This window comes from Centrocercus urophasianus, unplaced genomic scaffold, assembly GCF_019232065.1.
Source record: "Centrocercus urophasianus isolate 14NV4802_14NV808 unplaced genomic scaffold, USGS_Curo_1.0 seq_10, whole genome shotgun sequence".
NCBI lineage: Eukaryota > Metazoa > Chordata > Aves > Galliformes > Phasianidae > Centrocercus > Centrocercus urophasianus.
This window is the reverse complement of record NW_024884142.1, coordinates 66448505-66509452: the sequence shown is the minus strand read 5'-3', so window position 1 is coordinate 66509452 and position 60948 is coordinate 66448505. Positions and strand designations below refer to the sequence as shown.

Sequence of the window (60948 nt, the reverse complement as noted above, 5' to 3'; positions counted from 1 at the left end):
GCCCAGCCGCCGAGGGGCGGGATAGACTACAGCCCCCGGCATGCCGCGCGGCGGGCTGCGGCGGCTATTGAGGCGTGGGGGTTGGTGCGTGCGCTAGCCGGGGCTGTGGTGTCGGCAGCGCGGGCGGGCTGAGGGGGGAGCGCGGCGCCCCCGCCGGCCGCGCCGGGAGGAATTGTTGCGGCCGGCCTTCGTTTCGCCCGCCCGCCCGCCCGCCCGCTTCCTGTGGCAGTGGAGAGCGGGGCTGCCCTCCCCCGTCAGCCGCGGCGGGCGGAGCGGCCGGAGCAGCATGAGCGGCGGCGGCGGCCGGAGCACAGTGGCGCCGGCACGGTGGGCGACGCGGCTGTTGGCGGTCCTGGGCTCTATCCTGGCCGCGGAAGCCCAGGTGGGGAGATGCGGCGGGAGCGGAGAGCGGAGCGGGGACGCGGTGCCGGCTGATGGCCGGCGGGCTGCAAAAGCCGGGCCTCAATCCGTAGCCCGCGTCCTCCTAGCCGGCGCCGTGCTGCAGCCCGGGCCCGGCGGCGGGCGCCTCTGGAGCGTGGGGCCGCTCTCAGGCGGTCGCTCCGGGGCCCGGCAGCGGCACTCGCGTGTAACGGTCCGCTGGGCGCGGAGCTCGCCGCGGCCGTGGGCGATGTGCAGAGCCCGTAGCAGTGGGGCGACAACGCGGGAGTGCTGGTGGAGTCGGTGAGCGGCCGTGTGGCGTGTCGGTGCCCGCGCTCGGTTTGTATTTGTGTCAGCCCGCGGGAGGATGAGCGTCCCCTCTCTCTGTAAGCTGCGTGCCGAAAGGTCGGCGTTGTTGCGCGGAGTTCCGTCGTTCATCGGTGCGGTTGCGGCTGAGTAACAGCTGGTGTCGAGTAGCGGAGGGCATCAGCTTGGCCAAACGTATTGCCCTGTGCTCGTATGGAGCTCCTGCGAGTAGTGAGCGCGTGGAGCAGCGTGTCTCTTCTGTCCTTGATTATTATTGTTATTACTTTCTAAATTTTTGTGTGATGTGCTGTATTGTGAGTGGCCACCCCAGGCAGTGACTAGTCTAGCTTTGACTAGTCTAGCTTTGACTGCAGTTTTTCTGTGTGCAGAATCATAGAATATTCTGAGTTGAAAGAGACCTATAAGATCGTCTAATCCAATTTCTGGCTCCTCACAGCACCCAGAAAATCAGACCATGTGTCAGAGCGGGATGTAAGAATGTTCCCTGAACTCCAGCACTCGGGGCTGTGCCCACTGCCCCCGGCAGCCTGTTCTATGCCCACAGCCCTCTGATGCAGAACCTGTCCCCAACCTCACTGCCCCCCTCTGTTTTTCTGCTTTTTGCGCGTTGATGTTTTCTGAGATTAAAATGAAGCCTTTATTTAGTACTTATCTTAGTGTGACTAGATACTAATGTAATTGTGATTCTTAATGAAGGCATTAACAAAATGTCATGACTTTATTGTACTTGGCAGAGAGATTAGCTTTTGTTATTTTGCAGAACTGTTAGCTTATTGTACTCAGTTTAAACAGCAAGAGTTTGACTTGCACCAGGAAAGATAAGCCAGCCATTAGCTCTTGGAGTCATGTTACCCATAGCCTTTCTCTTGCTCTGTAGCTATGGCAAATAAAATATTAAGAAAGAAAACAGAGTGTCCCAAGTGGGCTTCTGTTTGTTGAAGCAATTAAAGTACAGCAACCTGATAACGCTAATAAGGTTATTTGTAGGAAAATGCTGCTTGTTAGTATTTGCATTTGTTCGTTTGTTCCATTGTGTTGATGTGCCAAATACTACTTGCTTTACAGATTTCTTAAGGCAAAATTGATGCCAGGTTGGACATTGACCTTTTCTTGTGAAAGGCTGATTTATCTTGGATAAACTTGACATTTCCAATGCAGCTCTGATATCTCTACAAAAACTAAAATAGCTTTAACAATGTGTGGAAATACTTTGATAAGAGCGTTGGAAAGAAAGGAATAGAATCCCATCTGTCTGACTTCTCTCACATATTCTATTAAGCTACCACTTCTAGAGTTTATCACAGAGTTCAAAGTAATCAACAATTACAGTTTAAATGTAAGCTTGATGCTTAGCCATTGTAATAAACACTGTGGTAACTTAACTGACCTCGGTTTTGCTGTGTTTTTGTGGGGCAAGTTAACTGGTATAGCATAGTTTAAAAAGGCAAAATGCCAGCTGTGTGAATAGTGGAGTAGGCTGTACCTTATGTAGGTTTAACTGTGTAATATGTTGCTCTTATTTCCATATCTTCACTTTGAACAAGAGCTCGCTGGGAAATACAGGTGCTAAGAGGAATGAAACCATTTTCTACATTTCCTTAGTGTTCTGTCATTAAGCAAGTACAGCTGTGCTAATAAAAAAGCCCAGACTGGGGCAATTGAAGTCTGTGTTGCTGCTGTGTTAGCATGCAAATGAACTGACTCCACTGATGTGTAGTGTTGGCTTTTCACACGTGCTGTCAAATGACTTTATAAATTCTGTTTTGCTACAAATGTAGCATAGTTTAATTTTAGAGCACTCCTTCCAAGGAAACACTGATTTTCCTGTTTTATGTATGCAGGAAGCCAACAGTTACAGTTAAAAGTTATGAGAAACTGAGAGTTTCACTTGCTTTTTCTCGGTACTTTGAATTAATTTTTCTCTGAAGAATTTCTTGGAACTGTTCTAGATGAGGGACCTGATTATTTGTGGCACTTCATAATCTTCTGAGTAACCTGCTGCGTTTTAAAAGGTGTTCTTAGAATCAAAATGTTATCAGAGGTATCTGGCAAAGGCGTAACTTCACTTAGATTGCCATCTTACTTAAATAAAAGGACTGTGGCTTTTATTTCCGTTTGTGTTTGACACTGTCTATAAGGCCACGGCTTTATTTGGAACACTTGCACCTGAAAAAACACTGAGTTTTGCATGGATGATATAAATATTTTCGTAAGCAATGAAGCAGTGAGAGGTGGTCACCAAAATAATTTCCTGCTCTACATCTTTCAAGTCGAAAGAAAATTTCTCAGCTTATCCTCACTCTGCTTTCATCATGGATTGTTCTCCATGTTTCCTGTTAGTATAGTTGTATCATGTTTGAGTAAAGTGTTCAGTTGTCTTTGGCTTTTTTACTCTAGTAAAGTGCACTGCTGTTTGTTTTGTAGTAAGGATGTGTAAAGATAGCACATCTATTTTATGCGTGTGTGACCAATATGACAAATGTTTCTGTAATGCAATTGTAAATTGAAATACATGGAGGTTTGATTTCTATAAGGATCAATAATAGTTTTTGCCTTCCTAGTCAGTAGTCATGTGGGCTGTGAGGTTTTTTGAAAATCATGTGAGTGAACGTAGTCTTTCCAATCTGTTTGCCCAGGCTTGAAATTCAATAATGTTAAGGAAGGTGAGAATAAGATTTTGGGTGAAGTTGCTTCTTTTAAATGACTGTTGCTACAACACTGTAAGCGGTGACCAGAGGGCCGGAGCACTCCTTTGAAAACAGGTGAGGAGGCTCTGCTTCTTCAGCGTGGAGAAGAGAAGGCTCTGCGGAGACTTAGCTGTGGCCTTCCAGTACCTGAAGGGAGCATGTAAACAAGGAGGAGACTGATTTTTTACGTGGCCTGTTAGTGATAGGGTGAGGGGGAATTGCTTTAGACTGAAAGAGGGAAGATCTAGATTAGACATCAGGAAGAAATTATTTACTCATGATGTGGTGAGGTCCTGGCACAGCTGCCCGGAGAAGTGGTGCCGCATCCCTGAGGTGCCCAAGGCTGGGTTGGATGGGGCCCTGGGCAGCTGGGTTGCTGGGTGGCAGCCCTGCCCACCGTGGGGAGTTGGATGGGCTTTAAGGCCCTCTCCAACCCAAGCCGTTGTGTGGTTCTACAAATTCTGCAGAACTGTGACAGTCTGTTTAGTGTGTCAGGAAGTAAGAGTGCAGAAGGTGAATTACCTACTAAAATGCTTTATTGCCATAGCATTACTTCAGTGTCTCTGCGTGGTGGGGAATCCACTTTCCAGGCTTTCTTTATGCATCATAAGAGCAGAAGCATGCAACGTAGTTTCTAGACACTTTTCTTCTATTAAGCTTGGTTATATAACAGCATCTTTGTTATAGAGTAGCAGAGTGATTTACCATGCATGAAATGGATGCTTTCATAACTTAGTTGTGAAATCTATGGAGAAAAAAATTCTCCTTCTATATGTAACCTTTTCTTAGTCAGATGGTCTAAGCCCATGTAAAATACGAAATGTGCCAGGCTTACCTGTTTTAGTTCCTTTGTAAGCTATCATTTATGTTAATGAATTCCATGTATGGCTGAATTGTAGTTAGCAGTGCTTGATTCCATTTGTTTATTTATACACTGAAGCCTTCAAACATAAGTTTGAAAGTCTTTTCAAGAATGTTTATATTTGTTTGAGAAGCTGTGCTTAGAAGTATTTGGTTTGGATATAAGGAAGCTTGTTATACAAATATACATAGAATCACATTTTCACTGTTTGTCTTTTGGTTAGGACACTGTTGGTGTCTTAGGAAAATTGTTGCGGTAGCTTAAAGCCAAACAACTTTGTAGATTATCTGCCCTGTGCTGGCAGTGCTGACTCTGCACTGTGTGCAGCTCTTACCACAAAGACAGTCTTAGGCTAATTCAGCACCTTCCTGTTCTAGCACAAGAAGAGTGATGTGTCCTGGGAAATTGAGGTTTAATTTCACTATAGGTTTACAGCCATACAGTGTAGGTGACTGTACCTGGTTTTCCTAATATTTGTACAATTTAGTTGAGGTTACTAACTTCTTGGGCACAAAAGTACTTATTCTCTCCCCTCTTTACCCATACCGTTAAAGAAACTGAATATTTTTTGTACTTAAAAGCTAATTATACACTGTTGTTATTTTTTTATTTTTATTTTTTTCAGGAAATCCAATGAATAAATGTTTAAGAGGAAAATATTTGATATGAGGTTCTGATGTGCTAATATAATGTGCATTCATAGCTTGCTCATTACATAGAAGGTTCTATGTGTTGAAACTAAGAATGAATTTCAGTTCTGAAAAAGTCTGACAGACATTGATTCAGCTTTGCATTTGGAAGTGGGCTTAAACTAAAAAGTGATTTGTTATTTCACTCAAAACTGTGAAATGTTATATACTGTTTCAATAATGAGAGAGTATTTGCTGTGGAACTGCATTTCACTAGTATGTTTTGACTGCCATATTTTTAGTTGTTTTTCTGTAGTTAACATTTCTTGATTAAAAAATCAATCACATGTGTTCTTTTAATAGCTCACAGGTGTCCTGGATGATTGTTTGTGTGACATAGAAAGCATTGATGACTTCAACACTTTCAAGATCTTCCCCAAAATACAGAAACTACAAGAACGTGATTACTTCAGATATTACAAGGTATGATTAGAATGAACTTTTTTCCTGAACAATTTGAATAAAATCTGTAAAATACAGGGAGGACTACAGGTCCAGATTAGTTGTATTGTGTTGTCTTTTAGAAACCCACAGATCTTTAATTTGGTTGTAGCAGGTTGTCAGCTATGCTTGTAAGAGGTCTTAGGTGTCAGCTGTATTACTCCTGGAGTCAGTGACAGTAGATGATGACTTCTTTCATTCAGTCAATAAGTGGTATTTTTGAAGATAATATCTTTGTGCTGCTGCGTGTGAAAGAGGATTGTTTGTTAGCATTGTACAGCACTTGTCTTCTAAGTAATGTGGGTAATTTAAAGTTGAAACATTGCAACGATTTCCTTTTCTTAATCAGCTGCCATCCTACTTGTGATTTTAGTGTTTGCCAGCTGGGAAGACTTTATTTCTTTGGAAAAAAAAAAACCTACAAATATTAATTTTCAAGTAGAGTGGTAGCACTCTCCTATGTCTTTAAGCACTGGTTTTGGTCACTGTTAAAACTGGATGAGCAGCATAAGATTTTGAAGAGTGATACTCTTAGTTTCTGGTTTGCTGAGCTTAAAAATGAAGTTAGATTATTTTACTGAGCTAATCACATGGTTACCAACTGCTGGCATAAGGGGGTTCCAGTCCTTTAGCCCTGGCTAGGCCATCCCTGCTCCTTCTTTGCTTTTGGATCTTGGCCTTGTCCTACAGTGTGTTACACCAGTGGTTCTCTTTAACCTGGTAGATTCTTCAGAATGTTATTTTGTCTGCTTGTTTTTCAGTATGTAGCAAGTTGTTGATGTAGAATCAGGCAGGAGTTGAATGTAAGATGGGGTTATGAGCGTGAGGAAAGGAGAAGTTCTAGGATCTTCCCTTTGTAATCGGAGTAAGTAATAAAGTGTAGCTTCACCTTGAATTTCTTACTGCTACGTGATACAGCTTTCAGGGGAAATAAGATATTTGCAACTTCAGTGAAAATAGCATCTCTTAGTGGAAGTGGTAATAAGGTTCTCCAAAGGCAAGAGGAAGATACAAACCAAAATATTTGAAGATGAGCCCTAACATATCCACAAGACTGTATAAAACTCAGCAACAGTAATTTCATCTTGCAAATGCAGGGCTTACTTTAATTTCAGCAGTTCTGCAGATCATACTTCCTGTGTGTGTAATACCACCTCATCTTTCATATAGTTTTGATGTTGTAAGCAATACCGTTTGTAAACTCAAGTATATAGTCATTAATGCCTACAATTTTCTGCTGAAGGAAAACAAAAACAATATTATTATTTTTTTTACTTTGAAAGTTGTAGAGCTCATTTTATTTTTGCCCAAAAAATAGTGATAGCTACTTCATTTTATTTGTAATTTTAGTTTACCAAGGTGGTGTAGTTCTGCAATGTTTGTAGTTCATGGTGCATGAAATCTTGTAGTCTCTGGTGTGGGAGTGGTGATGTTGAAGTGTTCCATCACTATGCTTACTGATCTGTATAATGCTAATGCAAAAGAATACTGATTTTTTTTTTTTTTTTTTTTTTTTTCCCCTTTAACTGACTTCCCTACTGACAATCCAGTTGAAATGTTGTAGCAAGTGTTTGAGCATCTTGTTGCGTAGCAGAGACAAATACTTGTGGTGCTCTGACTTCATTGTGCCATTTGTTGAAAAATCAGAGCATTGATGAGAAAACATGACAAGTTTTGCTGGTAATGTTTCTGAAGTGGTTTCTCTTCATTATTTACCCTTAAGCAACATCAGCTTTTTGATTTGAGACTGTTAGTATTTTGATACTCATTCTTCCTTGACAATTATGAAGTGTGGTAATGAATCTGTTTTTACTGCTTGAAATCCGAAATCATCCAAACACTTAATTTGTACCAGTAAACGTCTGGCTGCCTTCCATGAGATGTATTTCCTTGATCTGTTAGTGCTAATACAACTGATTAAGTATGACTATTTTATAGCTGTATTTCTCTGATTTCTTTTCCTTTTAGTAGTTATTTACTGTTCTGGTGTAATATTAATGGTGAGAGATTTAATTGGAACTTCTATATAATATTTTTTTTTAACCTGTTGAGACTATTACCATTAGAAACTTCAGTGTGTAGTGAGCTTGAGCTTGTGTACTAATAGATTGCTTAAATACATACGTGTGTGTATACACACATACACACCATATGCTTTGAAGTAATAAATTTAACCCTCTTCTTTTTATCCTCTTATTTAATTTGAAATGATTTCCTGATACTGGGAGTTTTTTGGTTTTTTTCTTTACATTGCCTTAACAGTATTGATTATAACCTTTTGTTTTCGTATGTTTAGGTGAATCTAAAGAGACCATGCCCATTCTGGGCTGATGATGGCCATTGTTCTATCAAAGACTGTCATGTCGAGCCTTGTCCTGAGGTATGCATCAGATAATATATGGTAGGGAAAGGTTGTTTGACTGAACAGCTTGTTTAATTTCACTAAGTCTATCCATTGTACTTTTCCACTATAGTAAAAATGAAGTCTGTTGTAATACCTTGCTTTTTTAGCTTCAATAAGTTGAAATGACTTTTTTTTTTTTTTTTTTCAAATCTCATATCTAGTTATGCCATATCATTTTCTCTAGTAAATGGTTATATAATGTAAAATAATAGTATGATAGTGTATGGGAACTGCTGAATCATGGCCTCAACCTCTGATTGATCACCTGAGGCAAGCAGTGAGTCAGCCCTGGGAGCACAGGTGAAGGCAATTCTCCTGTGCTACTGGAAGGGGTGGGGCCTGGCTCCACCTCTCCTGGACCTCATTTAAGAGCTGACTGCGATTGGGGAAAGATCTCTTCTGGAGATCATTTCCCTTGGAGTTCTCTCAGTGAGCCCAGGACAAGGGTAAGCTTTCCATCCATTCTTCTTTAGCGTGATTACCTGTTAGCCTTACTTTCCTGTGTGTTTCTTAATTATAACATCTATATATTCATTGATTACACAGATAGTTACAGAAGTAACTTTAAAAAAAAAAATCCCTTAACTTCCACTAATTTAATATATTTTTCTGCGTTTTAATCTTCTGCTAAAATTTACCTTTATGTACTAAAAAGCAGAAGAATAGGAAAATCAAATTAAAAAAAAAAATGGTTTAAAACTTCTTTGCTTTTGATATTGGAAAGATGTTCTGTACACTGTTAGGCTAAGCAAAGGTTAATCTAAGTCTAAATCTGAAGGTTTCTGATATAATTTTGTGAGTAGGGGACTGGGAGAATGAGCACTTAATTTTAGTTTCTATTAATGAACTTAAGTTTAAACAAAAAGGTGACAAAAATACTTTGTTTCAAAAGAAAAAATGTAATCAGTAGTTGAAGTTCTTAGAGTTATTTAATTACTGGTACAAATAATTAGGTCTAAGATGTAGCACTTTTAAATATAATGTGTTGGGAAAGCAAAGAAGCTAGCTAATCATTCTGTGTAGAATGATATTTAGTTGCTAGACTTTAATCAAGTATATTAATGTCTGTGTGTAGTGTTTAAAAAAAAGAATTTTTTTTTTTTAGAGCAAAATACCTGTTGGAATTAAAGCTGGGAGCTCTAATAAAGTAAGTAGTCAGTTATTTTCTAAGCTTCTTCTGACTTGTAATCTTAACATTACAGTAGATGTATGGCTTTTTATTGTGGATCTTTAGTCTCAGCAGTGATGCAGTTGTTAACATCAATTCCTGTATGCTGCTTTGTACTTCTGTGAATTAGAGTGCTCCTGATGTAGCTGGTAGCATTGCATCATTCTGAGACTTCAATAGCTTGAGAGTTGGTACAGACTGAATCACGAATGACCAGAGACATTGGAACACCACCACAAAATGCCTGATGTAAAGTTCTTTGTACCTTGAGTACAGGTCACCTTCTATAAAGCTTAGGCTGAGATGAGTAGCAGTGCATATATAAACACAACCTAGTAGTGTGTTATATATATTAAAAAAAAAAAAGAAAGAACAGTTGTGTGGTTTTGACTTGTCTGATCTTGAGTTCATTGACCACTTAAGTGGTCAATTTGTGCTGTTGGCTTTTGCTTGCTTGTGTCCGAGCCAACCTTCTTAGATCACTAAGTGATCTTAGCAAAGCCAGGGAGGTAAGGTGTAATACGCCTAGAAAGAGGTGAGAGCAGGATGACAAGTAACTCTTCTCCATGCTCAAATCCGTAACACAGTGCCCAAGAACAAGGGTTTTAGCAATCAGTTGGGTAAAAGTATCCACAGGGCCCAAATGAGAGCTCTTACTGTTGAGTGCCATGGCTGTGTGTAAATTCACACTTGTTCCTATCTTTATCTACATCCTCCCCAGCTGGCCAAAGTTACTACTTATCTCACCTGAGCATAGCTTGTAAACTTCTAGCCTTATTCAAGGCTTTTTTTGTTTGTTTTTGTTGATTAATTGCACAAAGAACAGCTTTGCCTTTAGAAGGTCATCTAGCCATGAAGGCCAGTTTCCCACAGAGAGAAGCACAGTTAGCAGTAGATGGCATCTTTAAAATTCTTGGCACCAATATAAGCTTATTGAAATGGTGCTAGAGAGGCACAAAAATAGCTTCACTTTCTGCAAGCTTGCCTGATTGGAGTAGTGGAAACGTCTTGGACTATGTGTCTTACTACTGGTAGGTAGTTGAGTACTGTGCTGCTGTCATGCTCCTTCTCCTCAGAAGGCCTGGAGGAGATAATATTAAGGAAAAAAAAAATGAAACCCATGAGTTTAGATAAGGACAGAAAAAATCATTCACCAGCCAATTACCATTAGTGGTGAAACTGTACTTTGGGAAGGTTAGGTTATTGACAGTAGTAATAGAGTCAAGCAGTGAATAACAGAAGCAAACTTTCCTTCCACCCAGCTTCTACTTCCTCCACCTCAATCCGTGTATGGGAAGGAGGAATGGGGCAGTTGGTAAATACATTGTCATTACCACTCCTTCCTGCTCACTCCTTTTCCCTGTTCCAGCATGAGATTCCTCCTATGGGATGCTGTCCTTCATGAAGAGATCTAACACAGACTTCCCATGGGCTGCAGTTCTTCAAGAACTGCTCTAGCATGGGTCTCATCCTGCAATGTGCCATCCTTCAGGAATGAGCTGCTCCACTTTGGGCTCTTCTCTGTGGGCTGCAGCTCCAGTCTGGGGCTTACTCCTGTAGGGGCTCTCCATGGGCTTACTGTTTCCTTCAGGCCACATCCACCTGCTCACTGTGGGCTACTCCACAGGTTGTCCTCAGGAGATCTGCTCTGCATGATGCCCATGGGCTGCAGGGGACAGCCTGCTCCATTCATTGTCAGCCTCTCTTGGGCTGCACAGAACTTCTACTCAGTGCCTAGGGCACCTCCTACCTTCCTGCACTGACTTTAGTGGCTGCAGGAACGTTACTCTTGCATTTTCCCAGTTTTCTCTCCTAGCTGCTGTTGTGCAGATCTTTTTCCCTATTTTCTTAAATCTGCTCTCCCAGGGGCGTACTACGCACCATGTGTCACTCGTGACTCAGCTCTGGTCAGTTGCAGGTCCCTTTTGGAGACATCTGGAGCTGGCTCTGATCTGAATGGGGCAGCTGCTGGGCTCTGCTCATAAGGGGCACCCCTGCAGCCCTTCCACTACTTAAACCTTTTTAAACATTGAGCTCACATGAGCTCATGTGAGCTCAATGCATAAACACTGGAGAACTCATGACAGTCTGTATTAAACTTTGAAGCAAGGATGTAGCACCTCAAGGCTATAGCGCATAACTTCAGTTTTTGCTTTCTGCCCACTTCTATTTCCTTTCAGAAACTTTTCTTTTTACAAGAACCTGCTTTGTCGAAAACAAGTATTTTATCCAGATCTAATCAGAGGTCAAATAAATGGTCTTGCATAGCTGTTGTTAAACACCGGAGAACAGCAAAGCCTGGAAGGATGGCTTGGACTTGAATGTTCATTCTGTTTGGGAACTTACATTCAGGATCATCATCTTGGCAGTAATATTTTTCTCTTCAGGGTAGGGATAGGTTTGCAACTCTAGACATGTAGAATGTTTACCTCAGCATCTCAATATTTTATTTCATCAGCAGAATCTGTTTAATTCTAGGACATGCATTCCTTGTTTGCATTTTTCCATTTAACATCCGTAGGAATGATATGAAGAGAAGCCCCCACACCAAGCAAATTTGAAGAAATTGAGCAAGAAGTTCTTTCTGGAGTAATGATTGGTTGTTTGGGATTTTCTTCTAGTGACCTCTAAATTACTTCTTAATCTCTTTCACTGCTTTGAAGTTCAGTAGGTTTTGCTGCTAATAATTAATTTTATAGCAGTACATATGGTACTGTATTTTGGATTCCTGACTCAAGCTATGTGGGTAACATACCAGTAATATAGCTGTTGCTGACCAGTGCTTGCAGGGCAGAAAGGCCTCTTTTATTTCATTCTGGCCTCTTCCCTGTTCCAGCAGTGAGCAGGCTAGGGATGGCCAAGGGGCTGAGTTGGCTGATCTGATCAAACCAAAGACTCCATGCAGTATCACACCATGCTCAGCATGAAATAGTTGGACTAGACAGACTTTCTGAAGTATTTGCTACTCAGAAAATACTGGATGTTGGACTGTTTCTGGTGGGTGGCAAATGACTGCCTTTAGGCATGTTTAGCTGAATCTATGGCAGTTAAATGTACAGGGTAAAATTGACCTGATAAAATTAAGTGAAGAAAATTAAAATAAGTATTCCAAAGTACTACTTGCCACTTCCAGGATTCAAGGCTTTTTCCCTGATACTAACTAGTTTAATGCTAGAGTTAGAAATGTTTCGCGTCACGTTTTGAGTGAATTTTAGGAAACTTATTTGTATATTAAATATGACCTTCCTTACAGTATTCAAAAGCTGCAAATAATTCCAAAGAATTGGAAGACTGTGAGCAAGCTAACAAACTGGGAGCAGTCAACAGTACCTTAAGGTATGTTGAGATTTATAGCAATTAAAAAATTATATACATATATAATACATATACTATATAATAGTATATATAACATATAATATACATACATACATACATATATATATGAAGTAGCAAGGGAGCAGCATTTCTTTTTGTCTGTCTTGGTTTTGCAATGTGCTGGTTTTTGTTCTTCATTTTTTCCATAGACCATTAAAAAGTAAATATGAAATGGTGCAGAAATACCTGAAGGTATAATGTGAGAAGTAGGTACTTGCCTTGTCTTAAAAATGCTCCTAGGTTTTTTTTTTTTTAAGTATGCTTACTTGTTTGAAAGAAATCTTACAGCAACGGGAGATAAAGCAAACAAAAACGTTATTTTCCAGTTTTTACCAATATCAGCCTTCTTTTTCTTGATGACTGTGGTGAATTAAGGGGTTCTGACCAGGTCTCTCTGTTACAATGATGTGCCTGTTTGTGATCACTTGGTGAACCAGGTCAGGGAGCTTGTGAATTATTTTTGTTGTTGGCAAAGTTATTTTTTGCTTGGATCAGTTCCCTGGTCTTGCCTACTGAATGGCACAGCCAAGGTTGGATGGTACAGATTCTGCAATATGGTGTTGTTCTTGAGTAGGAAAGAGCAGAGCAGTTTAGGAAAGCTTGCATTCTACTGGCCTCACTGCTTTGAAAAAGCAGAAATAGAAAAACAAAAAGGAAGTTTATCACTAGCAGAGAGGTCTGTTGCCATAGATTTCAGCAGTCCTACCTGATTTAAAAAATGCTGTCCTGGCTCATTATAAAAAGCGACTATAGTTTAGCGTGTTACCTTTTATTTTTATTTTCTGTAGTATTTTAAAGCAATCTGGTCAGAGCCTTACTCAAGTGTTAAGGGAACTGAGAAGCCATTAACACTCTTCTGTCTCTGTAGATTAAAAAGTAATGTAATTTAGCACATGTACAGAGGGCTAAAGAGGCTTTTGCAAAATTGCAAGTTGATAAAAGTTGGGAGAATTGCAAAATCCTTTTGGTTTGGGGCTGTTTTCTATTACCATCTATATTGATTGTGACTATAAAATCTTGCATGCTACTAATTAGTGGGGGAGGTACATTAGGAAAGTTTGTAAGGCTTACTGAATGTCAAGTGTAGTCTTTGTTGGTAGATTAACAATGTATCCTGTTTAAGAATTGCAGATGTCAAATTAAGCTAGTACTGCTCTGATCAAATGAAATGGGTTGTTTTTGGTATTTTAGGGGATTTTACTGCACCCTGGAGTGGAGTTCCCAATCTTCACTTATACCACGCTACTGACAGCAAAACATAAATAGTTCTCTTTCTCACATCTGCGTTGAAGAAAGCATTTAGCTATTAGCACTACTTGTGTTTTGTAGTATGGGAACTTCAAAGTACTTGTTTCTCTGGTACAGTGCACCTTTGAAATTGCAAGAGTGAGTAGAGTTAACGTTATTACTTAAAAGACTCAAGTCATATTCATAGAGTAATTTAGCTTAGAAAAACCTTTAGAGATCCAGCCTCCCATGCGAAAGCAAGGTTAAGTATTGTAGATTTCTTTGAAAGCACAGGTTAAGGAATACAGGGACTTTCTTTCCTGTGGTGACAGCTGTCAAAGTACTTCTGAAAGTGCTGAAAAGTGTGGTATGGAATTCTTTTACTGAAGGAAGAAAAGTCACTACCAGTGCAGAGTTTGCTTAAGATGGTGAAATCTTTCTTGCTGTGTATCACTGAACTGACTTCAGAAAGTACCACAATTAGTGCTTGCTTGTATCTCCGCCCCAACTCCTTATATTCTAGTATGCCAGGTATAATAGTTCAGAATTAAGATCTAAGTGAATTATTGTATATGGGTTGTGTTGTTGAGTAGCTCTTACTGACACTGTTTATTTGAAAGTTTAAAATCAAATGTATTTTCTTCCCCTCAGTAACCAAAGTAAGGAGGCTTTCATTGACTGGGCAAGATACGATGATTCACAGGATCATTTTTGTGAACTCGATGGTAAAATGCTTAAGCTTCTTCAGTGTTTGCTTTATTACTTTCTCATTACTTTATTACCGTCTCATAAAAACAAGATTGTAGCTACTCTGCAAGGAACTGTTTTAATTTTGTGCTACGTTGACATGTGACAGTTCATGTTATCTTACATGCAAAGAAAGCAGTTTAGACATCTGAATGTTCCTTGTTTAAAGAAAAAAACAAAAACAACCCAATATGTATTCACTGTTACCTCAACAGGAGACTTCTACAGAAATAAAGAGAAAGCAAATGGGAGGGTTTTAGCATTTTTTCTTTAAAGCTGCTTCTCACAAAAGACTTGTATCCAGCAGAATTTATTTACACCTAATTTTTTCTTACTACTGTATTATTTTTGCTGCTGTTCAGTTCTTTATGCTTGGGCTGGTACATTCTTGTAGTCTAGTTTCAGACAATCTCTATTGGCCCTTATTTGTAAAGACTTCTGATTGTTTAAACATTAGGCTGATAGTTTGTCTTCCCTCTGCTCCATTTGTGAGCCCTTCTATTTTGCATATAACGTTTAGTGGTTAAAGGAGAGTTTCAGATAAACATGAGCACTGCCAAGTTCAAGGAAGGCTGCAAAAATCATTTTCGTTAAGTACCTTACGAAGCTGTGCGTGCTTGGAAGACTTGGCTCTGTGCAAGATGTTTTAATCTACCTTTAGGTTAATATTTGGCGTCACCTGAGAAAGTAGCAGCTGTTAGGTATTTAATAACTGCTGTTTTCTTCCAGTGCTGCTGCTGTGTCTTGTCTGTGAAAACTTTGTCTGAACTGTTTCTCTAATATGTACTCGCTGAGCATTACTGTAGATCTGAACTGTTCAATGCAATAAGTTGTTGTTGTCCATCTTCAAGCTGCCTATTCCTATTTTTAATGGACTCAGATGGGAAAAGTATAATTTAGGAGCATTTTCTTGCAGAAGTAATACTAGCTTAAGTAGATCCTGATTCCACCTCCATCTCTTTCCAACATTGTGCCCTACTGAAAAGGGATTACTGCCTGTGCCCAGCTGTGTGCTTCCACTGTTCTTTTTGCTCTGGCTTTGGCATGCCTGTCACTGCATGGTGAGCTAATCTCAATTTGAGTACCTGGAAGATTGATGTCTCCTTTCTATTTCACAGACTGTTGGGGTTGAAATGGCTTATTAGGTGAGTTCCTGAGCTGATGCAGAGGAACATGAGAGAGTGACTTTACTGGGAGTGATAGGGAGAAGGGAGAAACTGTTTTTTCCTCTTCCTCACCTCTCTTTCTGGTAGGGTCAAAGCTCTTGATTCACTTAACTGTAGCTCAAATTTAGATCTTCAGTTTTACTTTTTACTGGCTTTTTTGTTGAGCTCAATGATAAACTCGATAAGGGAATTGATCCAGCTGGAAAAAATACCATATCAACTTAGGTCAGTTTTCCATCCTTCTGCTGTGCTGCCCCTCAGATGCATTTGTAAATGGATAGAGAACAAAAATTGGAGAGCTGAAATGACCAGGAAGTGTAGGAACTGGTTTGGTTGCTGTGCTCCATCTGACTTTCACTTTGTTCTTGTGTGTCTTGTCAGTCTCTCTTCTTTGTTTTTCCTACTGCTGCTGAAGTGATGCTTAGTGGCTTGTGCAGGATCACTTCTTTTTAGAGCAGTTTTCACTCTTCATTTCTTCAACATCTGAGGAAATGCTCAGTTGTGCTGCTTGGCCCATTCCTTTGATTAAGTATGGACTACTGGCCTGTACTGTACAAGGGTCTCTTTAGCATCATTTGCTCTTGACCTAGAATTTCAGAGAGGAAAAGGAGAGGGAATTATTTCCACTTTCTACTTGTTGTAACATAAAACTTAACTTTCTATTTGTACAGAGTATGAATCAGACAGTGATTTAATGTGAATGTTTTGCCTGAATTTGAAGTCAGCTTTAGGGATGAGGATATAACTTGTTGAATATTGCTTCAGTAATGTTTTGTTCCATAACCAACAGCTTGTCCTGGAATATAGAATCATAAAATTGCTCAGGTTGAAAAAGATGTTAAAGTTCATCAAGTCCAGCCACAAATCAAAAACATTGTAAATAAACTGTAATCCAGTAAATAACTTATAATTCAAATAACTCCAACAAAAGCACTGGAATTAAGGATCCAATTGTATCCTAATATCTTGAATAGTACATCCCAGCAGTTCATCACTAGAGCAGGGCTGCAGTATTCTGTGCTTCTGCTACATAGAAAGCTTGTTCAGTTAACAACAGGGTCTGTGCTATATGCAACCGTACAAGGTTATCTTGGAAATAAAAGTGATGCAGCTAATAAAGATTGTTCCACTGCCAAGATGTGCTTCTTTGTGTTTGCTGAGGAGCCATATTTGCATTGTACCCATTTCTAAAAAAGCAGTTCTCTTTTTTCTGTTCTTCACACCAAACTCCGTGGTCAACTAAGCCCTGAGTTTGAAGCCCACTTAAAATAAAACTCTCGATATCTTTGCAAAAGGTGTAAAAGCACATGGCACAGAGAGTGTTCACAGTGAAGTTGAAGAAGCCACATAGGAAATGGTAAGAAATTGCAGAAGTAATGGCAGCATAAGAGACTGTCAAAGAGATATTCTTTGCCTTTCTGTTTAGAGTGTATATTGCTTTGTTTTTATGTACAAGGTATTTGTAATACCACTGGAGAAATAAGAGCATTATACAAGACTTTTTATTTGTATGTAATTTTGTGACTCTTAAAGTCTTTTTTAAGCAATCAGAATACATAACGAAACATTTCTTATTTAGATGAGAGATCTCCAGATGCGCAGTACGTGGATTTGCTGCTGAATCCAGAGCGTTACACAGGATACAAAGGGCCCTCTGCTTGGAGAGTGTGGAACAGCATCTATGAAGAAAACTGTTTCAAGTAATTGGGTGGGAGAGGAAGGCTGCTTTTATACTTGCACTTCAATTTAGCTTAGAACTGATTTTACATTTTCTAACTTATTTTCTAGGCCTCGATCTGTCTATCGTCCTTTAAATCCACTGGCACCTAGTAGGGGTGGGTTTTGTCTATTTTATTTTTTTAATGCAATTCTTTTAACATAGTGACTTAAGTACAAATGATACAAATAATATTCTTTAGTTTCTTTGCGTGCTCTCTGCTTTTAAAATGTCCTGTGTTGAAGCAACTATCCATTGTCAATATTTACAGTTTGTGATGTTGGATTATAAATATGCTTGATTTTATGTGCATGACTATGCTTAGTAATATCAGGGGAGCCTCCTGAAAATTAAAGGATATCTGAAACTATTCAGTGGGCAAGTGTCACAATAATTTTATCTTGTGGCTGGGAAGGAGTTAAAATTCAATGAATCCAACAGTTGTTTTCTTCCCTTGTCTCTTTTTCTGGACAATTTTATTTAAACCTTTTAGTGCATAGTCATCATACTGTAATGTAGCTGTACATTTTCTGTAAACAATGGTTAGTTCATTGAAAGTGTAGAAATAAGATTATTTTAAGAAAAAATGAATACTTAGGGAGACTCAGTTATTCATTTAAAACAAACACGCATAATGACTTGAGCTTTAGATTTTCAATTTAAATTCAGAACTGTGTGTTCAAAGTTAATTGGTGTTGCTATGCCAGTGTGTGTCTCTTGTGAAATGCAATTTAACCAACAGGTAGTTAGAAAACATCACCAGATGTTAGAAACTCAGTATAGCTTTTGCTCATAATAACTACTGCCGACAGATACAATAAAAATAGTTGCAAGAGTAGCTTATCTCAGATTAGAATTTCAGAAAGGAGCATTGGTCAGATTGTTGAATAATATGAACTGAAGTTCGTGTCTTTCTGAAGCTAATACATGGCTTTCAAGAAGCTGTACTAGGATTTTAAATTCTTAGTGACTTCTGTTATTATGTGTTTATTCTCAGGCTGTCTTGAGGAGGAAAAATAGGATGGGAAGTAGACTGTATTTTTGGTAGTGTAAATAAGGTTTCTTGTACTTCAGTTTTTATAGTAAAGCTTGTATTTGATTACTGCTTTGATTTTAATGCTCATGTATTTTTATTTTCTCCTTTGCTGCAACTTCCTAGGAGGAGATGATGGTAAGTAATCTTATTCTGCTTTTCTGTGTGTGTTTTATGCCTGGATTATCAGTGATCCCCTGTGGCCTCTCGAGCTGAAGCAGCTCTTCTGGATGTAAATACATAATGCTTATAGCAAAGATGCTGTACTGGTTAGGATTAGAAGAAGCAGACAGGATTTCTTCTCATCTTTCAAAGATGTGAATTAATTACCTATTGCGTGTAATTGAGGAAGAACTTCAAGAAGTCATTTTGCAACAGTCACCTATAGGTTTTTCCTCTTCTGCTTTGAATTTAGTTGAGTTGACTTCCAAAGGTAGTATAGAGATAGTAGTGGATAACATTTACTTTTTTGGGTAGAATGAATAGTGTTCATTTTATATATAAACAAAGCTAATACTGCTTTAAAGCACTATCTTGATGTTTAGGATCAATTAGCATAGAGTTGCTTTCTGTGCTGATCACTTAAATTTTTTAGCTGTTTTTCCTCAGCAGATCTTTAAATTGAGAGATTTTAGGGCTTGTACAGTTACTAACAAAGTTAATCAGAAATTGATTGGATGGATTTCTGCATTAGAACACGTTCCTTTGTCTTCAGTATTTCTTTGTTTGGATCTGAGTACAGGAATTCACTGTTTTTGGTTGCTGATCATGTGAAACACTGTGCAGTGCAGAAGGGGTACCCATGTGAAACTTAGTATAAGCATGAAGTATTTGTGAGTTTGGAATCTAAGAGCACATCCAGTAAAGAACTGATGTACCTGGGCAATGTTTAGTTTAGAATCCTGGGTCATTCTTCAAACCTGAAGTTTGCTGTTAGAATGGAGGATGCAGTAGTTCATTTGCTTTTGAAAACAGTTGTTACACAAGCGATTGCTGTGAAATGTAACAGTGATGGTTGCAGGAAATGTACATGAAATGTCTTTCCACAGATACGCCTCTTTTCTTGATTATTCTTTCCTATCACACTGTAGAAACTGGTGCATTTAATCAAGTGTACTCATAAACTTTGCTAGTAGCTGAGCCATGTTTATTCTTGTATTTCTCCTGTTCTGACCTCAACAGATTTTAACTGTTTTCAAAGTTCAGCCATGTCAGTGCCTGTTCTTGCTTCAGTAGCTAAGTTTAGTTTTATGTCCAGATGGCAGCTAATGTTAGTGCACGCAGTAATATAAAGGTGCTTTAGTGATGAAAAAGAATGTTCTTTATTTTAACAGTGTTTTCTAACATTACAGGAGAATCTTTCTACACATGGCTGGAAGGTAAGTCCTTTCAGATGGATTAATATAATTGAAATTCACTAGGAAGTAATTCACTTTTTCTTCTTTCCAAATGTTTTTCATAGGTTAAACTTACTAATAAATTGTGCAGAACTTGAGTGTTATTCAGGTAACATTTTTCTTCCTTGAGGGTATTTGAAAAGTTTTTCTTCATTTAGCTGATGAATTCCTTAAGCTCTTTAACATTTAATCTTTTACAAAGAAGTTCACTTCAATACAAGTTACTGAGTTTTCAGCTCTTTTAGACAAAAATGCATCCTTGCACATGCTAGTAATGTTATAAGTTGTATTTTAAAACTGCTTTTAAAAGTGTTAAAGCTTTTAATGGTTCTGTGGCTAATACATATGCATAAGAGATCTTCTCAGAACGTATAACAATTTGTTTATGTTTAAATGAAATTATTACAGTGGTAGAAATCAAAATCCTGTTTTGTAGGCTGTGGGAAAAAAAGTAAATGAATTAGATGTATTCGCTTGCAATTTAGTTCATTATACCTCTCAGGAATCTTCTATTATTGGAAAGCTTTCATTGGTTCTATTGCAGAAAAGCACATGTTCACATGCTTGTTAAAATATGCTGGCTGTAAATGAGGCTTTATCTCAGTCTCAAAGGCTTCCCCATCAGCTCTTCCTTCTTCTGTTTGTAGAAACTGGAGTGACAGGGGAATCACCCAAACATATATTTATGAAGGAGGCAAACCCCTAAATTCTAAATGTAGTCTCTCTCTCTTGGTAAGCTGTATTTCAAAGCAGTTTCTACATACAAATTATATTTTGGCCACCCATTGCCACTACATTTCTTTTTATGCTGTGAAAGCCTTTATTCATCAAAGTCATGTTTTTAGGGCTTTGCTCAGAGTGCTTAAATCTTCCGTGAATTTACAGTACAGCTGGGAAGAAGCATTTTTGGCTGTTTTCCAGTGCCATAGGGCTTTCTGGATTTTTGATGTTTTTGTAAGAACGCTACTCTAAAATAATGATAGCTTTAATTATAACTAGGATAGGTCACACTCGAGTTCTGGTTTCCAGATAGTCAAAATTCAAGACTATTTTAAGTCCATTGCGTAAACAATTTTACTTTTGTGTAGCAATTTGTTAGATGCTTATTGGACTGTATTTATTGAAACACTGAAAAACCAACTAAGAAATGTCGAACTTTATTCTTGGTGATACTTCATGTATAAAAATAAGAGTATATATATATTTTTTTTACTATGAATATAATAGCTTCCAAAACATACTGCACTGATGAGGCACTGTAATTGTAACAGTTAAATGGTGCAGACTTGTATCAGTGAAATGTCAAGGTTAATTTTAATGCATTGTGTCAAGTATCTAGGCTGAGGTTTGCTTGTCTCTTTTCTGTTTTCCTCAACAGGTCTTTGCCTTGAGAAAAGGGTGTTTTATAAACTTATTTCTGGACTTCATGCTAGCATTAATTTACACCTGTGTGCCAATTATCTTCTTGAAGGTAATTTGAGTTGAGGTAAAACTGCTGAATGAAACACTATATTATCTGAAATGCATATATATATATTTTTTTCCTAAGCTTTGTTTGGTTCTTACCTAAAAAGCTTTTTCCCAAGTACATGCTTGTAACCTCCTCCCCCTCCACTTTATTTCTTGTGTAGAAACCTGGGGGAAACCTCGCTGGGGACCAAATGTGAAAGAGTTCACTCGTCGTTTTGATCCCATTGAAACGAAGGGAGAAGGACCGAGAAGGCTGAAAAACTTGTATTTCCTTTATTTGATAGAGCTGCGGGCTTTGTCAAAGGTTGCACCATACTTTGAGCGTTCCGTTGTGGACCTTTACACTGGAAATGGCCATGAGGATGCTGAATCTAAAGCTCTCTTACTAGAAATCTTCAGGGATACAAAGTAAGGCGTAAAGGTGTTAGGAGTTTTTTTTTGTTTTCAATAGTTTGAAACTCTCAGTTATATTTTCAAGTGAGAATGAGAGTAAATTCATTTTTGAATAGGAGAGGGAAGAGTAGCATGAGGAAGTAAAATAATGAAAGAAAAAAAATATTTCCCAGGCTTGAATACTTCTATTTTTAAATAAATACAAAAAAGAGGAAAAAAAAAAATAACACCCCAGGCTTTACACCCCAGTGTAAAATACATGATCTTTTTTGAATAAGAAATTAGTACTATGTTCTTTTAATTAATGATCCAGTGAGTAATCCAGCTTTCGTCATAGACTTAACAGAAGAAAGAATGTTTGCTCTGTAAGGCTCTTCAGTCCAATTCCTACACTCATCTTTTTTTGTGATCAGTTGCATGCTTCATGCGTGGCTTCAGTCACACTAGGTGTTTAGGATGTGTTCAGATGTCAAATATGAAGTTTACACAACTGGAAGGCCAAATATTAAGGCATTCCTGATGTATATTTAAAAAGTCTTGATCAATGGAAATGAAAAGAATTCTCAGCAAAACTGTAACAGGTTTCAGGATACAGTGATTGAATAGCAAAACATCTGATAACAGTTTGCTTTTGAAGAGCAGTGATGTGAAACTTAGGAGAAATTTTTGATCTGAAGCAACTAGAAAGTCAGAGTGTTTACTCTGTAAAAGCTGCTGTGCAAGCTTGAGCTATGCTATAGTTCATGCCACGTTTGTGTTTTTTGTTTTTTTTCCATTCTGTCTTTCTTAGGTCCTTCCATATGCACTTTGATGAGAAGTCCATGTTTGCCGGAGATAAAAAAGGAGCCAAGTCATTGAAGGTGAAGCTGCTTTTCTGATTAACATCTAAAATATTCACTTCCACATAGGACACTCCCCACCCCTCGAGGAACAGGCATTTGCTTAAAGTACCCATGACATACATAAAGCACAATTCAATGAAATAGAATATGAATTTAACATTAGGAAGGCATTGTTCTGGGGCACAAGATCCTACTGTGAATGCTGTTACTGTGTAGTAACAGCCAGTGTTGCTAGACTGTTGTTCAGATTGGTATGCACTGCATTCATTACACAACTGGTCTGTGCTTCATTGCAGTAAATATGTTTGAATACTTACTGATACCTACTACTATTGAAATCAGTATTATACAGAATTTCATCCACACTGGAAAGAACACTATTTGAAAGGTGCCAGTGATTTATCAGCCCAGCCAGTGTTTCTTTTCTGATCTGAAATATTTTATTTGGATAATCTGCATTAGATAATTAGATAATTAATTAATCATTAATCAATTCTGTATTGTATTTGCTTTCACTCGGAAACTGCAAAGCAGCTGTCTGCCCATAGTTTTGGTTGGGAAATGTCTTTTGTGAATTGGCACTTGTTTGGCTGCTTTGTTGGGTATGTAGGTTGGTTCAAAAAGGATTTGAACAACTGAATTAAAATTACGTAGAGGAACAGGTAAGTAATTGAAGCTTAAAATTTTGAACGAGTTTCTGGAAACAGTATAACACAAGTGTTATTCTGCATGTCCTACTTTTCAAGTAATCAAGAATTAGCAATGCTTGGAAACAAGATTCTGGGTTTATGTGAATCTGTATTATAGTCTGACCCCAGATGGTAGTGGTTTCATTCAATTTGATTAAAAGGAAATTGATATTCTAGTGGTACTAAGTGAATTTTGCTAAAGCTAAGAGGCAATTTAAGCTAAATGGTTTTTTTCGTTGTTTGTTTCTAATTGCTAGGAAGAATTCAGATTGCATTTCAAAAACATATCCCGCATAATGGATTGTGTTGGATGTGATAAATGCAGGCTGTGGGGCAAACTGCAGGTATTGTTTTGTCTTTGATATCCTTACGTATGTATTAAAAATAGACTTATGTTTAGTTTGCTTTTTAACAATTAAACTGGTATGCTTTGTTTAATTTTGTTCACTCAGTGGTGGTTCTTTTTACTAGAAGACGTAGCTTATATTCTTTGGGGAAGAAAGTGTTTAGAGCAGATAACCCCAAGACCAAGTCTTATTTCCAGTCAGTTTTTTGAGTATTCAGTTAGCAGATGAGTCTTGTGGAATCAGCAGTGGGAAGCCTTTCTGGAAATAGTGCACTTTTGCTTAATGAGATTTAGCTCCACAAATCGAAGCATAAGTGGAAAAAAATGAGGTGATTCAGATTTTTACAATTAGAAAATGCTGTAAGAGGCGTGCAGTAAAGCCAAGAGTTGAAAAATAGTCTTGGGTTCTGGAGAATTTATTGAGAGCAAGATTTTGACCCTTAATGCTAACATTAAATCCAGACTGACAACAGCATTAAGCTTATCAGAGTTAAAGTTTTGAATAAATTCATAGCAGCAAAAATGTAGTAGCCTCTGCTGAATTTATGGAGTTCTGCCTGCTCTGTACTCATTCATACTTCTGATCTATTATTGCCTTTTCTTATGCTAAATGAACTAGGGCCAGATTTCCTGACCTATAAAATTGTCTTGCACCCAGCTTGAACCAGTATATCAAAATCCAGTGGTTGCTTCCCCATCTTGATTAAAACGGGGAATAAGAATAGCTTTTTCTGTTCTATTTCTGTACACAAAATAGGGGTTGAAACTGCAATGTCTTCCACTGGGACTGGAGATGGAGAAAGCAGAAGTGTTGTGACACCTCATACTAAAAATGTAGTTTGACTTGGTAGGGGGAGGAGAGAAGGAAAGCAGGGATCTGGTCCACAGCTCCTGAGGCATCTGTACTGTAGCAGGGAGGGAGCTGGAGGTGTTGTAACAGTCATGCTTTCATATGTATCTGGTCTGGCTGAGAAGAAAAAGAAATGGGAAAGGAAGAGATTAAAAACATGAGGGTTTAGAGTAAGTATACCTGAGGAAACATATTCTTAAGTGAATTAACTTGGTGAACTGATGGCATGTGTTTGCATTATCGTCTTGGTTTGTGTGCAGTTATTTGGGTTGAAGGAGTATCTGCTTCTAAATTGGTACTACAGTTTGCATGGGTTAGTATTTTTATGTTTATTTTGCTTAAAGCTTTTCTGTTTGTTTTCTGAGAGCTAGAAGAAGTGACCTTACCCAGTGACTTTATTGACACTAAAATATTGAGGTTTTTCTCGTAGACGCAAGGCTTAGGAACTGCTCTGAAGATTTTATTTTCTGAGAAAGAAATACAGAACCTTCCTGAGAATAGCCCATCAAAAGGTTTTCAACTAACACGTCAAGAAATAGTTGCTCTAGTAAATGCCTTTGGAAGGTAAGATTTTCATAATTTGTGTAGAGCAAAAAAAAAAAAAAAAAAAACCAACCAGATAAAAAATACACACCAGTAAAACTTCAGTGTCAGCGGTCACGGTCTGTGGAAAAGACTTGTGCATGCAACTGTGACTTTTAAAAGCTAAACAGTTTATCACTAACAACTCTGTGCCATCAAGTGGAGTTTGTGAGGCACTGATTATTAGCCTTGGTCATCATTCTGTGTTGTGTGTAATTCATCTCTATCTCAAATCTCATTTATTCTATAAATCTCTTAAATGGTTTTAAGCATTAAATTTTGGATACATCTCCTGCTTCTTGTATTCTAACTACTAACTACAGAAGAACAGTTTGTATTTCTCTTTTAAATGCACATACATAAGAAGGAAGAAAAACACATGATTTTTTTCAATGCTATCATTTAGCCCTTAGGCTTTTGGATTTGGAGTTTGATGTAGGTGTTTTTACTAAAACTTCCATTCTGATTAATTTATGATACAGCAAACATGTTGTGTGTTCGAGTTACAATATATAACTTCCTAATGGCTTTAAAAGATTAATAAAGCTTGTGTCTTTCACCATGCTGGTGCTTCTGATCTTGAATGTAATGATCAGTTATTGTTTAAAATAGGATAAACGTTATTACACGTGATTAGATATTTAACATATATAGCATGTAAATTTTAATCCCTGCAATATGAGTGTTGATGGAGAGCCAGATAGTAATCTTCTGTGAGAAAGTAGTAACAAGTGTTAAAAAGCACAACTATCTTCCAGAGTTGATTTTTGTTGTTTTAAATTAGAAAAAAGTCCCCATGAAAGGTCAAAATTTGCACTTCTCTTTGCACAGTTTACTTACTACCACTTTGGGGGTTTTTGTTTTGCAGGCTTTCCACAAGTATAAAAGAGCTGCAGAATTTTAAAGTTTTACTACAACAAACAAGGTAATGAAGGCCTTTGTGCAGCCTCTTAGTGAAGACCATTTACGTGACTGCATTGAGCAGAAGGAACTGATCCTTACAGGACTCTCATGAACTGATTAAAAAGTAAAATCAAATACCAACTTGAATATTTATGTTTAAACCACGAATGGTTATTAATTAGAAAAGATATTTATGAATGAAGTATATAGTTTTTAAATGTGTAAATTATGCTGATCTGTTTTATCTTAAGTTCTCTGCTCACAGTTCTATCATACTGATACAACATAAGTTTTCTTCATCTTCTTGTCTTTCTGAGAAAGTTGTTTTATATGAAAACATATGTACCTCAATCCTGACTTGGCTTGTCCTGCAAGAGATGGTTCACCCCTCACCTCACCCAAGTGCTGAGCATCAGTATGTTCTGAGGACTGGGTATGCCAATTCTAGCTGTCTAGAAGTAAACCAGAAAAATAAGGCTCTTGGTGAGGCCTGTTTTCTTACATTAATATGAAACTTAATTTTACCAAGCAGAAAACTTTACTTTGTACCAATTCCTTTACATCATGCTGATATCAAAGTTTTTTTTTTTTTTTTTCCCCTTATATGCTGCTTTTCAGAAGTTCTTACTTCCTTTAAAATAACCACCTTCTCTTTTACACAGTACAGTTGTGACTCTTCTGCAGCCCTTTGGCAGCCTGCATTTGCTTCAGGGATCAGGGCTAGGGAATGGGGAGAAGAGAGTTAGTGGAGCAGTGCTAGCTGGGAAGTTTTTTCAATCAAATTTGTGTCTAGCCCATTTTATTTTCTGGTTTGTTCCAGTTCAGTTTCCAAGGTTGTCCTTTTTAATGTGTAAGATACTGAAACAGCACATTTTGCTCTCTGAGCACAGATAATGGATTTGCTTGTAATGGGTTATATTTTAATGATGTTAGGAGATCAAAAAGGAGGAACTTGTTTTTTATAGTCACTTTAAGAAAAAAAAATGCTTTTTAGAATTCGTAATCACACTGGCATTAATACTGCATACTGTACCTATGCAATCCCTAACTGTACCTTCTTTAAAGGATATTCAGCATAATAAAACGGGTATGTTAATAATGTGAGTTTCATAAAATAAGAAATTACTTGTGTATCATTGTCCACAGATGTCAATGGCAATTTATCATTGTCCAAAACAGAATTCAGAACAGCACTACTGACTATTAGCAACCAAACGTTTAAATTTAAAATGAATTTTTTAAAACCATTGTGTTAAAGAATGAAGTTAGGAATTCTGAATGTAGGAAGTGCTGGTATTGTGTCGATAAATCTCTTCTTTTGAATCCTCTTAAAACAAAGTGCTCTTAAACATTTTTCACCCTACGGGATATTTAGTGACCTGTTGATATTACTTAATGTAGTGATACTGGCTTTTGTAACATAATCCTTCACAGAAGAAATATTCCTGAAAGCTGGAATATGCTCTGTCTTTGTTTCCAGACTAGACTCTAACTTGTGTCATCTGGAAATGTTGGAAATCTGTTGACATTCCTTGTTAGGGAAGTATTGCTTCCTGAGAAACAAAACCCTTTTGAGTCAAACTGGGGTAAGCTAAGTGAAATAATTTAAAAAATAAAAAAGTTGGTGATAGTTGCACAAATTGACAATTGGTTTCCAGTCCTTATTTCCTGTTTAAGCCAGTAAATAAATTAACGTGGTGTGAGAGAATGCTAATGCTAACTCAACAGCCTCTTTTGCTTGTGAGCACCTGTCTGAGCAAGTCACCACAGGCTCCCTTTCTGGTTAATGGAGGAGAGCAGGTGATGTCAAGGTGGACTCACCTGGCCTTTTCCAAGGTTGGTTTGACATACTCTGGGATTCAATAACTTGCACCTCAGAGTTTGCTTTCTCCATTAACTTGAACATTCAGATAACCATCTCAAATGTGTATAGCTGTGTTTGATCAAGTAAGTTATATGCTGAGTATTCAAGTCTTTTTATTGTGTATGTTGGGTTTTTTTTTTCAGTTGGTCGTTAATTCCTCCCATTTTGGATTGACCAGCAAGGGCTGGAAACCTGTAGGTTCACTCAAGTGAAAAATCTTGTATAGCTAAGATTAAACTGCTGTTATATATTGCAGTGTCTAAAGAACCTTAGGTGGGATTATCTGATGGAAAAACAAACTGTTGTCTGTGTTGCCCCAAGGTTGTTTCTTCCTTTTTTTCCCCTACTTTGCTTTTTGGGGAAAGAGAATTGCTTCCAACCTTCTAAGAATTCAACTTCTTGTTTTTGTTCTTCCATCTGTGCCTGGCCAAAATCAGTGGACACTGAAGCAGCACCAGTCTGGCATCATGTAATTCCTTATGGGACAGGTGAGAGATTCAGACGTACCGATCTTGCATACCTGCTCCTTAAGCTGTCTTATAACTCTGATGTATCCCAGAGTAATTTGTTACTGTGGTTATAGTCACCTATAATTCCATTTTCTGTATGTATGTATACTGCAGTGTAAGGATTGAGCTTGTTGGTACAATCCAGGCAGGGTCCTTAGGGTAGGGACATAAAGATGTCTTTTTTTCTTTTGTGTCATGAGAACATGAGTGCAGCTGAACAAGGTAATTCTATGTATAGGGAGATTTGGTTGCATTTGAAGGTTTAATGCAGCTGAAACCATTTTCCTGTCATCTATCTTTTTTTACCGTATTTGATGTCAGGTCTTTCACTATGCTGCCTATGAGGTTTTGCTCTGTGAGTTGGATGACAAAGTTCTTTATACGTGAACTTAAATTTTAGAAATTTACAGATCTGTTTTTATACAAAAAAAACAAGGTTAGATACGCTATCCACGAGCTGTGAACTATTTGAAATTCTAGCTCCTTTTTGGAGATCAGCTTGTCAACGTTGTCTGCCATTCATTTCAGATTAAAATTACATTTCCCTGTACAAATGACAAAATGATTGTAATCATGTAGGTAGCAAGAAGACAAAGTCATGAAGACTTAAGCAAAATGTTAAAAGACTCAATGCAAACAACATAGCTAAAATGTTTGTCGCTGAACAAACTTGCTCCTAAGTGCCAGAGGAAGAAGGTGAGAATACAGAGTTTGAAAAGTAAAATATACAGGCTTAAGCTGGAATAATGTTCTCCTACTTCAGCCGGTGATTTGTTATGTCATTGTATATGCATGAAATACTGTGCCACACTTTGAGTTGTGTTTTGATGATTGGTCTTTATCTGACCTTGCTCTGTGCTTTTCTGGGAAATGATCTGTATTATGTTGTAAATAATCTAGATGCTTATGTTTATAAATTAGCAATCGGCAACTCATCACTTTACAATCTCTCCATTTATCTTGCCTATTAAAATGTAATATTTATTGAAATCAATGTTAGAACTGCTTACTGAGATCTGAACACTTCTTTGCTACATTTGAATCTATGAGATACAAATTAAAGTATTTTCTGCTATAACCTCTTGAATTTAGTTGGTTTATTTTTGTGTAGGTTTCAACTGTACTTTAGAAATCATGCAGCTTAAATTATTTACATGTCAGTCACTCTGTGATTTAAGCTTAAAATGACAGGCAAGAGTTCCAAAAATAAATGGCAGTTTTGGATTTTTCATAGACATGCTGCAGCATATCAGTTGCTGTTTCCATATTCCAGCACATCCATCAGTCTGTAAAATGCTTCTGTATTAAAATGAACAAATACAGCCACTGGCTAGGTCCCACTGTGTGAGGGGAAGAGGCAGAAAGCTTTCACTGATCTGTCCCTTTCTTAACATAGCTTATTAAAACAATTTAGGAATTATTTTTCTTCCGATTGGTGAAATTATTCCCTCGAAGGGACTCCAACTTTTTTCATTTGGTACCCCTGTTTAGCATATCTCGATATGTATTTGATTATTGATGTGTATGTTTCACCCTCACTTTACCTGCACACAAGTGCAGATGATGCACAGATGATAACAATGTAAGTTACTTACCTCTAAAGCTGTCTTATAACTCTGATGTATCCAAGAGTAATTTGTTACTGTGGCTATAGTCACTTAATTCCACTTTTTATATGTACATATGCAGCAGTGTAAGGATTAAGCTTGTTTGAAGTGCAGAATTCTTCCAATTAAATTTTTGCAGTGCAGCTTTATCTACTGTGAAAAAAATGTAAATCCTGAAGATTTTCTTGCATGAAGTTGTTTTGTTCAGACATAGCAGAACTCGAAGGACTCCCATTCCAACCTGGAAGAACATTTGCCTCCAGGGAAACCCAGGTTTTTAATGCATCTTAAATAACCAGGAGTGCTTCTGATTCGCAGAGAAAGAGAGAACATCCTCACTAAATGGCAAGAGGCACTGCAGCAGGAAGCAGCACCTGCCTGTCCACCACCAAAACAATTTGCAGCTTGTCTCAGATGCCTGCTCTCTCTCTCTCTGCAGCAATAGCATAATACCCTTACGAACAGCTGTCTTTTAATATACTTAGTATTATTAATTCATCAACAGTAGCAGTAGTTCAGAGGTGGTGGTTTTGTTACACATTTGAGACTTGACTTCAGGTGTCCACAGACGCAAGGCATGGGGGCGGGTGTGGCAGAACAGCCCTGCAGAAGTCTGGAATTGTTTTCCCCCCACTGAATCAAGGAACCTTATGTATCCATCCCTCTGGTCACTGACTTGCCATTTTAATTACTCTTCTATAGGAAATACCTAGAAGTCATTCACAGAATTATCATATAACTTTTATTATTTCAAGCTTACAGGTTTTCAGCCTGTTTTGCTGTTCAAGCCAGAGCAGGTGACCATCTCTTCTGCTTTAAGAGTGTCCCTATGGCTGCTGAGTAGATAGTTTTCTTATTTTCAGAGGAACGCAGCGTGTTTTGAGATGGTAACTAGTGCATAGTAGATGTGTGAACCTCCAACTATCTTGCTGTGCTGTGTCATCAGCAACAATCCACAGGAGATTGTGCTTCAAGAATGTAGCAGTAACTTGAAAAGACAATATTTAATGGTCTTGGCATTTTTTCCTTACAGGCTGTTACGTGCACGTAAGAGTCTCTTACTGTCATGCATTCAGGTAACATTGTCATGTATTTACAGTACACTCATAATCATCATTTCTAACCTAATACACAGTGTAAAAATAAAAATACTTAGAAAACAATTGCCATTTTACTTCACAGAATTTGCTCTTTTAAAATGAGCATAAAGTGATTAAATTATACCTTCTCAAAACTCTGTTCAAAGCCAAAAATGCCATGGCTTGAAACAAGGCGGTATGAGGGCTGCTCCAAAAATAATGCCTCCTATTTTTATCATGTTGGCCCATGGTGTCAGAGTTGGATGGTGGTGGTACGGCAGTAGAGGTTGAACTTTCCCAGCAATATTCAGTCACAATTTGTTGCTGTGTGAGAAATGGCAGCGGAGGGGCAATCTGACAAAACGGTGTCCGACTTAGAAGTGCGTATGAAGCAAAGGCGTGTTGCTGAATTCCTCCATGTGGAAAAAGTTGCATCCCTTGACATTCACAGACGATTGCTGAATATTTCTGGAGACAAAACAGTAGATGTGAGCACAGTAAGGCAGTGGGTGGTGCGTTGTAGCAGTGGTGACAGCTGGTCACCTCTGCTCATGCGGATTTTGTGTGGCAGGCAGGCCCTTGTACATCAGCAGTGAAAATGCATAAGTAATGTTGGTGACTGTGCTGAAAAATACTGTTTTGTAGCTGTGAATTTGCTCTATCAAATAGTGTTGTTGTGTTCTGTGTTAGTTGTAGTAGTTCCCATGGAAATAAAGAGGAGGCATTGCTTTTGGAACGACATATATAATTAGAACAGTCTTTAAAGTTTAAATCATTAGCTTATGCTTTTCCTTACACTATGAAAAGCTTGTGGCAAAGACAAGTTCTTCATTTATCTGTGCATAGGAACACTTCTAAAAACCAAAGAGTGAATAAATTTGCTAAGCTTTGTTTTTCAGAACAATTGTTTTAATATTGGAATGTCCTAGGTAGTTGATTGAAGTCATATAGGGCTTGGCCTGTCTGTGTCCAATGTTGGATCTTGCTGGAGGGATCCTATGTAAGCCATGAAGCTGTTGTTCTGATGGCCCCAGTCATAGTAATCTGGAGAGAAACTTGAGAGGAAAACAGAATTATTGAGCATCAGCTTGATTCTGTACATAGCTGGTTAGTTACTGTGGGCAAAATGCAATTGCATAGTTGTGGTTCTCATACTGAGATGAGTCATTACTTGTTTCCTGATTCTTTTAGTTCACTAAAGACTTTTTCCTCTCTGCTTTGCTGATCCAGGAGGTGGTTGAACATCTGAGTGCTAGAGAGTTGGTGTTTCTAATCCATGCCTATCCTGAGACAGCAATGGACTGTCAGTGACAGATCTGAACCTCCCTGCATCTGTATAGAAGGGACATGGATCTAGTGAGCATCTCTGGTGTACTGCCTCTGCTCTCATAATCAGTCGGTTTGATTTATACTGGGAGCTGTGCTAATGTGGCTCATTCCTTCACACCTTTGTAAGGAAGAGCATCTCTAGCTATAGGCTGGGTAGTGGCTGGAGTGCACCATCTGCAGCATCTTCAATGGGATGAGTTACTACATGGAAATCTATTGCAGGAATAGGGTGATAACTCTAAGTAGTAACTTTATAATTAGAGGAACTGGCTAGTGACTGTCTAAGGAACTAGATCTGGGAACGTTAGCTGCTGTTAGCGAATCTTATTTTCAGATAACTTGTAATGATATAACACCAGCATGTTGTAGATTCAAGAATAGAAGATAAGTAACACACAGTAACTTCCTCTCAGGACAGGATTATGCACTGCCTTTCTTTCTCTGAGTGAGGTGCTGTTCTTATTGCGATCTCCACTTTCCTGGGAGGATGAGCTAATCCTTATAAACCTCATGGTTGCACAGAAGAACAAACAAAAAAAAACCCACAAAAAGGCTTCTTATGGTGGTTCTGAGTTATGTGGGATCTCAAAAGTTAAGCAGAATTGCATTCACTTCGAGCAAATAGGCAAGCAAATATCCCTTTTACTTCAGGTGAGCTGCCCTGAGGTGTTTAACCATGTTACAGGACAGGCTTTGTCACTACCACCATGGCAAGTTACCTGCCTGCAGTCTCAAGCTTTACCCCTCTTCTCAAAGCTGGGAAAGCAGCTACTCTGTAGGGTGCTTTGCTGACACACTGAACTATTAAATGACATGTCTTGTTCTGCTCTTGGAAGAAGTAGAGGATGAAATGCAATCCAAAGATCTGCCCTGACTTTTTCAAAGATCTGAAATGATGTAACCATTTTCATTCTTGTGTCCTTGTAGTTTCTATGAGTCCATTCAGTGCTGCCACGTTAGCTTCCTCCCCACCCTTTATCATTTAGGCAGCAACTGAATCTAAACAGTTTTCATTGCTCTTATGCAGTGTGTACCTTTCCTCTCCTCTAGCTGTTTCTGTTATGGGAAGTAAGCTCTTGTATCTTACCTGCCCTGTGCTCCTTGGGGTGCAATATTCCATGCCAGATCATCATCACTGTCATATCTGCGAGGGTTGTCAAAGAAATAAGATCTGGGATTGAAGCCATGGCTTGGGACCATTCCTGCATTGGCCTGAGAGAAGGTTAAACTTGAGTTAGTACTTGCAGCAGAGAAATTGCTTAGTGTGTGACTTCCAAAATAAGTTACTGCATACTTATATCCTGGCTTCCAAAACAAAACAGGCTATTTTAGGTATTCTGTAGACAACAAAAATCTTTTTCTACTTTTTTTTCTTCTACTGGCATAGAGATGATCTCATATTTTAAGTTTTTCCTCATGTAACACCTTCATTTATACAGAGCATTTTCTTTCATAGAATTTAAAATGGAGAGTAGACACAATTCAGAAAACCCATTTGAGTCTGGACACTGTGCTCAGAGACATCTGGGAACCAGCTGAGCTCCTTTGACTCAGTCGATGCTTATATGTAGGGATGGGATTCCCAGTGCATGTGGATAAGGCAGGATGGCAGCATCTCCTTGGCCTTAGGTAGGAGAGCACTTAAACCTCTCGTTATCTCTTCAGATATTAAATAACTTTAGCAACGATGAACTAAAAATACACCCTTTTCTGTCCCCGTTTCAAACATTTGTCTTGTTGAAGCTACAGCAAAGCAAAGGTCCAAGTGCTGCAGTTGCTCTCTGTCAGCACCAAAGCAGGCAGTTGCTTGTTTCAGGTGGTATCAACTGCCATGTGGAGCTTTACCTCTGGACTGTGCTGCATGTAGGCTGCCTCTACTCAAACTTTCTCATTCTGAAGTCCTGAATGAAATGTGAAACCAAAGGGTTACTATTTCCTGGAATTTTTCCCTATAGCAAATGAAGAATATTCTGGATTTTTAATAAATGAGAGTTAAGTTGTTTTTTTAAAACTAAAGAAGAGTTTGTTTTAATTCCAATCCCATGCTTTATGGGTATTTTCTATAGGTAGACTATTTTCTACTCTTCAACTGTTTTAAGTCTGCTGAACATATTGTGGCCCTTAGTCTCCCTCTTGTGGCATGTTTGCACTGAAGTTCAGTTTTGCCTTGCTGCAGTTGCCTTTCTAACATCCTTGTTTCCAATTTTCCAATTACAGCAAGTGTTTGGCATAAGTATCTTGCGCAGGAAAAAATCATGTCTGATTGATTCACTATGACAGATAATGTCTATCCATAGACAGTTCCCCATGAAAGTAGTGATAACACCAATGACTCCTCAACTGTTATCTTTCAGTTTGAGACTTGAGGCTTTCTGAAAGTCACAATGCAAAAACATAATGTTGTGTGTGTTAACGTAGCGTGTTCTGACTTGCAAGAGAATGCTGCCTGCCTGACCCTCATTTGAGTAAGATTCCAAGTGTTTATGTGGTCAGTTTTGTAAAGCAGAGGTTAGATCACAACTCTTACTTCCATTTTCTGTGAATCTAACACCATGAATTTAAAAGCATGTCTGGCTGTACTAAAATCACCTCAAGTAAAATGAGATCTTTCTGTAGCTGCTTCTAAGAAGAACAGCATCACCAGACTGTTGTTTAAAAACATTTAATTTCTCCTCTTTACAGTTATCCTGGCTACTTCCTAAGCAGGAGTAGGGCTGAGATCTTATTTTAATGCATTAATTTTGATAGACATTGGTAGGTTTCCCAGTGTGATATCAGGTATCACAGGTGAACTGTAAGAAGGACTTCATGTAACTGGTGTCTGTTACTTCCTTACAAGTTTGACTTTCTCGCTGCCTTTGAAAATGCGTGTATGAGAACAAAAATCATGGTCTTCTCTAGAAGTATGTTCTGTGAATTGCTTCTCTTGTGAATTTACTGTTTACATTTTCCTTGGGGGAGTATTAGCTTTAATTGGGTTTGACCCACAGATTACCTAGGTAATCTAGCCTCATGCGAGGCTGATAAACCCATGTGCTGTCAACCAGCACACCCTAGCCTGGAAGTGCTGCTTACAGCCATTAAAAGATTCGTGTCCATCTATTAACTGCGTTGTATTAAGGATATATAGTATTTTTGTTACAACTCCCACTTTAATCTGTGCTCTGCTGTTTCAGCAAGCAAAAATGTCAGGTAGTGCTTATTATAGCTATTAGCTTTTGGCACTGAAACAATTCAATGGACACAAAGCTAGAAGAACTAAAGCTAATTCATATATGCCATGGAACAGTTAGCACATCATCATTTCGCTGCTCTCTATGTTACGAACAATACTGTGATTGAGCAAACTGACTCCTTTTCCACTGCCTACAGTACAGTGCCATATTAACCCATGAGGAACATGTCCCTAAACTTAAGGTTACTGATTCTTAAGATAATTGCCTGAGAAACACACTGTCTTTCTTCTGGGTAAATATGATGAGTTTCTTTCATAAGTACTTAGCATAACAAGGCCATTGACTTGGGTTTTATTCTGCTGAGGGCACGTTGAAAAAGATAATATGTAAAGAAGCAAAAGCTCCCCTGCATGCTGAGCCCTTCAGACCTGCCACAACATCCCAATAACAAATGTACTAGCAGATTTCACTCACTAGATCTTTGGTAGGATTTCGAACGCGGAAGAAATACACAACCAAGGAAGTAGGCAAGAGCTCCCAGACAAAAAGGATCACTCCAAACACTATGTACCCTGCATCTCCCAGCTGGCATTTCAGATCCGCCTGTTGAAAAGTCAAAAAGAAAAATATTTACAAACAAAAATGGCATTTTGTTTTCTTGGTGCAAGAGCCAACATGTCTTCTTACGAAGCGCTATACTTAATTGGCTGAAGCTTGACAACATGTCCGGAAACTCCAGTAAAGTTGGATTAACCTGGCTAATGATTAAAGGCATAAAAAAAAAAAAAAAAAATTAAATGTTCTATGTTGTTGAGTACATGGCTTCTCTTTCCTTCTACCCTCTCTCCTCCTTTCTCATCCTCTGTCTTCAGCAAAATCAAAGTTCGCTGGATGCTTGCCAGGCTCTTGGGCTGGGAAGAATGTGATAAAATGGACTTAAAGAGAAGCTACCTTTCTGGTCCTTTCTCAGATGGGAATAATACATGAAAGAACAGTCAGTGCCCAGGTCTTCAAGGTTATTGCTCGCAATCTTTAAAAATTAAGATTTGGAACTCTTCAAATGATTGCACTTTGTTATCTGGAATAACCACAGTTTCTCTAGTGTTAGCTTTGAACTAACTTCTCTCCAGATTTCCCCTCTGCTGTTTGCCATATCTACAGAGGGCAGTCCTGTCTTTTGATGTGTTTTGTGTGGAATCAAAAAGGGAAATGTTTCTGAAAAATGACCTGAGGCAGTTCACTGGAGAGACACAGCAGGTCCTAAAGCATTCCAGTCAGCCCCCCTTATGAGTAACCATGGCTTCCAGGTGGGAAACTGGATCAAATATTCTGGCCATAAATTTCTAGTATCTGCAATGGACCATCAGCAGCCACCAACACACCAGGCTTCAACAGGAGGAGGGAAGATGTTGGATTCAGGAGATGAATCACAGTGCACTGCTCTTCCATCTAAAATCTGTGTCTTCTAATTGCACAGTGGTATCACCTAGCTGTACTCCTACCCACACTGCAGCAGGGGGGACTAGAGGTCCTTAACGTACTGTTCTCCAACAACTCTTAACGAGATCCTCTGGACAGCCTTATCCTACTGATTACCTGCTTTTTATTTCTAGTTTTATTTGCTGCTCAGCAGAGAATGGCTCCGGTTTGCTTGGCCTGCCTGGCACTACAAGGCACTTGCCTGGCCAGCTAGGAACTCTGCTTTTGTTCTGCAAGTACTTGCTCAGTGGTGAGAAGGCATCATGTATCTGGGATTTTGAGCCCCAAAAATATTTACTCATGCTCTAAATACAGGCCTGCTGTTTTTCCAAGCCTTGATTGAGCTTGAAAACTACTGGGACCTGTGTGTTTCAAAGCAGAGAAAGGAGCTGGATGTCCAAATTTCATAAAATTCAAGAAAGAGTTATCTGCTTATTTCCCTTAGCATTTCTAATACTGCTAGTTCTCAATATCTGAATTGTAACTTGCAATGAAAAGTTGTGAAGAATCACAGTCTGATCCTAAAACTAGGGAAGATATGCTACTGACAGAATTAAGGTACATAACTCCTCTGCACTAAATGCCAATGGGAGACTTGATGATGACTTCAGAACTTGGAACTTTGCATTTCAGGGGCATCAAGAACTGTTTTTCTGCTCTCCAGCTACAGTACATTCTTACCAATGAACAAGACACCTGTCTTTTTGAATGTTGTTTTTACCAGTAAAATAAAAATGAATTAAATGCTAACTAAAAGATTGATATTTTAAAATTGTTTAATTGGCAGTTATGTTTTTCTTTTAGTGCTTTTTTTTTTTTTTTCTCCCCCTTTCTGCTTTCCATTCTGCTGTTATTACAAGAAATTTGTATTCGTAGAGCAAATCAATAAGCTAATGCCTCTTGTCATAATGTTTAGGAAATCAGCTGTCACATGAGAATGAGTTTTTCTCATTAGCAAATATTTTCATACTTGCCTGATCTGATACGTTGTACCAATCATAATCAAAAGAATTGACTTTCTTGGTTTGGGAAAATGATAAGATGAACAAGTTGTAACAGGCGCGTGAGGTATAAAGTAGTATAACAGTCACTCCTATGCTTGTCACCTGACACACTGATGATCCCTGGAAAAGATTTGAACACAGGTTATTAGTCACATGGGAAGTTGACAAGAATATTTCTTTGCATGGAGTATGGGGGGTTGTTATGGTGCTTTGACTAATGTTACTGACTGATGTTTTCCTATCTTTGATCAGTATATCCTGGCAGTGGTTCCGACCCTTACCAAGATGGGCTGCTGTTAATGCCTGTCACTGCTGCACAAGTGCCATTTTCACAGCAATGAAAGCACCTGAGAACACCTGGTATTGGATAGAGCTAGAGAATTCAGCTGCATGCCAGCTATTGAACATCCTATCTCAGACTCTCGCTACTGGCATGATGCAAACTTGCATCTTTTTATAACTGCTTGCTGTGCACCTATTTCCTAAGTAAGGAGCAGATCACAACAGTCAGCAGTTAAACACAGTGCAGACTGGAACAGAACATCCTGCCTCACCTAAAAGTCAACACAGAGAAGACGAAGTGGAGGCACAGCCTATGGGCAAAGTTATCATGGCCGGGTAGTCTGCAAGTGGGACCTTCAGCACCAGGGCAGGAATGACACTGCAAAGCATGAAGTCATGACAGTTCCTAAGGTTCAGAGAAGAAAAGGGACAGAGCAGGGGAAAGAGCCTCAACTAGCGTGAGGAACAAGGGCAGCTCCTGACCACTGCTTGTTGGAATCAGGGGACTGAGGCATCAGCACAGGAGCTGTGGCAGCAGAGGAGTCCAGGAGGCATGGCTATGGGGATCAGTGAGTCTGATCCATGAATCAGGTCATGGTGGCAGGCCTGCATACAAAATGAGGCTGGCTCTGAAGGAAGAAACTCAAATGCTGTGCAGTTCACTCTGGAATGGTATTTATCACGTCCAAAGGAGGAATGCACTGAGGAACCAGGCTTTAGGCTAGCACAGTACAGCCATTTGCTTCACTAGCCCTGCCCTCCTTCTCCAGGCAGAGATCTACACAATGCAGATGGGTTCTTTTCATCTAGCTGATACAGACAAGCCAAGAGGGAAGCTGCTCCCCCTCACGGGACCTTTTATACCCAGGCAGGAGACAGCAAGGTCTGCACATCTCCCCCCACTCAGGTACTCAGCTAGCAGGTTGGCAGCCCGAGGCACAAACAGGCAGAACACAAATACAAAATGGGTCAGGGCGAGCCACCAGGTCACCACATCCAGAAGCCCTGCATAACTCTAGCCCTAGCCCTGAAGCCTTGGCTTAAGGAGCCCACCAGGCTTCTCTGCTGCCCACGCGTGCTGGAGGCTGTTGTCCTGTTGCTTTGCCAAGCAAACACCTCACACCGTGCGTTCCATGGCTAGAGGCAATAAGGAGTGACTCGTCAAAAAGGCCACCAGGAAACTATAGCTCGCCTGCATTCCTGCAAAAAATAACATTGCTTCAGAGAACAGCCTGAATACTCAGGAGTATCATGAAACCCTCAGTGCTGTCAGTCTCTGCCTGATGACCTGCTCACAGCGCTGCCGCAGACACCGCCTCCAGCCAGGCCCAACCTGAGCCGGGGGGCTGCCATGTGGGAACTGGAACAGACACCCAACGCACAGCAGTGAGAGCAGCAAGCAGGAAGTGCCAAAAAGGGGAAACATCCACTCAACACTTCCCCATTCTCCTTTTGTAGGAGCAGCGGGGCTGCCATGGAAACCCAGGGGAGTGAGCAGGGAGAAGCTGCTAATGATCACACACCATGTCCCACTTCGGCTGCATTTAAAAACAGAAGTGAGGAGCAGCGCACAGTCGGTGCTGCCCCATGCCAGTTTCCCCATAAGGCTTTAATAGTTCAATACACTGCAGCTTTAACAAACTCTATTGCCACCAAATACAAAAAAAAAAAAAAGGGACTAAACTTGTTCTGTTTTCACTGCCAGTCAAATCTAGTCAGGTGACCTGGGGAAAGCAGAGTGCAGCTCGACAAGCTTGGAAGGATCCCCTCTTCAGTCACAGGCCCATAGAAAAGAAAGGAGCCCTAAGTAGGTAGCAGGACCAAATGCAACACTCATGGGTGGGCTCTGCACCTCCCTGGTGCTGCCTGGGTCACGGCTCAGGATCAGGTCCGGCCCCGCACCAGATCCTGCAGGTGATGCTGTGTCTGCCAGCACTTCCATGTGTGGTCACAGAGTATGTGCCATGAGATGGGAGATACAAATAAAAGGCTGCCAGCACTGGTCCCCATCTCCAAGCAACACAGAATGCACGTTTTGTCCAATGCTGCTTCTATTGTATCACTGCAAAGACCGAACTTTAGCTCTTTAGCAATTTTTTTCAGCACAGCAGTGGCAGATTAAACCAGGATGTTATTTCACTGCTGGCTCCAGCCTTCTGTATCCCTAAGTATGTACAGCCAAATCCTATTGGAAGTCCCCAGAGAGACTCTATTTCAGGTCAGCAGAAAGAAGTACAGTGCTCTTTAATTCTCGTTTACAAATTCAAATTTTCATTAGCGCCATGCCCTGTCTTTTCCTCTCTGCAATAACACTCAAATTTCTTTGTTTTTCATGAAATAGCTTGAAGTGAAGGAGATAAGGTTTCCTGCAGAAGGAAACAGAATGAAGTAATCCACCAAAGCCTCATGTAGGTTAACACTGCTTTGTCACAGAGATTTACACTTCTGTGACTTGCAGCAGTAGATAAACTTTTCTCAACAGTAAAAATAATCCACTGCCCGTGCCCTTTGGTCAGCAAATGACAGAGTGGAAAGAAGCAAAACAAACTAAGCTGTGTTTTTAAATCTTCTGTTCAGCCATGAACTTTTAGTTGTTGTGCAGTACAGCCAGATTTGATTAAACAGGAAAAGTATTCCTTTCATCTGATTAACCAAATGGAAGGAGGGATTTTATTATAAGATTTTCAAAATGGAAGTTAAAACTTAGATTTTTGGAATGCTTGTTGTGATAATGGTAATGTGCTACTGGTTGAATTAATCGTTTGCTTTAAGATCTAACCATGTACTGTGAATACAAAGACCTTTGAAAACTTTGTTTCATTTTGTATAGATACAAAACATTTTGACTTATGACAAACACAGCTAGCTTTTATGACACCTTTTGCAGACCCAGCTCTTCCAGCAAAGCTGTGAAGCAAACATTTCTTGAAAGAATATTGTGTAGATTAATAGGAGAGACCTTTTCCCCCTTCTCTCTGTTTGGATGAATTCATAATACATTAAGTCTTTCAAAAAAACTATTATATTATCTATAGGACACTATGCAAATTTATAAAGGATATTCATATTCCTTTTTTCTGGTTTACCTTCAGCACACTGCTACCTTAAACATTTAGAATAATCAGCCAATAATTTGACAAACTGAAGGATCTCAAAGTAAAGACCACCTCTCTGAAGCAGTACTGAAATGTAGTTGGGTGGCACCCAGCTTAAAAACAGCTGTGAGGAACTCCAGCCAGAAGTTCTGTAAACCCGGAACTAAGTATGTATTCTGGGGTCTGTGGGGTTAGACAAAAGCACCCCTTCTACTCCTCAGTATTTATTTATTGAGCAGGATGTACAACCAAGTGCAAGCTGTGAAGTCTAAGGCCTCTAAGCTCTTGGGGGATCTGAAGAACCATGTGCCTCTGCCTTGCACTACCCATGTCTCTCAGAAGGTACTTTAAAAGGAACTGAAAATGTACCTTACCTTGGATTCCAAGTAAATGTTGGCTAAAGACATCTTGGAAATCTTATACAGGCAGATGGAGAGTGAAACAGCGCAGAGCACAAACAATGTGTCATTAATTGCCACCCGGACAGAGACAATGACTTTTCTCTCTGAATTCTGTGTCCTCACCAATACTGCACATGTTAAGTTCACCAAGAGGAAGAGGAGACTTATGAAAAGAGAGGCCAGGTAGAGGGGCAACCTGGGAGAGTGAGGAGAAAACAGTTTTAGCGACATTGTTCAGCAAGTTTCAGTCACGAGGTGGAAGCTGCAACTCTGAATAATGGAAGCTGCACATGTTGGGCTGCCACAGCTGACCAGTGACTCACAGCCAAATCTAAGCACTCTGGATTGCTGGAGAGATGAACAGAGCTAGTTTTAGACCTTTTTTTACAGTCACAGAATAAGCAGTAAGTAAAAAGAACTAATGTCAGGCAATACAATTTGGAAGAGTGCAGCAGAGATACAACAGCCCAGTTCTTACAAATCATTTAAAATACACATGTACTTTCTTAAAACATGCACTTCATATATGGCACAAACCATCCGACTATTTGCTGACAGGAAAAACCTTGCAAAAGGTTGAGCTGGTTGGAAAGGACTGTTGTTGATCCTGGTTTTACTGCCATGAAAAGCGTCAGTGACTACCAGTGTTTGCAATTAGATTTCATATTAAATTAGGGAAGTGCCTAAGCATAGGAAAATTACTGGCTCCCCAGCATCGTTCTCTGTCCCTTTTCTTAAAAATTTTTGTCACGGGCAACCTCTTAAAAGAACCATCAAGAAATGTAAATATGCACATTGATTCTGGGTTGGCATTTCGCCATCTATGCCAGATAAAGGGTTTGTTTGCACAACCACAGGAGCAGAGCTGGAACAGAAATGTGACAGAAGCCCAGGAGCTGGACTGGTTTGTTTTCCCACCCACCCAGAAGTGATACCTGCAACATAAGTAAGCCATACACCCAAGGAAGACTGCTTCTCTTTACTCCTACACACAGCTGCAGAGGTTTCCATAAACAAACAAACACACAAATAAAAAGAAACATATTTACATTTCAAGTGTTTGCTTATTTCTTTATCTTTGTTGTCCGAGACAATTTCTGGTGGGTTTATAATCTGCAGCCACAGAGCAAGTGGCTTTGGCCCTAGTCCTTCACGTTCAATGTGAATTTTGAATTTGACTGTCTCTGAGGAATCAAATTTGGATTATTTAAAAACACTTTTACCTCATGGTGATAGATTTCCTGCATGTGTTTAACCCAGCTACAAAGCAGAAGAATAGTTGTCTTCTTTTCAGAGGGCAGGGAAGGAAGAGGTACACCTTTGAGAACATTTAGATGCATAATGAGGAGAACTGAAAGCCTCAAAGTGTCCGCTTGCATCAACAAATCAATGCCCTTTTTTCCAGCTATATCTGGCAGCAAACAAGACTGCTGTCTTTTCCTTGCTGGTCATGGAAATTCCCTCTCAGGGGGAAGATTGCGCTCATTCTTATTCTTCCAGGGCAGGGCTCTGTCCTTAGAATGAGCAGCTCGAGGCAGCTCCTTTCAACCTCACAGCCTAATGCCAGAAGCACTGCAGTCCTGGAGCTCCTCTTTCACACATCTTCCTCTGGAGGATGCAGTTCCCACTTGTAGTGTGAATACTGTATTTACTGTTACATTCTGGGGCACCACAATATAACAAAGATATAAAACTATTAGAGAGCATCCAAAGGAAGGCTATGAACATAGTGAAGGAGCAGCTGAGGCCCCTGGGTGTGCTCATAGCAGAGGAGCTGAGGGGAGGCCCGATGGCGGCTGCAGCTCCTCACAGGGAGCGGAGGGGCAGCGCTGAGCTCTGCTCTGTGTGACAGCGGCAGGGCCCGAGGGAACGGCATGGAGCTGCGGCAGGGGAGGGGCTGTGGGTTGGGGACAGGTGCTGCACCACAGGGCGGTGGGCACGGAACGGGCTGCACGGGGCTGTGGGCACGGCTCCAAGTGCTGGAGTTCAGGGAGTGTTTGGACATCGCTCTCAGACATAAGGTTTAATTTGAGGTGGTGCTGTGTGGACTCGATGATCCCTGCGGATCCCTTCCTACTGAGGATATACTGTGATTCTATTAATATTTCAGAAGTCTTTATGTGAGGGTTACGCATCTTCCTTTCCTTCCCCTCCCAAAGCCTATTTAACAGCCTCACAATATCCACATTGCTCATATGCACCCTCACTGCAGTGTAAGTAAAATGCTCTGGTGAGTATTTTACACACTGTCTCTTGCATGACAGTAAGTATGCACTCTCTTTTTGCTCAACTTAGTCAGAAGAAACTTCTGCTCCAGTGCAGCCTGCTTGCTCTTGATGCTGTCTCCTGACCAGCCAGGCTCCTCCTTGACAGAGTTTAGCAAAAAAAAAATAATAATAAAAAGCACTGTTGAGCTCTCCTGCCCACACACTCTTATGTATGCCAGTGTGAGCTGCACAAGTGATGGGCCATGACAGCTCTTCACATAACGAGCTCCCAACCCCCTTATTAACACGATGCGGTTGGGGAGGCAGCCTGCTTGCTGCCTGCTTTGACAAAAGAAGCATTGTTGTTGGAGTTCTGAATAAGCACTGATGGAGATGTGCTGTGTCTCTCATGGCAGTTTTAGGGTCTCTGCAGCTGCAGAAAGCATTGCAGCCTCACTTAAAAGCAGAATGCATCCTTACATCTCACCTACACAGGCAGCTATACAGCATGAATAAACAGTTTTTGTTTGTTTGTTCCAGAAAATAGAAAGCAAGTCAGGAGAAGTGCTTCCACGTTACACCAATAACTTTTCAAACAGCCTATTGTGCTTAATTCCCATTTTGGGGCTAGTCCCTTAGAAGGAGCTATGTGTAACCTGCCTTGGTAGAGAAGGCATGTACCAAGGCTTTCCTTTTTTCTGTCAGGCTTAGATGCATCTCTTTAGTAAGTTTTTCTTTGAGCTTTGTACTGAACACAATGAATTTTGCCCTGATTAATGAGAAAACACATGAAACTACTACATTTTGTATGTGGTTCCTCAGAAATTATACACTGTCTGAGGCTTGTGTGCATAAACAGATAGCACAGTAAGCCTCAACCGAACCCAGTGACTGTAAGAAATCCCTAAGGCCAGGGAAATATGCAGGAGGACTGTTATATATGAAGCTGGGCTGGTACAGACTTGGCCATGAGCTTTTTTTGCTGCAATGACTAATATCGTGAAGACTATGCTGAGAAAAGTTTACTTAAGATTCTGACCCTGATAGGACTTTTTCCTTATCTGGTTTATGAGACCTGTGTAATACACAGACCACAGTCCTACTTCTCTGCTGATCTGTTTATGTTACCATTATCCATTCCTGCCGTGATGCAGATATGACACCAGGTAATACAGTCTCACACTTACTTAAAAACAAGAAACAAACAAAAACAGGAAAAAAAAATCCAAACCATGAACAGCTAGAAAAGAAAAATCAAATTCGTTAAGTGTAGGCCCCAAGCCCTGTATGAAGGCCCAAATCATCCATTTTTCACTAGCCTGTTACAATTAAGACACGGGACCACTGCTGCAGGTGTGCATATATTTACATCACTTGAACTACCCTGAAATGAGGTCAGCTTCATTTATTAGGCTCTTTCACACAGGCTAACCACATTCATATTAATGCTTTTAGATATTAAAACAAAACTCTTCTTGCAGTCCTTTACCAACAGAGCTAAATATGAAAGATAAGGCTGGACCAGATCCAAAAGTGATCAGTGTTAGAAATGCAGTAGGCAAGAGTCTAGATGAACACAGAAATGTTGAGGGCAGGGTAGTATGTGCTCACTTAGCAGATGTTAAATAAACATCACAAGCTCATGAGCTCTCTCTGCATGAAGAAAGAATTTTTCAAGCACTTTTTAAGAATAAAGCCTTGCCACAAATGCCATTAGTGTACAAGGTTCGAAGCTGCTATCTCTCACCTTTAAAGCCAACCAGAAACATGTTCATAGACTTTCCCTACATCATGATCTACCTGCAGCTCAGGTGTTGTGCAACCTCTTTGTTCCTTTTGGCTAGTGTACCATCAGGGCAGGCACGCTCTCTCACTTGCATTGAGGGCTGGCAGGGGACCTGGTGAGTGTGTGCAGTATTTGTCTGCCAACCCACACTCCTGGATTTCCTTCCCACGGAAACCAGAGCCTAAAGGGGGATGAATGTATTTGTATGTCACAGTGTTCATCAGCGAGCATCTGGCTCTTGCTCTTTTTGGTTTGGGATGTGGCCAAAGTATGCACATAGACCAACTAACTTCAAAGCATTCCTGGGGCCACCAAAACAGATGCAGCCTCTGTTTCCCTCCTTAGAATTTCTGTATTAGCTGCTTATCATCATGGAGTACCCAACTGTCACGTCTCATATCCTCACTGGTCACTGGTCCAAGCACCACTCAGCTCGCTCTTGCTGTCCTGCCATTCTACCAAACACGTTTTCTCAAGCACTAGCTCCAGATGGTTGCTGCTCCAGCTGCATCAAAACCTAGCCAGCTAGGCTAGGTTTCCACCTTCCAGGGCACAGACAATATTAGTATTCCACCTGTTGATACAGTACCAGCTTCTCCTGAATAGTCAGTAAATAAGGGGGCAGATTTCAGTTGCAAATTACTCTGCTTTCCTATCCTGATTTCAGATTGTAAACTCCTTATTTGGAAATAAGACAACCTCTCTCTATCTTTCTCTTGCCCTGTCTAAGCAATATTTCCCCTGACCGATGGTTTTAGGCATTGCCACAGTAAAGAATAATTTATTGATCTCTTCCTCAACTTTCTGGACATCTAGGCCATTTGAGGAGTTCTCAAGTAGTTCCTGACAATCCTTCCTGCTCAAACAAGACCTTAAACAGATCTTACCACCTAAATGCAAAGCCATCATAATCTCAGCTCTATGGAATCACGGTAAGTCATCTATAAGCTCCCCAAAACACCATTGTCTTGAATCCATTCTCTCTCGCTCCTTCCCTTCATAATTCTTTTCTAAGCTCCCCATAACCTTTTATTACTGCTTACCTCACTTCTCGGTTAAGACATACCCAGTCCCACTTTTTCCTATTGCAATGAATATGTCACCCTGTTACCTTTACTGAAGTTCTGGGCCTGAATTCACCTAGCATCCACAGGTCCTTTGTGAACATGTAGGCAAACTAGCAGGGTCAGTGCTTTCTGCCTGCATTTGAAATATTTCCCTTTGAAATACATGAATGTCTAAAAATGGTGCTTGTATTGGGAAATGACACAGACTTTGAAACATAATAGGAATAAGCTGGCCTCAGAACCATTGTCATGAAACACTGGTATTTAAATAGGAGTAGTAGAGATAAGAGCATCACAAACTGTCAGCATTTCTCAAAGTACATGGCAATTTTTCTTCACCACTCCAAAGATTTTCACAGTTCTCACCTGTATTTCAGTAGCTCTGGGGAATATTTTGATTTAGCCTTAAATATCACCTGCAAAACAGAAAAATACTGCATCAGACATAGGACACATGAGTAAAGAAAAATGCTGTGTCCACAGGAATCCTGTCTCACATGTCACATGAAATGTAGTGATAGATTCACCTGTATGTCTTGTCCATGGTAGGCAAGATATAAAGTATTAAAACCACTCAGCAAGAGATGATCACATACTGTTATGCAAATTGTCTGCACCACTGTTTTCACTTATATCACATACTGATGTAAGGTTTTATATTAGTATTCACAAGAGCTTGTATAATCAAGAGATAAATAATTATTAGGTTCTTATACATCCGGTAAGTACATGCCTCTCATACAGACCAGCTCATACTGGCAAGTTGGGTCTGATGCTGTACGCACATGTAAAGCTTGCTGGAGTACCTCAGCCTGCCTGAAATTGGTGATGTCAGTTTGCATCCATGTTGCTTCCCAAAAGGATGCCAGTGAAATCTCTTTACTTTGAGGCTTATTTAGCTTCTACTGGCTGTCTGTTCACAAACAGAACAATATATATTTTTACAGAGAGAGCACTCAGGCACAATAGTTACCAGCCTGAAAAGAAAAAAATACTTAATAATTTGCATTTTTTTTATTAAAGATGATGAAGGGAAGTGTCACTGCTTTTTCGTAAGTTAACATTGTTACTAAACACACTCAGCTTATAAACCTTCATAAATGTTTTTTTTTTTAACTCAGCAGTCACTGCTGAAGCAAAGTGATTACCAGTATTACAAAATAACATGCTGTGTGGCTGTTCCCTAGGGTTGTTTCCCAATTGATTTCTTCTCAAGTCATCCCATTTTATCCATTTCGATTAGTATCGCATGTCCTTTAGGGTAACTTCCATAACAGCTAGTATGATTATCATGCTCTGCCAAGGAAACAAGAATTACACAATCACTGCATAGGTGATAGGCATGTGTCTACCTTGTCAGCATGTTTATCTGTCCAAAAAAAGGTGACAAAAATGGTGAAGGCTCTGGAGGGCAAGACGTATGAGCAAGAGGCTGAAATCTCTTTGGTTGTTCAGCTCAGAGGAGAGGAGACTCAAAAGAGTCTGGACCAAAATACTCAGTCAGAGACATGACCCTTCTGTCACCCTCTTGAAAATCAGTGACCCAACAGAAGTAAAGCATGCTTGAAATGCATCTGATATATGACCTCTGTGAGGAGAATCCCACAGAATGGCCCCGCACATCACCTGATTTGGGAGATACTGCCCAGGCAAGTACCATGAGAAATGCCTCCGTCACGGGAACAGCCTCAGCCACAGCTCAAAGTCAAGCATGAGACACAGAACTGCAGAAAATCAGGCTTCATTTGTTCCAGCGCTCCTGGAACAACGTGTTATTTAGCTGCTATTCACCAGAAGCAGCTGCCTTGAATTGAAAATTACTTTTATGACACATCAGTCTGCTTAGTACTAGCGGAACAAGCAGAGAGCACTGAGCCTCTCAGCAGACCTTAGAAAAGTAACAGCTGAAAATAAAATGGAAACATTGAGGGTGGAAATCTCTAAAAATATTCTGCAGCCATTGACATTATTTCCCAGTAGATAACATCTCTGGCAGTATCCCTTAGAGAAGATCTTTGCGATTCATTCTCCAAATTCTCAGATCATGAATTCCCAAAGGAAATCAGGAACAAGTTTCATGTTGCTTTACCTACTTGCTACCTAGGAGGGAGGTATAAGAGGTGTGGGAACGCTGACCTCAACAGCAGTACTCACATGCTGTACCATTAATTCTGACAGCTTTCAGGAGCAGCACAGAACAGAGGTGTTCAGAGCCTGTGCAAAGAGCTCCATGAGACAATCTGCAGTGAGCAATGAGCTGTGCAGCGTCCACAAAGCCTGGGAAATTCATTTGTTCCTCAATGCCAACTCCTGTACTTCCCCTAAAAGATTGCAGCCACCCCCATAGTGTCACAGAACGCTGCTTTCACATCAAACAGCCCAATGCTGCCCCACTCAGCAGAATCCCCACAGCTAATTTAGTAAGAACCACGCATGATGTTCCTGCTGCTGGTGCAGCGCAGGGTCACATCTCTCAGTGTGGCATTGCTGAAGCAGCTGTGTGTGGGGATGCTGCTTGGTGGAGTTGCCCCAACAAAGGCTTCTGAATCGTGTCAGAGCAAAAATAACCATGAAGAAAGTACTGCACAGAAAAAGGACACTATGTAGAGGCACACTGCTGGTGCAACTTGTGGATACTGGTGCAAATTGACTGCCAGACAGAGACACAGGCAGCCACATTCTGCTGCCTTTGCAGCCTTATTTCATGAGTAACCTCACAGGAAGAAATGTGATTGGCATGGAATAAAGAGCCATTCAGTGGGGAGTAAGGGTGTCTGAAGCTGAGCTCAATAGCTCAATATACCTCAGCTGTGTGGGTGCAGCTCTTTAACTCCAAAGAGCTGTGGAAGAAAAGGTTGCCCAATGGCCCCTCCCTGCAAGAGTGTTGAGAAAGCTTCCAGTCAGTATCTGAGTCATCTCAGCAAGGCTTCCAGCAAAGCAGAGCAAAGCAAGGCAGCTATTCCTAAGAATAGACCAAACAGCTCACAGAAGGCAGACCTCTTAAAAGAGACCTTTCAGAGAAACCCAGGGGGAATAGCAACCAGGAAAACTGCGAAATGTCTTGCTGTTTTTCTAATGGCAAAGGGTTACTTTTCCTCCTTATTTCTTCTCCCTTTCACTTTTTTTTTTTTCTTTTTTTTTTTTTTTCCTGAAGAAGAACTATCCTGTTTTTGACTTTCTCTTTGCTGAAGGACTGGAAACCTCAAATAAGATTCTCACACTCCCTCCTCCACTCCCTTGAGGTATGTGTCTGGCATATAAAAGGGCAGCAGTACAAAAGCACTCCAAAAAAGACCTAGATACAGCCAGGGAAAATTCCTGTGTTTCAGGAACTGATGTAAACAGCTGACCTTAAAGGCATTTCACCAGCCCCAGCAGAAGAGAGGTGAGGATGGAGGGCAGTGCCTCAGCACAGAGCAGGGCAGGCAGGCAGGCAGGCAGGGCCTGGCTGCTATGACTTATGGAGGTTACATCTGTGGTTATCAAAGTTACATCAGGAACCACCCTGTCCATGTTAGGATCAATGAAATAGGTGTCAGAGCCAAATTACATAGTCCTAGAAAAAAACAAAACAAAAAACAAAAAAAAAGAAACCTCACTGGAGTAGCTTTCAATCTAAGCTCTGATTTAGCTGCACTGATGTGAATCCAGGCACAAACCTTCAGGATACCTCTGTGTCGGGTGGCTCAACTCACTTTTACTGGCTGCTCAGCTCACCAAAAGCCTCAGGTATGTGTTAAGTGCTCTCATACCTGTCCAGCTGGCCCTCTGCAGAGGAATGAGGTTCGGCTTTATTTACCAGTCCCCATTTCAAAGAGCTGTATGTGGAGCACAGAGCATACTTTCCCTTCCCAGTCCTTCTCAACATTGTCCATCTCTTCTGTCACATTCCATGCAAACTTTGTGCCCTAAAAACACAACCCAGCCTCATGCAGGACCAAAGCCCCTCACCATCACCTTTCCTTTCCTGTGTATTTTCCAGTCCCAGTCCCACTTTCTCTCCTTCTTCCATGTTTGTTCTTTCCTGTAAAATGTTCCCTCATTCCTGGATCATACTCTCCCAAGTGCCCACTTTATCCCTCTACTCCCTAAACTGTGCATTGCAAAGCCTACTGACATGGGCTGTGACCACCTGCCATACTCAGCCTTGTGCAGCTTAGCAAAAACAAAGGCTGGGACTATTGCAGGGCCAACAGCCGTGCTAAGTTTGCATATGTAGCCTTCCTGTCAAATTATTTTCCAAAGCAAATGATGTCATTTCTCATGTCAGATGCTGACAGCCAGCCAGTCTGCCATTTCAGTTTGTCTCCTACAGATCTAATACAGAGGGCAATGTTTAAAGTCAAATTTATACGCTGATGCTTTGCTGCCTGTAAGTTGGACTCCTTTGTAGTTCTATGTATGTCTGAAGCATGCTGTAAACAAACCCTTTCTATTCTCTCACTGCTAGTATTACTGCTAAAATTCTGCCCAGACTAACTAGAGGATAAGAATCTCTCAATTTCCTTCACAGATAACATGTACTCCAGCTCCACAGAGATAAATGCAGCCTCCCTGAAAGCCTGGTGCTGGTTTCTCCCCGCCCTACCAGGCACTTCCAGCATGGCCAACTCCTGTCTGACTGCCTTACTCTGCACAATTTCTCTCTCATTTGAAAGTCCCTGATTTTATCAGCCTTGCCTGGGAGGCAGGGTAAGTTCCTCAGTCTGAGTGCCAGAGAAAAAATGGAATATGGCTAGGGAGGAATAAAGAGAGGGAATCTGCCTAGCAGCTCTTCTCCACCTATACAGCCTCATAGTTCTTCAACTCAGCACCACCTTCCCCAGCTGCTGGAGGAGTTCCCAACCCTATGGTTAAACCCACAGCACAACAAGTGGCTCACCATGCCTGCCTGCAGAGGAGGACCGGGATTTCCAGCATCCCCAATGGCTCATGTTTTTTGGCCTTGACTTTGTTGAGCCGGTAGCCCTACATCCTAGCCTGCCTCTTCATTCCCTTGCATCCTGCTCCCCAGTGAAATGTAAAGCCTGAAACAGAACAAAATGAAGCAAACCCTTCTCTTCCCACCTCATACCAAAAAGGGCAACATTTGATTTTATTTCCCAGAGCTTATTTAAACTTATGTGCACAGACCTGATCATAAGGCCTGAGGCCCCTCTCCGGGATGGGAAGAGTGGGAGATCTGGGAAGTCAAGACATAAATAACAGAATTCTTGACTCCTGGGGTCCTCGCTGTCTGTCTTCAGTTAAAGTGGACAACACGTTTTTTGCTGGTGTACAGTGTTTGCTTTATTGACCAAGAGAGATGCGGATGTATCTATGGGATTTTTTGTTTCAGTGGGTGGAAATGTACACTGCAGCTCTCTGTTGGATGGATGTGGGAGCTGCCCTGGCCTGGTGCAATGCAGGTATTTGCAGATATTAGGTTGAAGATAGAAAGTTAACCTGAGAGGGAAGTTACCATTCATGTTCTCCTTTAGAAGGCAGGAGATTGAATAAAGACTTTATTAAAAAAAAAAAATACTAGGAAATTCAGCATCCCATTAGAAATAGCAGGTATTTTTTCTAGTGTTTGATTTCTGAGAGAAGGTAACTCTACCTAAGCCTTACCTACAGCACCCTTTTTATTCTGCCATCAAGACCACCCTGACCATACTTCCCCACTCAAAGAACAATTCTCAGGAACAGTTCTGATTCAAAACTATTTTGATTGTAGCTTTTCTTTTGTCCACAGGTCCTCTAGTCTAGCAATACATCACAGTGCATCAGAGCTTCCGCTGTGTCTGCTGATGGCAATGCTCACGAATAACCCTTGCTTAGCTGACACCATTGTGGCTTATTTGCCTTGCTACACGTAAGAGAGAGTCCAAATTTATGTCCTCATTGCTTTGGGATACCAATTAAAAACAGAATAATTGTGGCTAACTTTCTGTCAAGTTCAAAGGTGCTTATTATTCTGAAAAATGCCCTCAGGCACTTGCCAAATGAATTTTTTTCTGTTGGGCCAGGAAGATCTGCAGTACTTTTGAAATCACTTTTTTTTCTCACTTCTGTGTCTAAAAGGCAGTGCCTCTTCTAGAAGTGCTGAGTGCCGGACAGAAGGTAAACACCTGCAAATTCCATGAGGTCTTCCCATCCTCTGCCCCCATACTTTGCACAGATCACTCATTTCCCTACAGCTAAGCACCAGTTAAGTAGCGCGGTTCTCATGCAGTGAGACACAGCTGCAGATCTTTCTTTCCTTCCTTCTAGAGAAAGAAGCATAAATGTTGCTTCTGAACAGGTCTGTGAAGTTATAAGCCATTACTGAACACAAAATTTTCTCTCCCCACCCCTTTCACGCTAGTTCTTGCTTGCCTTCTGTGGAAAGCTAGATGCACATTAAAAATACAGACTTAAGAAGATGCTGAATTTCAAGCCAAACCACCTTTTAATGGCCAGAAGTAAATAACAGTGAATTAAAAATACATGCGCCTATTCTGTGTCTTCCCATTACATTCCTACAATGGCTCTGCTTGTATTTCTTAAGATTTCATTGTGGTTAGGGAGATGTTTGAGATGAGATTTCACAGGGAGCAACTAGCTCTAAAGCAAACACCACTACTAATAATATGCCTGTCTACAGTGGCTCACAATCTTTGGAGATTATGACACACATCACAAGCTCTGAAAGTCCTGTGTAAATGTTTCAAAATCCTCATAGCAGCTCTTCAAGACAGGTAACCATGCTGCTCCTTTGAAGAGAGGCTCAGAGGAAGATCAGGAGGACTCACGGTGACAAAGCAGAAATCGTGTCAGAGGCAGAGCCAATAGCCTTACAATATTTGTGTTTCCAGCCAATGTCTTGTACTTCCTTAGTGATATCAGACAGCAGTGCCAAAAATAAGTTAAAAGGACAGATGCACACATTCTGTATACTCTCATTTTACACCTCTCTTAAATAGAGGAATCAGTTACTGATGACACAGACTCTGAGCACTAGCACAAATGCTGCAGAGTACAGGTCAACATGCATGCTCTGTGTTCACTTCAGCCCCGACTTCTCTTGGCTATAAGCCAGGATGCTGCACTCTCCAGCCTTCCATGGCAGCCCTGATGCGTGTCTGAGGGAAGAATCTCACCTAGGGGTATAGTTTATTCTCAGCTGCTGCGATGGCGATGGACTATGCGATGATGGACATCAGCCCCAGGAGAACTGCATCATTATCAAATGTCATGGGATCAAGCATAGGTGATTAAATGCCTGAGCTAGATTTGAGTAGCATGTAGATGAAAGACTCCTTAATCTCTAAATATGTTTCAAGTCCTGAGGAGTGGAGTGCTATGAGTTGCAGGCATTTAAGGCATTGAATCCAGAGAAGTAAACCTAAGTGCCAAACTACGTACGTGGTCCTAACACCCTCTGCAACTCAAATGATCCTCTTAGAGCTTTCATGTTTATGTGCTCTGCTTTTTCAGCTTTGGAATGGCAGCTCTCACAATCAGCCTGACCTCTCCAGCTGGGCTGTTCTGAGCTCACAGCCCTGCATAGCTACAGAGCACTGTAAGCATTGTAGGCACTATAAAAGCACCTAGAGCAAGGCACTGAGCTGGTCCCAAGCAGGGCACGCAGCTACACACAGAGCATCCTGGCACTTCCCCTTGCCAGCTGTCCCTGCACTGGAAAAGCTACCTCTGGCAAGAACCATCTGAGAGCTAGGTGTCCTCCTGCATGCACTGTAGTGGGATGGAAGAGACAGCGAATTCAGTCCCTGCTCTCCTGCAAGCTTCCTGTGAGATCTCAGGCAAGCCTAGCAGCCTTTCTGTGCCTCAGCATGCTGACATCTCATCCTGCAACCTGGTACCGATATACCCAAGCTTACCAGCAATACTTCCAAGCAAGTCTAACTGCAGCAACACAGAGCTCTGTGCAGCCTGATGCATCTGGATTCCTAGCTGTCCACTGCACAGATATGTTCTCAAGGTGTCTTTCTGATACAGAGATGCTGCTTCCTTCATAACACAGCTGATTTACCTTTACAACACAGAGTCCTTGAATCAGAGAGCGCACCTCTGTACAGCACCTAGCATGTACTGGGGCCACACTCACTGCTGTGTGTAACACAGACCATTATAAGAACTTCTTGGGTCTGCAGTAGGACTTGATCTGCATTTTGGTTGTCGATACAGAATAGAAATCTCCCCACTGAAAACTATCTCAGCTGACTTACAAAATGTCTGAGCAGGGGGATGCCTGCAAAATTACTGAGATTGAGGTCTGTTAAGCCAGGAGGCTTATAATGCCTAAGCTAAGCAGTAACAACAATAGTAAAGAATAATAACAGAACAGTATTTTGGACATCGAGCCTTCAAGCTCTCCTGTATATTTTTTCCCTCCCTTTAAATTAAATGACACCCATTTCACAGACAATAGACACTATTTGCCATTCCCGAAATGATCACCGCAGGCTCCAGGTTCTCTGTAACACCGATCACTTGCACACAGATCAAATGTTACAATTCCAAACTAAACTATCTGAAATTTGCTTTTTGCTTTGCCAAAGTACATTAGGAAATTACATCCTTCTCACAAATCTTACAAAACAATAATTTATCCTGTCAGATTTAATCAAATATCTGTTGCTTACCTGTGTGAAGTAAAGATTCATCAGGGTCAGGGTGAAAAACTGGAGGCAGACGGGGAAGCAATAGAGGAGCCAGAAGATGAAGGGGCTGAGAGAATTTGCTGTGACAAAGTCTTTGAAGTAAAATGAAAAGAGCACAGTCCTAAGAGAGGCCCAAAACAAGCACAGAAACAGAAAGACAGTTTGGTAACTGAACCTCTTGTGCCTGTAGTGAAGGACCAGCCAGAGCTGGACGTAGATGAACACAAAAAGCAGTGAATAAAAAACAGTATATACAATGGTCAGGCCCAGCTTCACGTACGGAGGGACAGCTGGCGTCAGGGTCGGTGGAAGGGTGTCATTTTTCAGTGGGTCCCACTCAGGGGCCTCCATTTGATATCAGGAATCGTCAGAATTATTTATTAAGTTTGGCTGCCGCTGCTGCCTCCTCCTCCTCCTTCTCCTTTCATCTTCCTACAGCACGGGAATCAAGAAAATGAAAGAAAACAAGCTGCACTTCCTCTTTGGCAGCTCGCTGTGGGCTGGTAGCACATGATCACAATTCAGAATGATTCATTAGGACTGCCTTTGTCAGCAATTGGCAGGGAACAGCTCCGAACGCTGCCCTTCGCTGATGTTTGTGCACGGATCCCCACCATCCTTAAGAAACAAAGAAATGCAGCAGCCCTGAAATGGTTTACAGCTGCCTTTTTTTTTTCCCTCTGGAAAAAATTCTGGATTTTAAATTATTTAAGCCATGTTCTATTTTCTGTAAGAAGCAGGTAGGTATCTAACATTTCCCCAGTGGCAGCCACGTTGGATCTTTGTATGATTTTTTTGTCCTGTTCCACATTTAACAAGTACTTTATTTAGCCGTGCTTCAGCAGGAACAATTTTAAGCACCTTCACCTACTCACAAAATTAAAACCATTGTAATAAGCATTTCAGCTCTGCATTGCAGATACCTTTGCATTTATAACAAAATTTTGCATAACAAACCTAACACATTTACTGTTTTTTTTTTCCTTCTAACACAAGACTTCTCACTAGAATGGAAGAAAAGGCACATCAAGGCTTCCAAATACATTGCATGCAGGAAGAAATAATCCCCTTAAACATCCAAATTCACCAAAGCGTACATGCAGCTACAGGTTCTCTTCTTCTTGGTTGCTGCTTGTGTGTGCTATCACTGTGGCAACAGCTGACCGGACACTCCTTCTTGCAAGTGTGCAGACGTGCCCCTGGGATTAAATCTATACATGAATAGGTGCTATGGCAGTCTGCTGGCTTTGACTCATGGGGGTGAGAAGCGAGAACTGAAACTTGGTGGTTTAGATATTTGCAGAACGATGGAAACACTTAATGTATCTCTAGATCACATATATCACTGAATAACAAGGTGGTTTCTTTTTTTTGAGATAGATGTTAGCTATACGATAGGAGCACTGTCATGTTCTGTTCCACCATTTATAGCAAGCTGCTTATGAGAAGTACCTAGAACAATCGCTGGGGAGGACCTGGCCTTTCTAGTGAGCAGTGAGAACAGATTCCTTTAGCAAGGAGTTCCTCGTGCAGGAAAGCCTAATACAATGTTCAGTACAAAGCATGGAGATGCTGATACTGGCACAGGGCAATAACTATGATAATTACACAAATTATTAATGCCTTGCCATAAAAGGAGTTCAGTAGTACTGTTTTGTTGAAAAAGACAAGTATTATAACTGTGCTTATTAATATAATTACAGTGTATGTAAGTTTGGATAATGCCTTAAAAAGATCTTCCATTGAAGCTCATCCTCCCCTAAAAACATCCACACCTAACACTTAAGACTATGTCCCAAAACCCATGCTTATGTACTGAAATATAAGTGGCTCGATTTTAAAGGTACCAAGCAAAGTCAGCTCTTGTTGACAGGAAGGGGTTTGCAGGTTCTCACTCTTTCTGTCAACTAGGTCATTTCTACTAAGGCGCCTAGGTAAGATTTGAAGACCCTTACCAGGAGGAGTCAGCACTGGGAATCCTGGATGAGCAGCCCCTGGAAGAAGTGGGATTCACAGCACCAGGTGGCTGTGTAGGCTGGACAAAGTACAGAACACACAGAGCGCACAGTGAGTGACAGGAAAGAGGAGTGAGGATATGAAGTATCAAAACACTGAGAATCATGTACATATACAGATATGTCTCAGCTTGCATGGAACGAGAATTTTATAACTTCAACATAAATAAACTTGGGCTTTGTTTTAAATTAGCACTTGCTCCTAGATCCTGCATATTGCCCAGATTAAAAAAAAAAAAAAAAAAAAAAAAAAAAAACTGACTCAGTCTAGATCACAGGAAGCAAAGCTGTTACTGAAGCAAGCTATCTGTACTCATTAGCCAGAGATGGGGAAGATAGAGCCTGAACAGGAGTTTAGACAACAGGTACAACAGACAAAGTACAAAAAAATAAAAAAGTTATTTTGCTACATGCTGGAAAGGTTCTGTCTCCCAGACCAGAAAAAGGTCTCCCCTACATTGATACATACTTCCTTCTAGAAAAAAAGGAAAGCTTCTTCCTAGCCTTTCCCAGTTCTGCTGATAGGCTGCCACAAGCATCCATCCATCTCTGCAACCCCAGCACACACACATTCTGTCTGGGGCCAGACTTCAGTGACAATAAATTCAGCAGGTTACACACCACCCTGCTCTCAGCACAAACATTCTGACTATACTTGTGGCTAACATTGCTATGGTGGTGATGAGCCCTCTACAGCTTTTTAGCAGAGACTTAGAACAACAGCTTGTGCCATAAGACTCTAACTTGCTAAATGAAGGTAGAGGCTTCCATAACACGCCATCAGCAAAACACCAGGATGTTCAAAATCACACACGTGTCTGAAACATACTATAAAATGTACAGAGAAGCTGGAAGATGTTTCCAGTCAACAAAGCGCTGGTTTCAATTAGTGCCCCTGTAGAGATGATTGCCCACTCACAATCCAGGAGCAGCATGTTGTAAATGGATAAAGACAGCTGCTGCTCCCAGCCAGGAGTTGTCAAGGGACTCCTGCAAAGAGCAGTGGTCGCACAGTGTCACAGCCTTATGTTCTTGCTGACAGTTGATCCAAACTTCATTGAGAAACTGCTTTGTAACATTACAAGAAACTTCTTCATAGGCCTACTCATGCAGCCTTCCAGCCCTTTAAAAGCTCAGCCAGCTGTTGAGGGATGTTAGGCAATTCCAAAGGATCTGTTTGCATTACTGTTTTCTTTCTAAGGGTCACTGTCCAAACGAATAAACCTGAGTGGAGCTTGAGGGTTCAAAAGGTTGATAAGCCAGTCTGTCACGCTGCCATTTGACTTGAAATGATCAAAAGTATATAACAAAGCATCTGGATTCTGCAAGTTGAAGTGTTGCTCTGCTCCTGTGCAGAGGTCTAAGGCTCTTGTCTTTAATGTCACTTGGACTTAATGAACTTGCTGGTAAGACTGTGAGTGAATCATTGTGTGCTACCATGCATCCCACCATGTTGCGTGTAGAATTTAAAAGCCTTTTAGAAGGGGTTTGGCAGAAATGAGCACTTCTAGGAAGTGAAGAAAAAAAAGTAATTCAACATTTTGTTAGACCCTGAACCATCTTCATATTTGATTCTATACTGTGGTGTGTGGAACCGTCGAGTCATGGCCTGAATCACTGGGGAAAGGACCAGGTCAGCCCTGGGAGCGCAGGTGAAGGCAATTCAGCTCTGTGATCAGAACGGGTGGAGCCTGGCTGCACCTCTCTTAGAGCTCATTTAAGGGCTGACTGCCACTAGGGAAGGATCTCTGGTTGGAGATTCCTCCTGTGTGGAGTTTTCTCTGTTAGCCTTGATCTTTGGTGACAGGTGAGCGCCTTTAGTTTTTCTTTGTAACACCTTTCCATTCTCTCTGATTGCTTTGTTTTTACACTTCATGTATTGCCACATCAACTGCGTTGATCTTTCCAATTGTAGCATGTGGTAACCCAGAGAATTTTTTCTCAGCTGCACTGGGAGGCTTTTCATCCTTTTGAGGCTTCTTGATTTCTCAGATTGTATTTCTTCCAGTACCTGATTCCCGTGGTTTAAATTTTGAGAACAGAGTAAAGAATCTTTGAGCAAGTGGAATAGAAATCTGCTGTAGATGGGTTGGTCAGCCAGCTGACTGAGACTGGGAGTACTAGGATTTAGAGAAAAGTAAAGATACTGTGTAATTCATGTTGATTGAATGCACATGGATTTACTGCAGCACTTAAACCTTCGTTCTTCAGTTTGTATCCCATACCCTTGAAGTTCATTAACTTTAATTTCCACCTCCTTCCTGTTCTGGTTAAATTACTACTTGGAAGGGCAAATTCCTCTTAAGCCTGTAGTAGTATGGCTATTAAGCTGGATGAATTTAACTGTTGTGCAAGCACGCACCTTCTGCGTCAAATACTGAGGCCACTGTAATTTGGTGTGCTGTATGATAAGGTATCAGGCTTCCTGATGAGAGCTGGGGGCTACAAAACTGAGAAGAAGGGACTTTCCTTTGCAAAAGGTGAGGGAACCTGTCTTAACTACTGGGTAGGTACCTCAACTAGTGTCTGCTCAAACACAGTACATAAATCCTGAAACAGTAACTTCTCATTTATTTCTGACTTCTGAAAACCTTATTGGATGCTTTTTGAGTGCTACTGCATTGCAGAGAATGATTACTCAGGCTGCCAATGGGATTCTTCCATCCTTCACTCACTGTGGGCTTATCTCCAAGTCACAGACTACGTCACCATCTTTGGGATCCAGCATCTCTGGGCCATTCAACACTTAGCGATGCTGATGAAAGCCAGACAGAAGGCTGGGAACTAGTGCTCTCAAGGGAAAAAATGTCCTTGTGTTGTTAAGCTTTCTCAGTGCTGGGGCACGCTGCATTTCATAATTAATCCTGACACAGACCCTTGTACTCAAAATGTACCTAAATAAAGCCCTATAATAAATCAGGATTTATTATTCTAATCTCATTTAGGTCATACAGTGGCGTACAACAGTACAAATGTGGGGTTCTAATCCTTAAGGCAGCCAACACTTTGACTGGCTTCCAATGAAATAATGCCTATGCACCAAGTGCAGGACCTCACCCTTACATACTAATCAGAGTAATTAAAGTAGCTCTAAAGCAAGAAATATGTGGTTTGATAACTTCATTTGGTACTAGACCAGAGAAACAAACTTCTAGGAGAATTAAACATGTTATTCAACTAGTGGAAACTAGAAAGGGACAGATTCCATTATAGGTGCATTGGAACTTTCAAGCCTTTGTTCTATGTTGGACTTTAGCCTCTATTAGCTGATTTTAAACTTATTTTGGTCTCTTCTGCAGAATTCCCCATTGCACAACATGCAATAAGAGCAAACTCAATCTCACAGATGAATTCTTCATTCCATATCAGTAAGAAGTCTTAAACTCTGAAATTTCTGTCCGTGCTGTATGTTCCTTGCAGATTAACAGAAATCTCAACGTTCTGTAGATGTAAGACTAAAAAGCCCTGAAAAAGATTTCTTCCTTTTTACTGTTTAAATAGTTCTTCCCAGCCTTCGGTTTCCTGAATGCTTCTGTAACTCAGAGGCATTAAATCCTCAACAGCTGAAGTAGTATATACATCCTCCCCTCTGCTAGCCTTCAGCACTTCCTCTGCTTTAGGGTTTATCCATTCTTTGCAATCTCCCCTCCCCCCAGTAGGAAAGACACCTAAAAGAGGAACTACAGAAACTAGGTACTTCTCTGCAGTGG

The 60948-nt window shown here is 40.4% G+C and overlaps 2 protein-coding genes and 1 long non-coding RNA gene across 3 annotated transcripts in view; 2 read left to right on the top strand and 1 right to left on the bottom strand.

The window, feature by feature from the left end:
- Positions 1-286: 286 nt before the first annotated feature.
- Positions 287-29144, top strand: ERO1B (endoplasmic reticulum oxidoreductase 1 beta). The gene is made up of 16 exons (XM_042821959.1): positions 287-382; positions 5247-5366; positions 7681-7764; positions 8894-8935; positions 12210-12292; positions 14210-14283; positions 17051-17171; positions 17260-17306; positions 18348-18359; positions 19574-19600; positions 20997-21089; positions 21250-21496; positions 22272-22341; positions 23270-23356; positions 24639-24772; positions 25659-29144. Exons 1-16 carry the CDS (start codon positions 287-289, stop codon positions 25717-25719), a joined length of 1398 nt encoding a protein of 465 aa, XP_042677893.1. The 3' UTR covers positions 25720-29144.
- Positions 29145-31480: 2336 nt separating this feature from the next.
- On the bottom strand, positions 31481-55708 carry GPR137B (G protein-coupled receptor 137B). Its single transcript, XM_042821968.1, has 7 exons — positions 55206-55708; positions 46945-46994; positions 41492-41714; positions 37711-37860; positions 35732-35860; positions 33169-33293; positions 31481-31807 (listed from the first exon to the last, which is right to left on the bottom strand). Exons 1-7 carry the CDS (start codon positions 55572-55574, stop codon positions 31696-31698), a joined length of 1158 nt encoding a protein of 385 aa, XP_042677902.1. The 5' UTR covers positions 55575-55708; the 3' UTR covers positions 31481-31695.
- A 3258-nt stretch (positions 55709-58966) lies between these two features.
- Positions 58967-60948, top strand: part of LOC122157860 — a 5122-nt gene continuing 3140 nt past the window's right edge. The window contains exon 1 of the long non-coding RNA XR_006168036.1: positions 58967-59045. This is a non-coding gene — a long non-coding RNA (uncharacterized LOC122157860). The remainder of the gene's footprint in view (positions 59046-60948) is intronic.

Coding starts and splice junctions, on each gene's coding strand:
- ERO1B (XM_042821959.1), top strand. CDS start 287: ATGAGCGGCGGCGGCGGCCGGAGCACAGTGGCGCCGGCACGGTGGGCG. Junction 383..5,246: donor TCCTGGCCGCGGAAGCCCAG/GTGGGGAGATGC, acceptor TTCTTTTAATAG/CTCACAGGTGTCCTGGATGA. Junction 21,090..21,249: donor TGCCAATTATCTTCTTGAAG/GTAATTTGAGTT, acceptor TTTCTTGTGTAG/AAACCTGGGGGAAACCTCGC.
- GPR137B (XM_042821968.1), bottom strand. CDS start 55,574: ATGGAGGCCCCTGAGTGGGACCCACTGAAAAATGACACCCTTCCACCG. Junction 37,861..41,491: donor ACATTTACTTGGAATCCAAG/GTAAGGTACATT, acceptor AATCTTTTCCAG/GGATCATCAGTGTGTCAGGT. Junction 33,294..35,731: donor GAAATCCTACCAAAGATCTA/GTGAGTGAAATC, acceptor ACCTTCTCTCAG/GCCAATGCAGGAATGGTCCC.